This window comes from Lichenostomus cassidix, chromosome W (assembly GCF_008360975.1).
Source record: "Lichenostomus cassidix isolate B80296 chromosome W, HeHo_3.0, whole genome shotgun sequence".
NCBI lineage: Eukaryota > Metazoa > Chordata > Aves > Passeriformes > Meliphagidae > Lichenostomus > Lichenostomus cassidix.
In genome coordinates, this window is record NC_139510.1 from 23615540 (window position 1) to 23687628 (window position 72089).

The window sequence follows — 72089 nt, forward strand, 5'->3', positions numbered from 1 at the left end:
GCAGGGGAGGAGGGGGGTTCTGAGGCTGCGCACATCGCGGCGGCAGAGGCGGGGGGACCTGCGCGGCGGCCGTGTCAGAGCCGGCCCGCGATCCTCCATTCTTCTGCAACCCGGCCAGCTGCTCCGTCGGGTGGACATAAGTGCGCTTCGGTAGGTCAGCTGGAGAAACAAACTGAGGCCTCGCGGCCGCATCCACCGCCAGGGACGGGACGTCAGAATCCGTCTGGGTCGGCACGTCCTTCACACTCCGCCCCACGGCCGAGAGCAGGGGCTCCACGCCCGTGCAAGCCGATAGGTGGGAGTCATAGAACGCTTGCCCTTCCAACGCGTCCCAAATGTCTCTCCAAACCCCATGGAAGCGGACCGTAGATCGATCACCCCGCATCCACTCCATGACCAAAGCGCGGCCGACCACAAACCAAAAATCACAGTCCAGCGCCACATCCCAAACGGCCCGGGACACATGGCCCGCGACCCAGTCCAACAAAGCCCGAGCGACCCGCGGCGACTGATCAGACGCAGGGTCATCCTCAAAGACCTCCAAAAAGGCCCGCAAGAGCCCATCGGCAGGAAAGGGGGGGCCCATGTCCGTATCAGAATCAGCCATGCCTCAGGGCAGGCGGGGGCGGTCGGGCCCGGGGGCAAGACTACCGCGTACCTGCAATTGAACGCAGTACACGTCAGTGGTCACCAGATGTCGCTGTTGAGCAGCTAGCAGAGTAATGAAGGCACCAGTTCTCAGTGGCAAGAAGGAATGACCTTTATTGTTTTGATTTCATCACATATATAGAGTTCTCAAAAGTCACCCAGATTGGTCATTTAGAAGCCTTCCCCCAGGCCTGATTGGCCAGGCCTGCACTGTCCAAGTTCTGGGATACTGTTCCAATAACATCCAAACTTTATCTTTATTTATAAAACACAAGAAGAATTCTCGTGGGAAAAACCTGTGCTAGCCACAGGGGAGTAGTCAGTATGCTGGAGATCAGGGCTGCCATTCAGAAGGACCTGGACAGGCTGGAGAAATGGGGTGACTGGAACCTCATGAAGCTCAACACGAGCAGATCCAAAGTCCTGCATCTGGAATGAAATAACCCTATGCAACAATACAAGGCAGAGGCCAAACTGTCTGGGAAGCAGCTCCCCAGAAAAGGATCTGGGGGTCCTGGTGGACAAGTTGATGATGAGTCAGCAGTGTGCCCTTGCAGCAAAGATGACTAACTGCATCTTGAGCTGTATTAGCAAAAGTGCAGCCAGCATGTCCAGGGAAGTGATCCTTTCCCCTTATTCAGCAATTGTGAGACTGCATCTGCAGTACTGTGCCCAGTTTTGGGCTCCCCAGTACAAGAAGGATAGTGACACACTGGAACAAGCCTAGCAGAGGGCCACCAAGCTGGTCGGGGGCTGGAGAACATGACATCCAAAGGGAGGCTGGGAGACCTAGGCCTGTTCAGCCTGGAGAAGAAAGAGAGAGATAAGGACTGGGAGATTACTTGCCAATTACCATCACAGGCAAAACAGACTCAACTTGGGGAAATTAATTGAATTTACCATCAATTAATTGTAACAGAGCAGGATAATGAGAAATAAGGACAAATCTAAAACCATCTTCCCCCCACCCCTCCCTTCTTCCAAGGTTCAGCTTCACTCCAGACTCTTCTATACCTCCCCCTCCCCTGCCAAGCAGCACAGGGTGATGGGGAATGGGGGCTGCAGTCAGTTCATAACGTTTTGTCTCTGCAGTTCCTTCCTCCTCATGCTTTTCCCCTACTCCAGCATGGGGTCCTGTGGTGGTGGATGAGACCACCTCGGGAACTGCTGGGGAGCCGAGCTGTCCCGGAACAGCAGGAATTCGATGGTGGGAAAATCCTGAGGTTTGAAATACACCCCTTTGGGAATAAGATGGTCCCTCCCTAGACTATGTAAATCCTCCTATGTTGATTGGCTGTAACCTAACCCCTGACTCCACCTCTCCCTTCTCCCCATTGGTTGTGGTGCTCCCCCTGCCTTCTCTTCCCTGGCCCTCAGATGATTGGTCTGTATCCATATATCTAGGGAGACCCTGGGGTCTCCCTTCCTCTTTCACCTTGGACCCCTTCAGAATAAACACCGGCAGAGTTTGTCTGGAATATCCACGTGACTGAGCACTCTGGGTTCTTTGTCCCTGGTAATGCATGAGCTATCCAAAGCTCCCTGGGTGAGTGAGAATCTGTGCCTTACACCGGCTTGGGTGTGAGAAGGGTATTCCTGCACAGCACCAGAGCAGTGCTGGCCAAAGTGATCTCACTAAAGCCTCAGAGACGCTTTTGGTAAACGCAGAGGCCTGTTCCACCCTCCACCGTCCACCGCGTTAGGGTCCCTCCCACAGAATATAGTCCTTCACAGACTTCTCCAATGTGGGTCTTTCCCATGGGCTGCAGTTCTTTACAAACCACTCCAGCATGGGTCCTTTCCAGGGGGTACAGTCCTTCAGGAGCAGAGTGATCCTGCATGGATCCCCCACAGGGTCACAGGTCCTGCCAGAAAATCTGCTCCTATGTGGGCTCCTCTCCACAGACCACAGTTCCTCCCAGGAGCCTGGTCCTGCATGGATTCTCCCATGGGGTGAGAGCTTCCTTTAGAGCACATCCACCTGCTCTGGCATGGGGTCCTCCACGGGCTGCAGGTGGGTCTCAACTCTGCCGTGGACCTTCATGGGCTGCAGGGGGACAACATGGTCTTTGTCGCTGTTGAGCCGCTAGCAGAGAAAAGGACCCGGGTTCTCAGTGTGACAAGAAAAAGAGGACTTTATCATTTTGATTTCAGCTTATATAGACTTTTCAGAGGTCACCCAGATTGGTCAGTCAGAAACCTTCCCCCAGGCCTGATTGGCCAGGCCTGAACTGTCCAAATCTCGAGACACTGTTTTTAATAACATCCAAACTTTATCTTTGTTTATAAAATAAAGAAGAAGTTCTCATGGGAAAGACCTGTGCTAGCCACAGGTCTTTGCCACGGGCTTCAAAGGAATCTCTGCTCCAGTCCCTGGAGCACATCCTCCCTCTCCTTCCTCACTGACCATGGTGTCTGCAGGGTTGTTTCTCTCACCTTTTCTCACTCCTCTCTCTCCCAGCTGCTGCTGTGAAGCACATTTTACCCTGATATGTATCCTTCCACAAGCACAGCTCACCAAGCATGAGGAGTATTTATAACACTCACAACGCCCTTCTGGAGCGAGGCTGTACCCAGGCAGCTCTGTGGAAAGGGGAGATGGGGAGGGGTTTACTCCTCCCAGCTGCTCTTTTTCTTGGTCACGTGTAGTTGGTGCGAGTCGTGTTTCCGTGCTGCACTTGCTACGTCATCGAGAATGTGAGGTTGTGAATGCAGTATTCAGTTTGGTCGGCGACAGTGGCAACTTTTATCTTCAAATTGCGTTTTCAGGTGGCATGGAAGACGCAACAGGTGAGTCACTGGGGTGAGGGTGTGCTGCTGCTCACATCTCTCTCCACTGCGGCGGGACCACCTTGTGCGGCCTCTCTCTCTCGTCTCTTATTCCTGTATCATAAGGATTCCCGTCGGTGGTGAAGGTCACGCCGGGCTGGACCGCTGCTGCCTCTGGAGCATGAACATCCTAGACTATCACGGCAGCGTGGAGGGGGGTGGGGAGCACCCGGAAGAGGCAGGGAGGTGGTGGTGTATGGTAGCTGGGCTGCATCAATTCGTCCCCGCTCTCCAGACTGGGAGTGGCGTCTTGGGACACGCTACTCAGTGGGAACCACATGAGAGACGTTTCGCCATGCTGCAGAGTAGGCGATGCCTGGACATGAGTAGGGAGAATAACAATAGCAAGCAGCAATCTTCTGCAACCCGCCTGGAATCCTAGCTGTTGACCCCGTGGTCACTTTCTCTCATCCACGCAGGCAGTGACCTCTGCAGTATCTGCTGCTGAGGAGCTAGTGGCAGTCTACAGAGCAGAGCCTGAAAGCCTGATCCTGCTCAGGACACAAACACACTCAGATTGCTTCTCTAAATCCCTGCATTGTTCCTGATGCGGGCACCGGGAAAAGGCTAAGGCTAAACAAGAGAATGCAGTGGCTGCTGCTTTCCAAACTCAACAGTGTGTTTAGGTGTCTTTACTTTTGGCAATTCCACTTCTTTACAGGGGGCGTCTTCTCGGGCTAGAAGAAAAAAGAAAAAAAAGAGAACCATTCAGGCTAGAAGGGACTTCTGGAGGTCTCTAGTCCAACCTCTTGCTTAAAGTAGGATCAACACCTAATTCAGACAAGTTTGCTCAGGGTTTTCTCTGGTCAGGGCTTGAAAACCTCCAAGACTGGAGACTGCACAACTTCTCAGGGTCCCTGTTCCACTGCTTGACTGTCCTCATGGTGAAAACCAGTTTCCTTATAGTCAGCGTGAACCTTGCTTGTTTCAATTTGTGCCTATTGTGTCATCTTCCCACTATGCAACACTGTGAAGAGCCTGGCTCTGTCTTCTTGATAGCCTCCTATTAGGTGCCCCTGCAGCCTGCCTTCCTTCCTCCCTCCCTCCAGGCTGAACAAGCACAGTTCCCCCAGCCTCTCCTCATAGTGCAAGTACTCCATCGCCCTGACATCTTGGTGGCCCTCTGCTGATCCTCTTTATCAATTACTTTCTTGTATTGGGGTGCCCAAAATTTGACACATCACTTTATATGTGATGTAATGAGCACTGAGTAAAAGAGGATAATCACTTCCCCCAATCTACTAGGTATGGTCCCGGTAATATAGCCCAGGATGCAACTAACCACCTTTGCTGCCAGGGCACAGTTCTAGCTCATATTCAGCTTGCTGTTTTCCAAGATCCTTGGGTCCTTTTCAGCAGAGCTGCTCCCCAGCCAGTCTCCAGATGGTATTGATGCCAGGGGTTCTTCTTCCCTAGGTGCAGGACTTGATATTTGTCCTTGTTGAATTAAATTAAGTTCCTGTCAGCCCATTTCTCCAACCTGTCTTGATCTCTCTGAAGGCAGCCCTGCCCTTGAGCGTATTTACTTCATCTTCCCGACTCCTGCAAACTTGTCAAGAGGAAGAGGCATCACCTCCTCCAGGTGTTTGATGAAGATTTTTAACAGGACAGGTCCCAGAATAGACCCCTGCAGTGCCCCACTTGTCACAGGCAACCCAGCAGACTACAACCCATTAACCACCACTCTGAGCTCAGTCATGCAACTAGTTTTTAAACCCACCTAGTTGTCTATCCATCCAGACTATAATATCCCAACTTGGATACAAGAATATTGAAGGATACATTATTGAAAGCTCTGCTAAAGTCTAGGTAAATGGCATCTAGTGCTCTCCCTTCATCCACAAATCCTGAAATTTTATTACAGAAGAAGGCAATTAGGTTATTCAGGCATGATAGTCCCTTGGTAAAGGCATGCTGACTGTTCCAAATCCCCACGTCCTTCATGTGCTCAAAAAACATGTTCTAAAAGGACTTTCTCTATGATTTTCTGAGGAACTGAAGTTCCCTGGGTTGAAACTTTGGTTTTGTTTGTTTTAAAGCAAATGCAACATTTGTCCTTCTCTAGTCATCAGGGAATTCCCCTGAACTTCATGACTTTTCAAAGCTGATAAGAGAATAGCCTCACTATGAAACCGGACAGTTCTCTAGGCATACTTGGATGCAGCCCATCTGGTCCCATGGATTTGCACAGATTAAGTTCCCTGAAATAACCCCTGATTCAATCCTCATCCACTGTTGGCAGTTTTCCTTGAACCCTGTCTCTAAGCACAGAGGCCTGGGAGACTGCTGGTGAAGATTAAGGCCAAGAAGGCATTGAGTACCTCAGCCTCATCTATGTCCACCGTCACTAGATCACCCATCTGTTATGATCCGATTATTAAGGTTCTTAGAAATACCTCTGCCCAAATTAAGGTGCAAACAAGACCATATGCCAGTCAATAGTATGGGTTTTATTTGATAGTAAATATGAGAGAGAGAGAGAGAGAAAGAGAAAAGAAAGAAAGAAAGGGAGAAATAGGGAAAGGGATGAGGGGACAGAGACAGGACAAAAAGAATATCACTGCTCCGTGGGTCCCACTGGCGTCCTGATCATCCTCTTCAGCTGGTCTTCTCGGTGGTGAAGGTCCCTCCGGAGAGTGTAGAATGCCATGGGTTAATATACCGTCAAGCCAGGTGGCAATGTCCAGGCATGTCCCCCTGGGGGGAGGCAGTCTCTTGCAGCAGACTCTGAATCTGTTGCATCACGTGCAGTCCTGTGGTGCAAGGCCTAGCGCTTTGGGGGGTCTTTGATGGATTATGACACCCCCTCAGCTGCCTTTCACAGGAAAGCCCTGTGGGTGTGGTCTGTGGGGTTGGGGTTTCCACAGCTGGGCCCCTTGTGTAACAGAGGATGGATGTTTATTGCCTCTGACCAGAGGTTACGTCACACACCCAAAACCTCCTCCTCCCCCCTTGGTTGGGGGGGGAGCGGGGGGGGGAGGGGGGAGTCTGTGTCTGTGAGCTGTGCTCTCCCCCCACCCCAAACTCAGCCAGGGATGATTCTCAGCGCAGCTGGTGGCTTTGGCCTTTTGTGGATGCATACTTTTCCCTCAACCTGAGATGACTGAACAATAGGTTTCCCGTTATCTGATCAGCAGTTTGACTTTCAGTCCAAAGTCCCAGTCTTCAGGGAGGCTTCTTTGGTTGTAGCTTCTTTATAATGAGCAAAACTTTATATCAGTGTTTGAGGCATGAACTATTTTCAGTCTCTGACACCATCCCATTCAGCAATAGGCCCACCTTCTCCTTGTTCAGTCTTTTACTATTAAAGTGGTAGTAGAAGCTCTTGTTGCCCGTGATCTGTAGACTTCCTCGAGTTGCTTAAAGAAGGCTTTGTCTGCTTCCTTACCCTGTCTGTAACAAACTCATGCCACAATATCACACTTGTTAGCCTTTGCTTTGATCTCGTTCAGTTCCTGTTAGTTGTAGGGGTATTCATTGGCAATTGAGACCAATGTAAGCAAAGATTTATATATTAGAAAATAAAAACAAACTGGGTAACCAAATTAATTTCCTTTATGATATTTAATTTCTGATGAAATCATACAATCAAGAAGGCCATACTTGATGATCTTAGAAGTCTTTTCCAGCCTTAGCAATTCTATGATTCTATGAAATATCATAAACCTGTCAGCTCATGGTAACTATTAGTTGTATGGGGAACTATCTGTGGAGAAACAGGTTAAAGAATATTACATAATATTGCTATTTATTTTCCCCTGGATGGGTATGCAGTTACTGGGGGGGGGGGGGAGGGAAGAGAATTCACTTGAGATTTTAGTGTCATTTGTTAAGTAGTTCAAATAGCTTTGTTCTTTTTTTTTTTTTGCCATATTTTAGTTCAAAGTAAACAGTAACTATGCAACTATTTTGGCACTAGGAAGTCACTCCTCCACTTCTGCTTTTACTTGGCCCAACTTTTTGCCTTAACACCAAAATAATTATAAGGATTCTTCAGTGTGTTGACTAATTTGTGCAAAATACTATAGTGCAACTAATAGGCCTTACTTAACAGGCCTTCACCAGTATCTGTAAGAAGTATTAAGGATTCCCCTATTACAATGAGCTACCAAGACTGAAGAATTTCTTACATGCATAGCTGTGTCTTGAAAAGTGTCAGACTTGGAGGTTAATGCAGATAGTTAGGAACCATCTGCAGTCAGGTTTTGAAAAATATTGTATTGTTCCTGTTTTGAGTTGGTTGATATTGATTAATAATTACCAACTCAAGAGCCAGCTGGCAGTAATTAGACATTATCCTAGTGATAAGTTATCAAACCTGAAAAGTAAACAAAAACCCATAAAACCTTTTACTTTAATTGTCATGCTTGTGCTTGGCATTAGGATGGGGATAAGAACTAAATAGATAGGACTAGCATTTCCCATATTTGGTGGTACAGGTCTGCCAGTTTGCAGTATTGTTCTGGTTAACTATTTGAATAACCTGTGACCTGAAAGTCATTGGGCCTTATCAGTGGTACACACTCTGCAGTGCTCAGTAGTTCAATCAAGACTGGAAACATCCTGATCACTTGTTAGGGAATTGCTGAATCTGGTAGCACCATAGAAGCAAGTCTGGCACAGCTCAATATCCCCAGATCCAACCAGTAGCAAGTCTGAGAATGTATTCCCAGTAGGTACACAAATATATATATAAAATACCTATACATATGGCCAGCAACACAGAACAACACAGAAACACTCACCACTCGGACAAACAGCAACACTGGCCTCATCTTGTTCCCCTCTCTGGCTGATCAGGATGAAGGTTCATTAGTAGGAAATATATATGTAAATGCAATGTGGATCCATCCAGTAACTGAATTTAGACACTCTATCTAGTATCTGGCCCTTGGATCCTCTGGTCTTCCTAGTTGCTTGCACCTGGGCATATGAGCCTCCAAGGCTCATAGCCCCACTCCAGTTGCTAGTACAGACCCCCTCTCACATGCACATGCTAGCTGGGCTTAGACACTTCATCTACATTGTAGCTGGCCCCTAGGTCCCCTCAGTCTCCCCAGCTGTCCCCCACAGAAACACACTCACACACGTAAATGAGTTTCTTATTCCACTCCCAGACCCCACAGTCTTGTTGGCAGTTGTCTTGGACCCTCTGGTCCCTCCAGTAGCCGATTCCTCCAGGTGCCCTACCTTTAGAGACATATGCATACCAGGCTCCCAAGCTACGACCTTTTCCAATGTGGGTCCTTCCCACGGGCTGCAGTTCTTCACAAACTTCTTCATCTTTCATCGCCCCATGGGGTCACAAGTCCTGCCAGAAAACCTGCTCTTCTGTGGGCTCCTCTCCAAAGAGCCACAGGTCCTGCCAGGAGCCTATTCCTGTCTTGACTATCCATGGGGCTGTAGCTTCCTTCAGGGCATATCCGCCTGTTCTGGCATGGGGTCTTCCCCGGGCTGCAGGGTGGGCATCTGCTCCACCATGGACCTCCATGGACTGCAGGGGAACAACCTGTGTCACCATGGTCTTCACCACAAGCTGAAGAGGAATCTCAGCTCTGGTGCCTGGAGCACCTCCTCCCCCCCCTCCTTCTTCCCTGACCTTGGTGTCTGCTGGGTTGTTTCTCCCTCATATTCTCACTCCTCTCTCTCCCAGCTGCTGTTGTGCAGCCGTATTTTTTACCCTTCCTCAAATATGTTAACACAGAGGCGCTACCAACATTGCTGACTGGCTCAGCTTTTGCCAGTGGTGGGTCCATTTTGGAGCTGGCTGAAACTAACTAGCTCTGTTGGACATGGGGGCAGCTTCTGGTGTCTTCTCAGAAAAAGCACCCCTGCATCCCCCCTCCACTACCAAAACCTTGCCATGTAAACCCAATACAATGTCAAATACACCTAAATATAAACTGTTACTCTTGTTACTGTTGGGGAGGGGATGTTAAAGTGCAAATAGTAAATTGTGTTAAATTTATCTGGTAAGGAGAAAACCTAATTTGATTATATAAATATATTAGTATGTTATTTTTTCATTTATTCTACTTAATGGAATATTTGAAGCATACTAGATTTTAATTGCATTATAAAACCAACGAAGGAGAGAAGTTACAGTGAACTTTAGGCAAGCTTTTGCAAGTGGGAAGAATTCGGAGCCTTATTTAGGTGTTGTTTGGTGGGGTTTTTTGAAATTACACTGTCATGTAAACCATTTTTAACGCTTTATTACTGGGAACAGTAATAAAGTGGTGAATCACAATTAAGAACTACTATATTCCACATAACTTGATAGTGATGATTTTGTTTAACAAGTAACAAAAGGCTTTGATCCTGATGTGTTTTCACTGCAAGTACACTTGCATGTGTGCTTTTTTAAGTGAGACAATGTCTTGGGCAGGTGGAAACATGTAGAGTGGCTAGTTCTTAGCTACATGTGTGCAAACTGACTATTCCCTGCACTACCATCCTTTGTAAGAGGATAAGGGTTTGAGTTAAGACTCCGAGAAGGTAGTCATAAATTTGGCTCCTTCTGTACCCAGTTACCAACTTCAACAAACCTTCTAGGAATTCAGTATCTACTTAACCTTCTGTTAAATTTGGTTGGGATTCGCCAAGAGACTCAGAAGTTAATAACCAAAGGGAGATGGATGAACAGGTGGTGAAATTCCATCTTGTCGTCCTAGGAAATCAAAACACTTCCATTTACTCTTTGCACCTTTTATTTATAATCGATATAAATAAAAATTATTAGTTTCAGAAAATCGTACTGCATGTATTTCTTTCTATATTGTAGGGATGCTTGCTCACCAGTAGTAAATGGTGATGTAAGTCAATAATTCAAACATTTACTAAGAACACCATCTATTAATGGTTCTTTCAAGTTTATAATCAAAATATTAACTGAAAAAATGCTCATCCTCTTATTCTTGAGAATAAATAATTCTGACATTTGCAAAAAACATGTCCTAAATTTCTTTCAGGAGATATCAAAGCAAATTTTAAAATGATGATAAGCCATAACATCAAATATGTGGAACGAATCCTCCACTAATTTCAGTGTTAGTGACTTCCCAAGGCAGAGGTAGTGTCTGAGTAGTTCATAGTCCTTAGCAGATTTTTCTTCCATGAATATATGTAGTTGCATTTGAATCTACAGAAACTTGGCTGCGGTAAGGAGTTTTGTAGCTTAACTACACATTGTGAAGAAGTGCTTCCTTTTGTTCTGAACTGCTAGTTTAGTTCCATAGCCCCTAGTCTTAGGGGGGAGAGAACCGTTTTCTTCTCCATTCAGGATTTTATAGTTTTTCTTCATATTTTGCCCTTAACGTTTCCCCAACCCTGAAAATCTCTATAGTTATAAAATATTTGTAGCCAAGCAATTTGTGTATTTTGTTTTTACTTTTAGTGATTTCTGTAGTTACAGTGCTAGACTGTTCCCTTTCCTGAGGCTTATCAAAAGACAATTGAACTGAACGTCTGCTGTTTATACCAGTGATGGCTAATTTGTGACCCACTGGCTATATCTTACTTGCCAGAAGAGTTAATCTAGCATTTCCTGGATCCCCAAGATTGGAAAATGGTTTGAGACCTTATAAAGACTGCAGAGAGTGGCTACCTAAACAACTTATCACACAACTGGAAGCATATGTTATGTGGCCAAAATGGGTGTCCCTCATGGCTAGGCATGCACCACCACATAGTTGAAATGCATACCTTCTAGTCATTTGGTAAGGGAATGGTTGGGATATTGTTATGCCAAGACAGTGTTGATTCAGAGAATTTCACTTTAAAAATATTTAGTTATTAATTCAGGTATTGAGAAACAAAGAAGGCAAGCAATTAAATAAACACTCAGGGAAAACACCTTTCTTCTCCCTTCCCCAGGCTCAACTTCAGTCCAGACACCTCTCTTCCCCCCTCCCTAGTCTCCACTGCCCTTATTTTTGCCATGTGTTACACTCAGTCCCCTCAGTGAGGCAACAGACAGTGCAGGATCTTTGGAACAGTGCATAGTGTTTTTTCTTCCACTGCTCCTGGTTTTTATTAATTTCCTCTGCTCTGGCATGGGCTTATCTACAGGCTACAGCCCCTTTTGGGGGTATACCTGCTTTGTTGTGGATTATCCATGGGCTGTAGTCCTCTCAGAGATGCACCACCTCCTCTGACATGGAACATCTTCTGAGAGTGTCTCCAGCTGTGTCCCAAACAATGTGCCTTTCTGTAGCAACGTGGGATTTTAGGATTCCATGTGCTCCTTTGTGCCTCTGCTCTGTATACCATTGGTTCATTTTGAAATATGCTCCGCTGTACCCCGAAATCTATTGGTGGGTTCCCTATGCCTGTCTTCCCTTCAGACTCCCCGGGACTGGCTCCGGGGGAGACAGTCCCTCCCCTTCCTTTCCCTTTATAAGGCGATGTCCAGATCACCTCGTGGTCTTGGCATCTCTGGGCTGCTAGCATCCCCTACCTGCCTTGTCTCCCTTCCCCCTTCTCCTTCCCTGTGACCCTTTCCCCTGTTGCCCCAAATAAACCTCTAGCAGAACAGAGATGCAGTCCAGTTCTTTCCTAGTCTCCTATATTCCTGCTTGAATTGACGTGGTTAGAAGACTGCCGCCATGCCACAGAACCTCGGGGGCCGCCCGCCCCAGATCCGGTGGGATTTACAAGAACCAGAGACCCGGTCCGGGGGGCAGCCGGCCTGTGACACCCTCCCGGACCATGATACAACACCTTTCCTCGTGTCTCTTTCTGTTTTTCCTCACCCATCCTCACATGTCCCCTCCTGTGTGTCCTGTCCCTAGCTGCTACCACCCTTTGTTAATATGTTTGTGCAGAGGCGTCATGTTGAAGTTTTGCTATGTGGTGGGTTGTGGTGGTGGATGATACCACCTCAGGAACTGCTGGGGAGCCGAGTAGTCCCAGTACAGCAGGGTTTCACTGGTGGCAAACATCCTAGTCCAAATAACATGATAAGTCCCTCCCCAAATTATGTAAATCCCCCTGGCTGTAACCTAACCCCTGACTCCATCCCTCCCTTCTCCCCATTGGTTGTGGTGTTCCCCCCACCTCCTCTCCCCTGACCCCAGGTGATCCCTATATCTAGGGACACCTGGTGTGGCTAGCACAGGCTTTTCCCATGAGAATTCTTCTTGTGTTTTATAAATAAAGTTTGGATGTTATTGGAACAGTGTCCCAGAACTTGGACGGTGCAGGCCTGGCCAATCAGGCCTGGGGGAAGGCTTCTGACCGACCAATCTGGGTGACTTTTGAAAACTCTATATATATGATGAAATCAAAACAATAAGGGTCATTCCTTCTTGCCACTGAGAACTGGTGCCTTCTTTACTCTGCTAGCTGCTCAACAGCGACAACCTGGGGTCTCCTCTTCCTCTTTCATGCTGGAACCCTTCGGAATAAATATCTGGAACATCCAGCTGATTGAGCCTCTGGATTCTTTGTCTCTGGTAACGCATGAGCTATCCAGCTCTCTGGGTGAGTGAGAATCTGTGCCTTACACCGGCTTGGGTGTGAGAAGGGTCTTTCTGTACAGCACCAGAGCAGTGCTGGCTGGAGTGATCTCTCAACAGCCTTAGAGACACTTTCGGTAAACGCAGAGGCCTGTTCCACCCCTCTCCACCCACTGCGTTAGTGGGTTGTTTTCATCAGTTGCTGTGCTAGCTAGTTGTAACCAGCTGTGACTAGCGCAGGACAGGTCATGGCCTATGCATGCACAGATCAATCTTGCAGACCCATTCTACCAAAAACCTGCCATTTATGCTAAGTATAGATATACTGCAAGCACTTCAAGGGAATCTTTGTTGCCAGCTGTTGCTGAAAGGTGAAGTATCACTGAACATAAAAGGGAAAATCAGACAATGTATCAAACTAAGTCTTTCAAAAATATAATCTTGTTATGGACTTAGCTTCATTACACATATTTAATAACCTGAAATATTAATGCATTTTGCTGAATGTTGCATGTGCCTAGCACATAATATACATGCCCCAAACAAAGCTTTTTACTTTACAAATGCTCATGTGTAAGATCTCAACTTTAATATTGCTTGGAGAATTAAATTAAAATAGCCTAGGATGCTTTGTTCCTTAACAACAACATTCATGTAGTAGCTTACTATCTCTAATTCATGTGCTTTAAGCAACACATTCACAAAAGTAATTCACACATACATACACTGGATTCCCCAGTAACCGAGCTTAGACAATCTATCCAGTAGCTGGCCCCCAGATCCCCCCCAGTCTCCCCAGTTGCCTTCCACAGAAACACACACACACATGTAAATGAGCCTCTTATTCCATCCCCAGATGCCACAGTCTCTTCAGCAGTGTTATTGGACTGAGTGAGATCTTTAGGCAAGCCCTGCCTTAGGCTCAGATTTTTGGCAGCAGCTCTACTTAGGTGACCCACACCTAAATTGCTCTGGCTTGCAAGTTCCTAAGAATGGCCAATTAGGTCTATTATAAAATGAGTTATTTATTGAATAGACAGGAGGTAACAGACAAAAGGCCTTAAACAGAGTTACTTACTACACAGTATAAAACAAAAGAACTACTAGTAGATTACATAAAACAGTGCACGACATTAAGGCACCTCTATTAAAGCTAGCAAAGAAATAGTATCGATTAGGACTCAATGCAATTTACCACCGAATTGACAATAGTGTACACAGAGTCCTTTAACTCAACCCCTGGGAGAGTAACCACAGAAGTCGTTGTCCCGACTTTGGGGAGAAAACTCCACACGTTTCAGGGAATGAGCACAAGATTTCTGCTTTGTGAAAGTATGGTGTAGCTTTTATAGTTTGTAAAGTGAAGTGTCTGTCAGAAATTCCAGCTTATCTTTCCACATCTCACTTCCACAGCAAGATGTTTACTGTCAGCTGAAAGCACCGATTCCGTGGCACCAAAATAACTCACTACAAGGCAAACTGTCCTGATTGAGTTACTCCACCAAGGCTCACGTGAGGCTCGTGTGAGAGCAAGATGCCCTGAGTTATTGCACCAGCTAACAAGCAACAGACAAGCTCTCCTGTCATGGGGGGAGATGCCCTGCTACGGGCAGTTGGCTTGGACCCCTGGTCCCTCTGATATCCAGTTCCTTCAGGTGCCTCACCCTTAGAGACACACGCATAACCCAGCTCCCAAGCCACTTCACCTACTTGCTGGCTATCCTGATTTGATAGTTGCTAGCGATCATGCACTGACTTACATACCCTCGCTCACCCACTCCAGCTGCTGGCACCACAGATGCATGGCCCGTGATCCCCGCTGCAGTTGGTGATGCTTAAATCTTTGCACACACACACAGAATTGAGAATCCCTCACTCAGGAAATTATTTAGAAATGGAATTTAATGACAAGACATGAGGTTTCTCGCTCTGGGGAGGCGGCAGGACCCCCAAAACCTCACGAAAAAGGGGTCGCCTCTCGCAATGCAAACCCCCACGCAGTCCGGGCGGGTCGGAGCCAGGGCGCCCCGAGCATGCGGGAGCGCACAGCTTGGCATGAAGCTCAAACGACAGAAACTCTGCAGGAACCATGGGTGAGGCAAAGGAACATACTGGAGACTGTTTCTGTTCTCCAAGGGAAGTTTATTTGGGGTCTTCGGGGGGGTTGCAGGGAAGGAGAAAGGGGGAGGAAAGCGGGGGAAGGGCGAGAGGTCTGAGAGCCCAGAAACAGTAACCCCTGGGCTGGCATGGGCTTACAAGGGAAGGGAAGGGGGGAGGGACTGGCTCTGGAGAGCCAATCCCGGAAGGTCCGAGGGGAAGAAAAGTGGGGGAACACACCAATAGACTTCTGATAAGGCAGGATGCACATTTCAAAAAGGGCCAATAACATACAGAGCAGGGGAACAAAGGAAAAACTTCGTGGAGCTTTGCAGAGCTACACTGCAACAAAGACAGGGCAGGTTGCGTTGGTGTATTGTGTCTAGCTGAGATGGAGTTCATTTTCCCATAGCAGCTCTCACAGTGCCATGCTTTGCATTGGTAGCTGGAAAGGTGTTGATAACACACCAGTGGTTTGGCTACTGCTGTGCAGTGCTGGCACAGCATAAGCACTGTCTCTCCAACATTCTGCCCCCCCATCAAGGGGGCTGGGGGTGGGCAAGATCCTGGGAGGGGACGCAACTAGGCCAGCTGACCCAAACTGACCAAAGGGGTATTCCACACCATATGATGTCAGCTCAGATGTAATTTACAGTGTTTGCCTTCTGGAGCAACTGCTACATGTGCTGAACCCCCGCTTCCCAGGAAGTGACTGGACCGCTCACTGATGGGAAGTAGAGAATATTTTTTTTCTCTTTGCTTGTGTGTGCACAAACTTTTGCTTTTGCTTTAGTAAACTGCCTTATCTTAACCTGCGAGTTGTCTTGCATCCTATTTTCTCTCCCTTGTCCAGCTGAGAAGGGGGAGTGATAGAGCGACTTGGTGGGAACCTGGCATCTAGCCAAGGTCAACCCACCACAGTTGGTCCAGCAGAAGGCATTGCCAGACAAGCATACCGACTCCGCCTGCTTAGACACAATGGGCCTTTTTAATCCCCTTATCCCTCTCTTTCCCCAAGATTTGTTCCTCCCCAAGTGTCCTAGATCCCTTTCATTCCCCACCTTTGGTTCCTCCCTTAAACATCCCATAAGTCTTGTACAATCCCAAAAGGCTCTTCCCCTGAATCCCAAGGGGTATGGAATACATTATCACAGTTATCACCCTAAGTGCGAAAAGTGCTTGGGGGAGCTGCCCATTGATTCACAAGATGGTTGAGGTTGGAAGCGATCTCAGGAGATCATCTTGTCCAACCCCCCTGCTCAGACAGGGCCACTGAGAGCAGGATGCCCAGGACCATGTCCAGGTGGCTTTTGAATATTTTCAAGGAGACAGACTCCACAGCTTCTCTGGGAAACCTGTTCCAGTGTTTGGTCACCCTCACAGTAAAGAAGCATTTCCTGATGTTCAGAAAGAATCCTTTGTGTTTCAGCTTGTGCCTCTGGTCCTGTCACTGGGCACCACTGAGAAGAGCCTGGCTCCATCTGCTTTGCACCCTCCCTTCAGGTAGTTATATACATTGATTAGATCCCTCTGAGCCTTCTCTTTTCCAGGTTATAAAGTCCTAGCTGTCTCAGCCTTTCCTCATATGAGAGATGTTCCAGTCCCTTAATTATCTTTGTGGCCCTTCATTGGACTTTTTCTAGTATGCCCATGTCTGTGGTGGTTTAACCCTGGTAGGCAACTAAGCACTACACAGCTGCTTGCTCACTCCCTCAGTGGGATGTGGGAGAGAATCGAAAGGGTAAAAGTGCAAAAATGTATAGGTTGAGTGTGGTGGCACATTCGTGACATTGAGATAAAAACGGTTTAATAAGAAAATAAAAAGGAAAAAAATAAAAAAGAAAAGCAAAATCAAGAAAAACAAGTGCTGAAAAAAATCCCAATTGCTCACCACCAGCTGACTGATGCACAGCCAGTTCATGAACAATGGCAGCCCCAGCACACTTTCCCCTCACCTGGGTTTTATTGCTGAACACAACATCATATGATATGGAATATCCCTTTGGTCAGTTTGGGTCAGGTGTCCCAGCTGTGTCCCCTCCAAACTTCTTGTGCACCCTGTCCCAGGTTAATGATAAGATTTTTTTTTTTCCTGAGAGCGAAGGGCTCTGACACTCTCTCTCCTACTCACAACAGAACTTCTTAGATGGAAGTGAAGAAAAAACTATTTATTTGACAAAACCACGCAGAGTGCCCTGCAAGGCACAGGGGAAGGGGAAAACTAAGGTGAAAAGGAGTTATTCAACCTGATTAAAAAGTCTTTTTTTCAGACGCAGCTTTTTTCTTCTTCGCCCCCCCGGGGCCGGGTGGAGCTCTCTGGAGAGCTCTGCTGTCTTCTGGCTTTCTTGGGTCTCCGGGTGGCAAAGCAGATCGAAGAGAAGGGGTCCAAACGAGGAAAAGGAAAAAAATGGAAAAAAAAACGGGAACAGAGCTCACTCCGACTCTTGTCCAGCACGCAGTCTCTGCCGGGTGATGAATCCTCCCCCGGAGCGAGGCTTGGGGAAAAATGTTTTCAAAACAACTTGCGTTTTTTTTTCGGCTGGGTGTAGTTAAAGAGACAGGACTACACATTTTTCTCTCTTGGGCATATAAGCCAACGATAGGGGATAAAGGATTATCATAACATCAATCTAAGATATTCTACCCGTTATTCCATGGCGTTGGCTTAAGGCTCACTTTAATATCTTTTAATTTTAAACATACATACATATATATACACATATATACATACATACATATATACATATATACACATATACATATATATATATAACTATGTATAAATAATGTTATTTGGTGAACGGTGGTATGTTGCGATCTCAACTTTACATGTGGTCTTCACTCAAAATTAAATTTTCCTGAGGGACACATCGTGTTTTTTCATCTTTTTGCATTATTTACTAAGTATACCTTGGTCCCTGAGCAAAGACAACTCTACGGATGGGTTTGTCTTTATGTGAGGCAGAATTAATCTAGACAGTTTTCTCTAACAAGCTTCTGGCATGTACTGCTGGGACTTTATTTCCATCTACTGTATGTAGAAGCTCAGATTGGGCAGGACCTGCTCGGTTGATGGAGCTTTGGGTATTGACTAACCAGGTGGCCTCTGCTAAATGTCGCTCTCAATTCTTATGTTTCTCTACCCAATGCCTTTAGGGTGGTTTTTAACAGTCTATTATACCGTTTTATTTTGCCAGCGGCTGGTGCATGATAGGGAATGCGGTACACCCACTTAATGCTATGGTTTCTAGCCCAGTTGTTTATGAGGGTATTTTTAAAATGAGTTTCGTTATTTGACTCAATTCTCTCAGGGGTACTATGCCTCTACAGGACTTGGTTCTCAAGGCCCAGGATGGTGTTACGAGCAGTGGCATGAGGCACAGGGTAGGTTTCCAGCCACCCAGTGGTGGCTTTTACCATTGCGAGCACATAGCGCTTGCCATGGCGGGTTTGAGGCAGTGTGATGTAATCAATCTGCCAGGTCTCTCTATACTTATATTTAGACTATCTTTCACTATACCACAGGGGTTTTACCCGCTTGGCTTGCTTGATGGCAGCACATGTTTCACAGTCATGGATAACTTGAGAGATGTAGTTTATGGTTAGATTTACTTTTCAGTCTCGTGCTCACTTATAGGTGGCATTTCTGCCCTGATGGTCTGAGGCATTATGGGCTCATCGAGCTAGGAATAAATCTCTTTTATGCTGCCAATTTAAGTTTACTTGGGACACCTTTATCTTTGCAGCTTGATCTACCTGTTCGTTGTTTCGGTGTTTCTTATTAGCTCGACTCTTGGGGACATGGGCGTCTACATGGCGGACTTTCACAGGTAGTCTCTCTGCTCGGCTAGCAATGTCTTTCCACTTTTTAGCTGCTCAAATTGGTTTTCCCCTACGCTGTCAACTAGCTTTTTTTCATTTTTCTAGTTAACTCTACAGAGTATTGGTTACTATTCATGAATCAGTATAAAGGTAGAGCTTTGGTCATTTCTCTCTTTCAGCAATGTTCAGGGCTAACTGAACGGCTTTGAGCTCAGCGAATTGGCTCGATCTACCTTCTTTTTCCCTAGCTTTTGCAACTTCTCATGTGGGGCTCCAGACAGCTGCTTTCCATTTTCGTTTTGTTCTTACAAGACGACAGGACTCATCAGTGAAAAGAGCATAGCGTGTTTCGTCTGCTGGCAGTTGGTTGTATGGTGGGGCTTTCTCTGCACGGGTTACCTGTTTTAGCTCTTCTTTTTCAATCAGACTAAAATTTTCACTTTCAGGCCAATTTGTAATTATTTCTAAAATTCCAGGGCGATTCAGATTTCTCATACGGGCGCGCTGTGTGATAAGGGCAATCTATTTGCTCTATGTGCTATTGGTGGTATGATGAGTAGAGGGAACCTCTGCTTTAAACATTTACCCCAGCACCGGTAGTCGAGGTGCCAGGAGGAGTTGTGCTTCTGTGCCAATTACCTCTGAGGCAGCTTGGACTCCTTCGTATGCTGCTAGGATTTCTTTTGCTGTTGGGGTGTAGTTGGCTTCAGACTCTCTGTAACTTCAGCTCTAAAATCCCAGTGGTCGGCCTCGAGTCTCACTAGGCACCTTCTGCCAAAGGCTCCAGGACAGGCCATGGCTCCCAGCTGCAGAGTAAAGCACATTCTTTACTTCTGGCCCTGTCTTGACTGGGCTAAGGGCTACTGCATGAGCAATTTCTTGCTTGATCTGGGTGAAAGCTTGCTGCTGTTCAGGGCCCCAGTGGAAATCATTTTTTTTATGGGTAACCAGGTAGAGAGGACTCACAATCTGGCTGTACTCAGGGATGTGCATTCTCTAAAAGCCTATAGCTCTTAGGAAAGCTTGCGTTTCTTTCTTGTTGGTTGGGGGGGACATTGTGATGATTGTATTGATAACCTTAGTAGGAATCTGACGCCGTCCATCTTGCCACTTCACTCTTAGGAACTGGATCTCTTTGGCAGGCCCTTTGACTTTGCTCTTTTTTATAGCGAAACCGGCTTCCAGGAGAATCTGGATGATTTCTTTTCTTTTCTCAAATACTTCTTCTGCTGTGTCCCCCCACACAATGATGTCATTAATGTATTGCAAATGTTCTGGAGCCCCACCCTTTTCTAATGCAGTTTGGATCAGTCCATGACAAATGGTGGGACTGTGTTTCCACCCCTGGGGCAATCGGTTCTACGTGTACTGCACGCCCCTCCAGGTGAAAGTAAACTGAGGTCTGCACTCTGCTGCCAGAGGAATGGAGAAAAATGCATTTGCAATGTTAATAGTGGCATACTACTTTGCTGCCTTGGACTCTAGCTCATACTGGAGCTCCAGCATGTCTGGCACAGCAGCACTCAAAGGTGGAGTCACTTCATTCAAGGCACGATAGTCCACAGTCAATCTCCATTCTCCTTCAGATTTTCGCACAGGCTAGATGGGGCTGTTAAAGGATGAATGGGTCCTGCTGACCACCTCTTGGCTCTCCAGCTCACGGATTAGTTTGTGAATGGGAATCACGGCATCACGAGTTGTCTGGTACTGTCGGCGGTGCACAATGGAGGTTGCAATCGGGATTTGTTGCTCTTCCCCTTTTAGGAGTCCTACTGCAGATGGGTTCTCTGACAGTCCAGGCAAGGTGTTCAATTGTTTTATGCCCTCTGTCTCTACAGCAGCTATCTCAAATGCTCACTTGAGTCTCTTTGGGTCTTTGAAATATCCATTTTGGAGGAAGTCTATACTCAAAATACATAGAGCTTCTGGGCCAGTCACAATGGAATGTTTTTTCTACTCTCTTCCAGTCAGGCTCACTTCAGCTTTCACCAGGGTCAAGTCTTGTGATCCTCCTGTAACACCAGAAATAGAAATAGGTTCTGTCCCTACATGTCGCAATGGGATTATCATGCATTGTGCACCATTGTCAACTAAAGCCTCGTATTTTTGTGGCTCTGATGTGCTAGGCCACCGAATCTACACTGTCTAAAAAATTCGGTTTTCTTTGGCCTCTACCTGGCTAGAGGCAGGGCCTCTCTAACCATGGTGGGCATTCGTGTTAGAGGTTCCTTTAAGGGAATCAGACATATTGAGTAGAGCTACTTCTCTTCTGGTGGAGTTTCTTTTCTGAGTCTTGTCCTCCTTCAATTCACGCACTCGTCGTGCCAGGACAGCAGTGGGTTGTCTATCTCACCTGTTCATGTTTTCTCCGCTGTCACACAGGAAATACCACAACTCATGTCCAGGGATATATCCAGTTCTCATAGCTGAGGAGCGTCTGCGTGGGGTAGCAGAACCTCTGGTCTGTACTGCTGAGATTTGGAGAAGGCTGTCTTTAATCTCTTTACTGAGTTTCTTATGATTCTTTTCTATTTTATTTTCTAGTTTCTGCAGATTTGTTTCTACAGCTGAGATTTTTGCATTCATTGGGCTATGCACGATATCTGCATACGCCCGGAGTTTCTTTGTCATATTACGCACAGTTTCATGCCCGTCATCTTGCTTTGTAATAGCTAAAGCAGAAGCATACCCTGATGGCTCAAGCTTTAGGAGTTTCCGCCACATCACAGGTGTACATTCTATCTTATCTGGGTCTATAATCGGATCTGGGTTTGCTATGTCTTCTGAGAAGACAATTTCTACCACCGCCATTTCTCTCAAGCGTTGAATCTCTTGTTTTATGGTTCTCCACTGGGTTTGTTGCGAATAGAGATCGTCGGGATATAGGTATCTTTCCCTCGCAGCTCTGATAGCTCGTCTCCAGAGGCTGCTGCAGTCAGGCCCATCTTGTATAGTTTGGTTGATATCTGGGTCACGTGACACAGTCCCTAAATGCCTTGCCTCAGTAGGATCTAGAAGTGCAACATCACCTGCGGCATTTTAAAGACGGACTAACCAACTAATCACAGATTCATCATCTCGTTGGACATAATCTTTTCTTAGGCTGTGAAGGTCTCTCACATTCATGGATTCAACAATGACCTCTGACTCAGTTGCTGACCTTGAGGGTCCTTCTCTACTGTTATCTGGGCGATCTGTCTTAAATTGGGCTTTCCTGCTCTTTGTAATAGGAGCAACTGCCACTGGCTTAGGCTCTCTTACTTCCTGTTTTATAATATCCGACAGTGTACGATAAGCATATGCTAGGGCCCAGCATATTGCACTGCAGTTGTCTCTGCACTTCTCTTTCAGATACTTCTTCACCTCAGCTGGTCTCGGGATTTGTCCAGGGGGAAATTCCCAGTCTATTGGGTCAGAGAATTTCTTTAAAGTTTTACCTATGTCCTCCCATACTCTACACTATTCAAGTTTCCTCACATCTGGATTAGGTGCCTGCTCCTGCTCAGCCCCTCTGGACTTCTCAGCCTTCATTCTGGTAAAACTGAACATCGTATACATGGAACCTCCCAGGTAAAGCACCTGTACAACCAAGTTAATGGTCTCTTTAACATCTAGGGGAAACTGAATATTCTCAAAAGATGATATACTAGATTTAAAGGGAAAGAGATGGGTGAGGAGCCAGGAAGCTTCACCCTCTACTTCTCTAACAGGTTGGGTAATATTACTAACAAAACTCCAAAACAGGTTACTAAAACTAGAGGAGGAAACTAACAGAGCATGTACATTTTTAACTGTGTCCCATACTTTCTTACAGATCGTCAGTATCACACACATTACTATAACAAGCCGGAGTCGTGTCTCTGATTGGTGGAAATTATACATTAGGGACAAGATTGCCCCTACCTGTTGGTAGGGAAACAAACCTATGTGCCAAACAGACAGTATTACATCAAACAACCTCTCATCAAACAGCATAGTGACTACTGATGGCTGTAATTCAATACCAAGTGTTCAAAACTAGAATGCAATTATTAGGGTTTTTTCTTCACTTTCTCTAACCCCACAAAAGGTGTAGAACAAGTAATCAAGGCCCCACGTTGGGCGCCAAATACTGTCCCGGGTTAATGATAAGATTTTTTTTCTTCTGAGAGCGAAGGGCTCTGACACCCCCTCCCCTACTCACAACAGAACTTCTTAGATGGAAGTGAAGAAAAAACTATTTATTTGACAAAACCACGCAGAGTGCCCTGCAAGGCACAGGGGAAGGGGAAAACTAAGGTGAAAAGGAGTTATTCAACCTGATTAAAAAGTCTTTTTCTCAGACACAGCTTCTTTCCTCTTCGCCCCCCCGGGGCCGGGTGGAGCTCTCTGGAGAGCTCTGCTGTCCTTTGGCTTTCTTGGGTCTCCGGGTGGCAAAGCAGATGGAAGAGAAGGGGTCCAAATGAGGAAAAGGAAAAAAATGGAAAAAAAAACGGGAACAGAGCTCACTCCGACTCTTGTCCAGCACGCAGTCTCTGCCGGGTGATGAATCCTCCCCCGGAGCGAGGCTTGGGGAAAATGTTTTCAAAACAACTTGCGGTTTTTTTTCGGCTGGGTGTAGTTAAAGAGACAGGACTACACATTTTTCTCTCTTGGGCATATAAGCCAACGATAGGGGATAAAGGATTATCATAACATTAATCTAAGACAACCCCCAGCCTACTTGTTGGGGGAGAGGTGTGAGAAGCAGAAAAGGCCTCAAGTCTGTGTAAGCTCTGCTCATCACTAACAAAAACACCAATGTGCTATCAGCAATGTTTTCATCACAAATCCAAAACAAAGTCTGGGGAGGTCCCTGCTGACTCAGTGTTGCGGTTTAGAAGATGTTATAGCAGACTTTACCCTAGAGCTTCTCTACCCAGCCCGGTTCAGCGCCTCAGTGCTCCAAACCCTCTGTCCCAGGGCTGGACACTGCACTGTCACTGGCCAGGGAGCCATAAGGCTAGCTCTGGTTCGTCTGCTTCCACAACCGGCGGTGATAAAGGAGGCGAGGAGGGTCTATGCGTCATGTCCGTGGAAGATGTTTATTCGCATGGTGCAGCAGAGGCCAACGACCTCCCCGAGGCAGAGATGCCTCGAGGGCAAAGGCCTCACATGCACAGCCATATGTGGAGCATAGACACACGTGGAGAATAGACAGCAAGATGGCGGAGGGTAAGGGGTTTTATAGGGAAACAGAGAGGGGCGGGGGCAGCACACAGGCCCAGTGACCTCTGGGTACAGGGGAGGTACAGGGCCGAGTTAGGAGTACAGGAACCAATAGGGGAAACCTGAGGGAGTGGCCAGGGCCACGTGGGGTTAGGGTACAGGAACCAATAGGGAAAACTGGGGGCGTGGCTAGGACTACGTGGGGTAGGGAAAGGCAGAACAATAGGTGACAAGTACAGTCATTAAGAAAGGGGTGTGGGGAACTTGCAGCTATTATCACAATAACTCAGAGCTAGCCAACGGTATTCCAATTTAAAAGAGGGGTGTGAGGGAAGACCCAGGAAACTACAGACCTGTTAGACTAACCTCAGTACCTGGAAAAATTATGGAGAAGATCATACTGGATGCTATAGAAAGGCATTTAAAGGACAATACAAATCATCAGGCACAGTAAACATGGGTTTAAAAAGGGTCCTGTGTAGCTGATTTAACACCCTTCTACAATAATATCACCTGCCTAGTGGATGAAGGGAACTCGGCAGATGTAGTTTTTCTGGATTTTAGTAATGTTTCTGATGCTGTCCTTCACAGCATCCTTCTGGACAAGTTGTCCAACTGTGAGATGAGCGGGTACGCAGTGCACTGGGTGAAGAACTGGCTGAAGGGCAGGGCTCAAAGGGTTGTAGTGACTGGGGCTACATCTGGCTGGTGACCAGTCACCAGCGGCATTCCTCGGGGCTCAATTCTAGGGCCGGTTCTGGTCAATGTTTTTATCAGTGATCTGTATGCAGGAATTGAATGCACCCTTACCAAGTTTGCTGATGATACCAAACTGGGAGGTGCTGTTGACTCTCTTGAGGGACAAGCAGCCTTGCAGAGGGATCTGGATAGATTGGAGCATTCGGCAATCATCAGTAACCTGAAATTTAACAGGAAAAAATGCTGGATTCTGCACCTGGGATGGAGTAATGCCAGACAGAAGTATAGATTGGGAGAGGAATGGCTGGAAAGCAACCCTGCAGAAAGGGATCTGGGAGTGCTGGTTGACAGTAGGCTCAAAGCCCCATCCAACCTGGTCTTGAACACTGGTCTTCACCACGGGCTGCAGAGAATCTCTGCTCTGCATCCAGAGGAGGGCAACAAAGCTGGTGAAAGGGCTGGAAGGCATTGTTACGAATGGAGACAGGAGCTTAGATAGGTTTCTGCCTTTTGCTTAGGTGTTTTGGCAGCAGGCAGTGGCTCTTATTGGAGTGGCCAGCACCCCAAGGCCCAGTCTCGTTTGCAAGTTCTTTAATAATGGCTGATTAGGTCTAATACGACATAAATTATCATTTATTAGACACAAAAATAACAGACATAAGACATGGGACAAAACTACATAATACACAGAAAGAAAAGAAAAGAAAAGAAAAGAAAAGAAAAGAAAAGAAAAGAAAAGAAAAGAAAAGAAAAGAAGGAAGGGATGGGAAGGGAAGGGAAAAAAAGGAAAAGAAAAGAACAGAAAAGAAACTACTAGTAGAGAAAATGCAGTGCCTGAAAAGGTACCTATTATTACAGCTAGCAAAGAAATAACACACTTTAGGAACCAACGTATCTTACCAACACCAATTTGGTGGTGGAGTATACCTCAGAATCCTTCACTCAATTCTCGAGAATGTTACCACAGAGTTGCATCCAAGCTCTGAGGAAAAGCTCCTGCACACTTCAGAGTACGTGTAGAAAGCTCCTACCTCTGGGATAATTTGTGTGTCTTTTATCGTGTAAAAGCAGTGACTTCTTTGGTCACTACAATGTTTCCTTTAATCTCTTTCTACATCTGTTTTCCCATACCAAGGTGTTGACTCTTGGTTGGAATTCAGACTTTAGGGTGCTAGGAAATGACCCCATGCTGGGCCTTTTTGACCCCTCTCCGGGCCTTTCCATATGCCAGCTCTCTGTGAGGGAAAGAGAGGGGGGGACGGACGTCCTGTCACATTCCACCCCTGTGACCAAAGGCACAGTCTTTTATCTCATGGAGTGATAGTGCAGGTATCGCTTGCCTCCATGCTATAAAATACTCACTTGCATATATGTATGCACCATCACAGAATATTTTGATATACATTGTTTTCATAAGTTGTATTATTTCCTTAAAACAGAAAATGTTGTACATGTTATTGATATTTATAAGAAGCACCTGCTGTTGCTTCAGCTTATGTATTTATGTATTAGGTTATGTAACACAAATATATCTATTTAGAAAGGAAAATTGTTAGTGGCAAACTAAGAGATTCTAAGATATGGCATTGACTTCAGAGTGTTCATGGTAATTGGAGAAAATTTAACAAGTTATTTCACTTGTGTTGTTATCAGTCCATGTGGGAGAGGTTGTTTTCCATCTCTTGAGTCTTAGGATTATAGGAGAAAAGGCTACAAATCAGGAACAAAGAAGAGTCCATGGAGGTAGCTCCTTGGTTGCAGCAACTGGACAAGTTCAATTAATGGTCAGTGACTCTTCCACTTCCATTTGTGCTTTTCAGACCAGTCTTCTTGTTCAGTGGAGTTTAGTGTTTCACATATTTTTGCTTAACATATCAAGTGTTAGACAATTCTAAAATAATTTAAACAAATATGTACATACATACATACATACATACATATATCTATATCTATATCTATATATCTATTTATATATATCTATATATATATAATAGTTTGGTTGTTTCAAGGGACATAATGAATTTTAATTGTTTTACTTACATAGAATGTAATTCCAATTAGGCATTTTTATTTCTGAAGAGGTAGGAATAGATAATCAAAACTGATTCCATAATCATATAAAATTTAAGTTATATCTAGGGTGAAGTCCCTTTTTCCCACTGTGACAATCAGAGTAAAGGTATAGATACACTAAAGTAATACTTGTAGAAACTACAAAGGATATATATATATATTTATATATATATATATATATCACTAAAATGATCAAATCATTTATCAAATAATTTAGTACTTCAATAGTACTAAATAAGGTTCTAATGCTACATGAACAAAGTTAAATCTATTCTTTTGAGATTTTTAGAGAAAATGGTTATCGCCAGATTTACATATATTTTTGGTTTCAATTTTGCAAATTTGGAATATGATCCATAGACCTAACATTAATTTTAGAACTACAATTATTACGCCAATTAGTTTTCTCATGATTGTATCTAGATTCGGAATCCATGAGGTCATCCAATCAAATACATTTGTCTTTTGATCTTTCTGGATCTCATGTAAGGCTTTAGTGTTTTTCTTACTTTCTTCTAGATCAGTTTGTATTCTCAATGTTTGATCTATGTATATGCTGCAGCTAGTGCTGATGATTGTGCATACCCCGCCTTTGGAGGCTAAAAGCAAATCCAAAACCATTTGGTTTTGTTTGACTACCTTTGAGAGGCTGATAACTTCTTGCTGCAAAGCACTGATTGCATTGTTTGTCCGGCTTTCTATTTCTTCAATGACTCTGGATATATTTACTATTGCTTGTTCTAATTCAGGCGCTCCTAACTGTGGTAAGAACACTCACAAATCTGTGGAATCCCAAGGATCTTTCAACTAAGGGATTTAACTTCTGTTTGTATCTTTTTATAAAAGATCATAGGTGTCCTCTGTGAAATTTTGATTTATCAACGATGTCTATCTTTGGGACTACAGTTGCAATGGTGCATTTTTTTTAAATTTTTTTTATTTTTTGCCATTGAGGGAGTAGAGCTTTTCTTGCTTGATTTCTGCAAAGTCAATAGTATCCCTTATTGTCTGGAATAGGCCACCAGTTGTCTTGCATGGGACACAGGAGCTTTATGAGTTTTTGCAGTTTGCCAGGCTTTAAGATAGCTAGTTCCCCAAGACTTAGTCCTGTTTGTAAGATTCTTTGATATTTGGCCGATTTGTCTAAAAATACCATTTATTAGACACAGAAAATAACAAACATACAAACATAGAACAGATTGACACACATAAACACACAATGAATGCATAATTGCAACACTATAATAGTTAAAAATGCAATTATGGGGTAAAAGCTTGCTTGAACTATAAAAGTAGTTAAAAAATGCAAGTTAAGAAAAGCTTGCTTGATGCAAGTTAAGAAATGCTTGCTTGTGCTAGGTGAAATGCAAGTTAAGAAAGGTACCTATAAGTTAGCCGGAATAATACAATTTAGGAAACCAATGATCTTACCAAATCCAATTTTGGAGCTGGAATACATTAGAATTCCTCACCCAATCCCAGGGCAGTAACCACAGGGCTGCATCCAAACCCTGGGGAGAAGACTTTACTTCACGCTCCAATGTCCATGTAGAAAGCTTCTACCTTTTCTGAGATTCGTGAGCTTTTTATAGGATAAAAGTGTGTATTTGTGGTCACTAAAAATTTCTCACATTCTCTCTACATTCCACAGGGGAGTGTCTTTTCAGACTTTCAGTCACCCGCACCAGGTAGCTCTTGATTAGGCTATCAACCTAAAGCTGAGCCATCCATTTCTTGGGACCGATCAGGGAGAGAGAGAAGGGGGAGGGGTGAGCGTCCTGCCACACCAGTGTGTTGTTAAAATGCCTTTTCCAGTTACGTCTAGATATGAATGACACTTGGGATAGATTTTTACTATAACCCCATGGCCACGTTCAGGTAACTTCCTTCTTTGGTGTGAAGTCACCCCTGGTCCCTCTAGACATCTGGGAATACAGGAGGTTTCAACAGTTACTATGTCTACTGTTAGGATTTGTTGGTTTATAAAGGTTTGGACTGTTTTCTCTTCCAGAAGGAGCATTCTTCTGGTGGGAAGAATACTATTGGAAAATATGCTCGGTGTAGGAATTCCCATTATTCGAATATTTCAGTGTCACAGCTTGTATTAGTATGATGTTGGAAAACACAGTTTTCCAGCAAAACTTGTGTTAACTAAAATAAACCTGAACAAAGCCTCAGCATACTCAGGCCTCAGTAAAAATCCTAACAAGCTGTCATGAGAAACTAACACCTGGGAACCACAGCTGTCCTTCTGAGCTGTGAGAAGAATGTCATGGGAAAGAATAGGGAGTCAAAAGTGTTATGAGAAAGAATAAGGGAGTCACCAGGAGGATCCCTGAATGTGTGAGAACAAACTGCAGATACGTGTGTAACTATAATTAGTAACATCTGTAACAGTATATAAGTTTCTCATTTAGTGAAATAAAATGGAGCTTACTCTATATCTCATATTGAGACTGCCGTGAGTTCCCTCTCGCCGCTACGTCAGTATGAGATGGGAGATTTTCTTCCAAGGGTCAGGTAACATTTGCTGTATGTGTGTTTTAGGAAAAACAACCCTGTTAGTTTTTGTTGGCATGGCTGATTAGCAAAATTGCATTATTGTAAACATTGACCTGTAAGTATAAAAATGTAAGCAATATTACAATTAACATTTTGATTACAGCAAATTCATTAGTTACTGTGAAGTCCAGTATGGCTTCTCTGTGTGTGGAGTTGGCTTTTTTTGTTTGCAGGAGTGCAGGAGTTGCAGTAGTTTTCCCAGCTGTGCCGGTAGTGAACAGTCCTTCTCACTGTTGCTTGAAGGGTTTCTTGTCTCATGTTCAGGTACACCCAGCTTTTGTCTGGTGAGTATATTCTTAAACATTCAAGGTTATTAAAGAAATTAAAACAATACAACTTAAGCAATAATAAATATGTTTTCCACTAAGAGCTATGATAGCGGTTCCACTTTTGGCCACTAGGGTAAAATTCAGCACTATATTCACCGCTGTCAGATGGGGGCAGTGTAGGAGTGGTTTGCAAGACTGTTTCAAAGCAGAGTCAAACCTACAGAGGTAAGAGTGTCACTCTGTAAAAGGTTTTAGAACAGGGACTGGAAAATCAGTCACTGAGTTCTGAAATAGTAGGTTTTGCATTAGCATGCCTGCTTTTAGGGGCAATTGTTTGTAATGGTTAGATGTTTTAGAGGTTTATTATAATTTATTTATTAAGTTGACCAGAGTGTTTTGTTATGTTTGTGTGGTGGTTTTGCTTAGCTCAGAGCATCAGCAAAGTATCTTTAACATCTAAGAGAAATTTAACCCCTTCAAAAGCTATTGTGGTAGGCCTAAAGAAGTGTCTGAGGGATGGGGAGAGGCACAAAGATGGCTCCTATGTGTCCTGCGTGAAGGTTCTGGAAGTTTTTCACCAAGTCCAGCAGAGCTAATCTCTGATGGCTCTGAAGGTGATGGACATGCTGCCGGCTAAGCCTGGGCCAATTAGAGATGTTAGTTACGCCTCTGTGAAAACATATTTTAAAAAAATTCAAAACAAAGCAGGCGGGCACTTCTTTTTAGCTAGAGGAGAAGGAGGAGGTGAAAATATGTGAAGGGAGAACAACATGGAGACACCAAGGTCAGTGGAGAAGGTGGGGCAGGAGATGCTCCAGGCGCCAGAGCTGAAAACACTCTGCTAGCTGTGGTGAAGACCATGGGGGGAGCAGGTGGTCCCCCTGCAACCCATGGACTCCACAAGGATGCAGAAATCCACCCACGGCCCGTGGGGAAGTGCCCACGCCAGAAGAGCAAGTGAATGCCTGGAGGAAGCTGTGATCCAGTGGGAGTCTCATATAAAGAGTTAAAGTTGCAAAGCGCTGCTTTGCCCTCCGAAAAGCTGCCAATCGCCGAAAGCAGCAACAAAAGGCGGTCGGTCACGCTGAACAGGGACCGGGCGCGCCGCGGCTGTGACACACACGGGCGGGTCCCACGTCCAGGGGAATGGTAGAGCATTGGGAAAGCAGTAGAAACAAAAGAGGCGTAGGCTTCTGTGCTTGGGATTCCAGCAGGTTTATTGTAGGATTGCAGGGGAGGCAGGCAGGGCGGAGAACGGGAGTCGGCATCGAGGCAGCGGGATTCTGGAACGCAAAAGCCCCGAACTAGAGCCTGCACAGCGTTAAAAAGGGGGGGAAGACGGGGCGTGTCCAGCCCCGGAGGGCCAACCAGGGAAGGTCCGAGGGAGAAGGACAGGGGTACACACTAATGACCATATTGCAAGGGAGGGTACAGAGTTTTGAACCAATGGAATGTTTTGTGGGGGAACATTCTGGAACATAAATCATAAATTGGATAAAGGCAGGGAGTTATACGGGGCCAATCCACTGCAGCAATTCCCCTTTTCCTGTTTACAAAAAACGAAAAAATGGGAACGCAATGTAAGGAGTATGGGAGAAAAAGGGATCTCTGTATAGGGAGGGAATGAAAAAGTTACATGTTAGGGTTCATCAAACAAAAGATTCAGGGAGATGCAGGACACACTCGGACTGAGGGGAATTTCTGTGGAAAATAAATCTGCCTGTAGAATACCTATCCAGGAATCTGGGTTAATCTCTGATTTTTGATCTGACCTTTTCTTTTTTCTTCTCTTCCACGCCACAGTGGAGAGGGTCTTCCAATCTGGTAAATAGTCTTTTTTGGCAAAATGTACCTGCTTTCCTGGAAGGTCTGAAGTGTGTGGTTTCACCCATTTGCTGGGTATCCACCGGGGGCCTGCAGGAGTGGATACACAGGCATATCCTCTACCCCAGGTTACCAAAGGGAAGGGGCCTCTGACTTGGGATTCTGGGTCTTTGATCAGCACTGGTGGCTGCTCCTTTAATTTTGCCCTGGTATCATTGGCAAAATGCCGGAATACGGGGGGAACAGGCTCAGCAAAGGAGTTATTTAAAAAACTGATGGTGAATAGAGCCATGCAGAGACACACAACAGGCGAATTGATCTCTGCTCCTCCCTGCTGCTGGGAAAGGACTCTTTTGATGGTTTGGTGGGCTCATTCTACAATTGATTGTCCTGTGGGTGAATGAGGGATCCCAGTGGAGTGCCCAATTCCCCATTTCTTAAAGAATTCTCTTCATTGTTTTGAAATATAAGCAGGGCCGTTGTCTGTTTTAATTTCTGCTGGCACACCTAGGGTCGAGAAGGCTAAAAGGAAGTGCTTGATGACATCCGTTGCCCTCTCCCCTGAATGTGCTGAGGCATACATGGCTCCTGAAAACGTGTCAAAAGAGACATGACCATATTTTTGTCTACCAAATTCTGGAACATGGGTTACATCTGTCTGCCAAAGTTGGCAGCTGTGTAACCCTCTGGGGTTAACTCCCTGGTTGCAGGAGGGAACCTGGTATTTACAGCATGAAGGGCAGGTGCTAACAATGGCTTTGGCTTCCTCTTTGGTCAGCCGAAACATTCGCACAAGGGCCGAGGTGTTTTGATGGTAAAGCTGATGGCTCAGCTTAGCCTGTGTGAATGTGTCCGGGACTGATGGTTTCATGACAGTGGCAGCCAAAGCGTCTGCTCTTTTATTGCCCTTGGCAATCGGGCCTGGCAGGTTGGTGTGAGACCTCACATGCATCACAAAGTATAGTTGCTCCCAGTGGGATAGTGTGGCTAGCACAGTTTTTCCCATGGGAAGTTTTCTTGTGTTTTTGTAAATAAAGATAAAGTTTGGATGTTTTGGAACAGTGTCCCAGAACTTGGGCAGTGCAAGCCTGGCCAATCAGGCCTGGGGGAAGGCTTCTGACTGACCAATCTGGGTGACTTTTGAGAACTCTATAAATGTGATGAAATCAAAACAATAAAGGCCATTCCTTCTTGCCACTGAGAACCGATGCATTCATTACTCTGCTAGCTGCTCAACAGCGACAGGATAGAACTTCTATGAGTTCTGAAAGCAATTAGAATAATTTTAAATTGGATACTCCTTTTAGTACTGAATTCTCTGCTCTAGATACGATTCCAGCAACATAGGCTGAATCTGTGATTAAATTCAGGGGCTCCGGGAACCTTTTGAAGGCTCTGACAACTGCTGCCAGCTCCGCAAGTTGAGGAGATCTGGAGACCTCCTTGACATCAGCATCCCACTGCTGTGTTTTGGGATCTCTCCACGTTACCATGGACTTGTGAGAAGACCCGGAGCCATCTGTGAAAACTGTCAGGGCTCCCTTAATAGGGGTGTCTGCTAATTTGGTTTTTTGGATTAATTTAAAATTGGTATTGAACAATTTGTGTTTTCCGTGACTAATTTGAATTTTTCCGGAGTATCCCTCTAGAGCAAATTGTAAATTTTCACTGAATTGCATTAGGTGTTCTAAATAATCGGTTGTGAATGGTGCCTGAATGCATGCAAAATCCTGGCCTGCCAGGGCACAAAGCCGAGACCTGGCTTTCTTAATTACCCTTGATACAAACTCTTGTAATGTTGTTAGAGTTTTGGAAACCTGGTGAGGCAGAAAGACCCACTCGATGATCAGTGGTGGATCCTTCAGCTCACTGTCCCACTGATAGAACAGTCCGTGTATGTATTGTTTTTCCCCCAAGATGATGAGCTGGTATGGGAGTTGTGGATTGACTCTGTGTGCCTGTCTCTGGGTCATGGCATCTTGTATACGTACGATGCATTCTCGGGCCTCTGGTGTCAGGGAACGGGGAGTCCAAATCCTCGCTGCCGCGCAGTAGGTTGAACGTGGGGCTAGGTCTTCCGATGAGATCCCCAGCAGTGGGCTAACCCAGTTAATGGACCCGCAGAGTTGATGGAGTTCCCGCAGGGTCCCTGGATTGTCCTGGATGGAAAGCTGCTGGGGCAAGATAGTTTGTTCCCTGATTACCAGGCCAAGGTACTTAGCAGGGCAGGAGCACTATATTTTCTCCAGATGTATCTGGAACCCTGCTTCTTGGAGAACTCGAAAAGTTAGTGATAGAGTAACATTTAAACGTTCATCATCAGGCGCACAAATGAGGATGTAGTCCATATAATGGTACAGCATCACTCCTGGGGATTGCTGGCGGACTGGGGTGAGAACCTTGGCTACGTACCATTGGCAGATGGCGGGGCTGTTTTTCATGCCTTGCGGCAGAACTGTCCAATGGTACCTGCACATTGGGGCTTCACGGTTTAAAGATGACACTGAAAAGGCAAATCTAGGGGCGTCTTCAGGATGAATGGGGATGTGGAAGAAGCAATCCTTGATGTCTATTACTGCTAGCTTCCACTCCTGGGGGAGCATGGTCGCTGATGGCATCCCGGGCTGCAGAGGCCCCATGTCCTCAATAACCTCATTGATTTTACGGAGGTTGTGGAGGAGCCTCCACTCATTTTTATTAGGTTTTCAGAGGACAAAAACGGGGGAGTTCCAAGGGCTATTAGTTGGTATAATATGGCCTTTGGCAAGCTGATCCTCTACAAGGGACTCAAGAGCCCTTAATTTGTCATTTGAAAGGGGCCACTGATCTACCCACACGGGTGTTTCACTAAGCCAATTTAAGCGTGGGGTAGTGCGCTCATCAGTGGCCACAGCTAAAATCCCGACTCCAGAGATGGGATATGAATTTGAGTCCCCCATTGAGACAAGGTGTCTCGGCCCCAAAGGTTGAATGAAGCATCCATTACCAGCGGCCGGACTTGGGCTGGTGTGCCATCAGGACTTATGATGACGATGCTCTCTGCACTTTGTTGTGCAGAAGAATGTCCCCCCCACCCCACTGATGGATTGTGTGGTGTTTTGCAAGGGCCAATGTGAGGGCCACACGCTCTTAGAAATGATAGTAACATCTGCCCCCGTATCGATTAGCCCCCTTACTGATGTAGATGTGCCCTGGTTTGATAACACGCAAGTGGCATAAGGCCTCTGTGAATTAACTTGCTCAGTCCACCAGGCCTGTAACAAATTAGAAGTGTCCAGTCTATCGTCCTGTAGTGATGTCGTTACTGTGAGCTGGTTTGATGAGGCAGCGACGCTACTTGTGTCTACTCGCGACGCCCCTCCGGGCTCTTCAATCAGTTATTTGGCTGGGTTCCTGCGGTGTGAGGTGGAATCCAAGCCGGTTGAGCAGGAGGTGGCGGCGCTAGGAATGCGCAGGCAGGAGGTGGTGGCTGCTGCGCTGGTCCTGGCTGGTAGGCTTGATTGGTATATGTCGGATATGATGGCGTCTGTTCTGCAGGCACATAACTCACAGAACTGTCATTAGTAGATAGTGGGAACACAGGGCAAAATCTGGCAATGTGACCAGGTTGCTTACACCGGTAACAGACAATAGGGGTGGCAGGAGGTTTAGGTGGCTTTCTCTGGTTCACAGGGAAAGCTTTAGAGGTTCCCGGAGAAGGTTTGGAAAGGGTATTTGAATTTAGGTCTACCGGTACTCGCATGCAGGCGTTGATGAGCTGGTTAATGGTGAGTGGAGGATTAGGAGGAAGAACGCTGATAATTTGTTTACAAAGATCGTTTGCGTTAAGCATAGCGCTTTTTAACAAAACTTGCTCCTGAGTCTTCTCTCCCATGAATTGTCTTTCAATGGCGATAGTAAGCCGATCAATAAAATCAATGAATGTCTCATTAGTGTATTGTGTGATGGAGTGACCTAACGACGAGAGGGAACTCACGGCAGTCTCAATATGAGATATAGAGTAAGCTCCATTTTATTTCACCAAACGAGAGACTTATATACTGTTACAGATGTCACTAATTATAGTTACACACGTATCTGCAGTTTGTTCTCACACATTCAGGGATCCTCCTGGTGACTCCCTTATTCTTTTTCATAACACTTCTGACTCCCTATTCTTTCCCATGACATTCTTCTCACAGAACATTCTCAGAAAAAGCTTGTTAGGATTCTAATAAAGGCCTGAGTATGCTGAGGCCCTGCTCAGGTGTGTTCAGTTAGCATAAGTTTTGCTGGAAAACTGCGTTTTCCAACAATGGAGGTGTAAGGTAGAAATGATGCAGAAGTAGTGGGGACAAGCTTTAGGGCTTGCTCTGCAGCTTTGGCTAAATCTGATAACACAGAGGAGGATAAAGCACCTATTTCATCAAGGGGCTTTTTACAGCTTCCTTCCCCACACAAGCAGTCAAGCGTCAAGTTTTGACACTCAGGGTTCCTCTTGTATAGGCCAATTAGAGCTTGAGCTCTCTCCTTCCAGACTTCTTCCCACATCCTATATTGGGCACTTGTCAATACACTCTTTATAATTGCTTTGATATCTTGGGGGCATTTTACCTCGGGTGCTAACATGGTTTGTAAAAAAGACTGAAAATATGAGGAATCTTTCCCATGTTCTTTCGCTGCTTTGCACAACTCTTTCATCTGGCTGAATGGAATTTCCTGCCAGCTCACAGCATTCGGTTGGCTAGGGTAATTATGCTGTGGGGGAGGGCTGGTGCCCTCCTGGCCATGATGTGCTGGCTCAGCAAATACACTCACGCCCCCCTGCAGCATCACTTTCGGCCCCGGTAGGTGACACAGTGTGGGAACCTGAGCCTGGGAACTCAGGGGTGGGGTTTTCCCTTGCTGCCGCCCCACCCTCTGATGTAATAGGGGCGGGGAATGACGACACGGAGGGAGGAGGGTTTGGGGGCGGTGCTGAGGTGATGGAAGGGCTCATAGCGGGAAAGCGAAAAGGATTATGGGGAGAAGGAGCTGCCCCGGGGGGTTCTGCGCCACCATTTTGTGGGCAGGTCGGGTCAGTGATAACATGCCAGGAGCTATTTGGAGTTGACACACAGTCGGCGCCATGTTTGTCCAGTCCGGTAAAGGGAGAAGGGGAGGAGAAAGAGAGTGAGGTGGAGGGGTTTAGGTTAGATGAATGAGCAGGGTGCCCAGTCCCGCTCAGATGAGGGGAGGAGGGGGACAAGGAAGCGCCCTGGAGCTGGTGGCAGCCAGGCGTCTGGTGACGGGATGCAGTTTCTTGTTCCCCTCTAAAAGGGTTAGAGGGATGAAGAGACTGAGGGGAAGGAAAGTCTGAAGGGGAATGCGGGGGATCCAAGGAAGGGGGAGAAACTGAAGCAGGGGGTTAATATACACCTCCGTCTGAGGATCAGGCAGCCAGGAATTTCCACAACCCATGCTGGCTAACTCTCAGAGTTCTACACCTGCCGCTCCAAAAAATGAAGAAATTAAAACAGAAGGGGCTGGGGAACAGCGGGCCCTGTCTCAACTTTTTGGTCCCTAAGGGCCACCCGTGGATTACTACACTCTCAGAGGACCGGCGGGGCAAACCACCTCCTCACCCCGGTGCCGAGACACTTACCCTAAACCCGACAGCTTCCCTGCAGCTGTCTCCCATGGGCTGATGGCTGATCTCCGCTCTTTCGGTACAGCACAGATGTCACACTGCTCCAGCAGCAACAAAGTTCGGCTAACAGCAGGTATTCCCAAACGCTAACGGGGACTTTTTCCAAAAGTCTCTCCCGGGTTCCCTTGTAACACTACACCTGCCCACAAAACGTCTGCTTCACGGCAGAGATGGTATCGCAGTGGTTGCAGCACCAGGGCAGCGTGGGCTGTCTTCGGCGCTGAGCTCAGAATGGCGCTCGGTGTTTTTCGCTAAGATGGTGGCAGCGCAAAGCGTGGCTCTAGTGGAAGCGCGGCGCGCGGAGCGGGGAGGAGGGAGAAGCGCTTCTTGCCGGCAGCGCGGTTTCTCTTGAGAGTGCGGTTGGCCGGCAACTTGGCTCCATGGGTAGCAAGGCAGCGGGAGCGGCTACCGCGTGGAGGGGTCTGCGCTGCTGTTTCTGCGGTGGCGATGACTTGTCGGCATGGCGAGGCTGCAAGGGACAGGTCACACCGGCTCAGGGGTGTTCAGCAAGTCTTAAATGCCGGCATTGTCCGCCATTTGCTGCTTTGCCCTCCGAAAAGCTGCCGATCGCCGAAAGCAGCAACAAAAGGCAGTCGGTCACGCTGAACACGGACTGGGCGCGCCGTGGCTGTGACGCACATGGGTGGGTGCCGCGTCCAGGGAAATGGTAGTGCGTTGTGAAAGCGGTAGAAACGAAAGAGGCATAGGCTTCTGCACTTGGGATTCCAGCAGGTTTATTGTAGGATCGCAGGGGAGGCAGGCAGGGCGGAGAACAGGGGTCGGTATTGAGGCGGCGGGATTCCGGAATGCAAAAGCCCCGAACTAGAGCCTGCACAGCGTTAAAAAGGGGGGGAAGACGGGGCGTGTCCAGGCCTGGAGAGCCAACCAGGAAAGGTCTGAGGGAGAAGGACAGGGGTACACACCAATGACCGTATTGCAAGGGAGGGTACAGAGTTTTGAACCAATGGAATGTTTTGCTGGGGGAACATTCTGGAACATTGTCGGGGGTTGAGAATTTCTTCCCATTTCTGTTACCAAGCAACAAATTGTCCGATTTTCAGAGTGATCAAGCCTTTTGTAAAAGACAATGGCTAGGTTTTGGGCAGGGCAAAGTAAGGGAGAGCCGACCCTGGGAAGGCTCTCTTGTGGTTCGGACGCTGAGAGTAGAAGCTGCTGGCCCTTTGCTTTCCAGCTGCTACCAGAAAAAAATCCAACGGTGCCCTGCTTCTCTTCCCTCCTGGCTGGGTGAGCTTTGATTCAACTTTTTTTTTCTCCTCACGGGGAAGGGCGCGTTTCCCCCCCCCGAGCTGCGTTCCCTTGTAGCTCCTGCCGAGAGAGAGTCCAGCTGCCTCTGCTGCCTGCCCCCGCCCTCTGCCGCGCGAGACAGCAGCGTCTGCTGTGACTGCGGAGATTCTCGCTGGCCGGAGAGAGAGAGAGAGCGCCCGCTCCTGCTGCCCTGTTCCCTCACTGCCCTGAGCTGTTCCTGCTGCGCTGCGTGTTTCTCACCCCGTCCGCCATTGCAGTTGCCGGACAGTGACCTGACCCTGCGCCACAGCGCCACCTGCAACCGCTCGGGAGTCATCGCACCTGACCTGGCCGGCCAGGAGCTCAACAGCGCCCCTGCTGCTTGCAACCGTGATTACACCACACAAGAGAAAGCTCAGCAGCTCACAAGTTATCTGCTATTGGTTTTCTGGTTCTAGTTGTGGTTGCTATTATTGTTATTGTTTGTTTATAGATACTAGTAAAGAACTGATACTCCTTTTTCCCATACCTTTGCCTAAAAGCCCTTGATTTACAAAATTAAATAATTCGGAAGAAAGAGGGGAAGGAAAATCACATCCTCTGCTCTAAAAGAAGGTTCAGCCTCTCTTGGCAGACACCTGTCTTTCAAACCAAGACAGATCTTGGCGCCCAACGTGGGGCACGAGGGCATTGGAAGAAAAAGGAATAACAGTTTCTGTGAGACCTATTTTAGTGTGGTGAACATGAAAATCTCATTAAGTGGTACTATGCTGAGTATACCCTGGTTTGGTTGGCACATAATTGTGACCACATTTTTCCCATTTGCAGCTCCCTACCTAAACATGGGTCCTATAACTAAGGTTATTGTGGCTGTCATCCAGTTTGCACAATGGGCCAATAGAGTGAAGAACTTCTGGATCTTTCAGTTCATTTTAACGGCAGGCACATGGCTACAGTTTTTTGACACCGTCAGTACATGTTTTTGGAGTTTATTTAGTAATAGTACCTTTTGTGAGGAGATAACACCAGGAGAAGGTTTCTCTCAACCTTTTATTCATTACTTTGGGCCTACTCAACTAATGCTCGAAAAGTTTGGAAATTCTCTAAATGCTTATGATATCATACAGTGCCTGGTGTTGCTGTGGCTGATAGGTTTATCCTACCTTGCATTCCAAGATAAAGTGAAAATACCCTGGGTAACCATTCCAACACCTGTGCCAGGGAATAGGGATGCAGCCACCGAGCCCAAGGCTGTCGCAGAGCCTGGGGATACCCCACAGCCTGACTCTGTCCAACAGCCTGCCTCAGAAACAAACCGTCCAGAATGGGTGGGGGTGCTAGTAGAGGAGATGATACACAGAATACACCAGCTGCTGAAGGAATACATCTCCCTAGCAGGTGTAAAACCCTCTCCTCGCCCCAAAGGAAAAGAGTCTGATGGTGCAGCAGTGGAACCCACAGATGTTACAACCACCCAAGTTCCAGCTGAATCCCAAGAGCAGTCACAGCCAGCCAAAGTTGCCCCTCTGGTGCGTACAAAGTATAAGACCAAATCAGTACGCCCAGTTAATGATGATGGAGAGCCATTGCCCTCACAACCAGCCATAGAATCTAAGCCCATAATCATCACTGAGTCCTTCAACTTTGATACTCTCCGTAATCTGCGAGATGATGTTAAGAGACGGACGCACGAAGCTTTCCTAACCTGGTTACTTCAGGTTTGGGACCTTATAGGCCAAAGAGTGCAGCTGGATAATAATGAAGCAAGGAATTTGGAACCCTTGGCCCAAGACCCGGCTGTTGACAAAGTGTTCGCAAGGGAGGCAGGGCCCCTTTCTCTCTGGGAGAGGCTTTTAATGAGTGTAAGAGAGAAGTTTGACAACAAAGACCAGATGCAAGATCCCTACCGTAAATTGACCTGGAAGACCATTGAGGAAGAGATCCAACGGCTGAGAGAAGCAGCCATAATGGAGATGCTCTTTGGGGGGGATGGACAGCACGAAAATGACCCTGATAAGGTCAGGTGCACCACGCCAATGATGTGGAGCTTTATAAGGCGAGGGCCAGACCATCATGCCCCTTTCCTTGCAACTATTAATGTTGCTGGCAATCGAGAGACGGTGGGTTCAATAGTTGACAAGCTCAAGTATTATGCAAGTGTAATCAGTGACCCAACGCAGGCTCAGGTCTCTGCTGTGGTTAAAGACCTCAGGAAGGAGATTAAAGAGAAGATAAAGAACCTGAGGGAAGAAATTAGGGACGAGATGAAGAAGATCAATGTGGCACCAGTGAGAGTCACAAGCCCCAATACCAGAGCCCGACGTCCCCCAGCTAGAGAGAGAGGGTACACCCCACGAGCTGAGTTGTGGTTTTTTCTGCATGACCATGGAGAAGACATGAAGAGGTAGGATGAGAAGCCCACTACTGCCCTGGCAGCACGGATGCGTCAGCTTAAGGAGGGAAATGCTGGCCGAGGGAGCTCTGCTAAAGCGAAGATAGCCTCAGCTTCCCGTGGCCGACCTGCTAAGTACAATAGAAGAGAAGATGATAGGTCAGATCCCCTTGAAAAAACCTCTAAAATGTATGACCAGAAAGAGAATGATGACCAGTGCTAGAGGGGCCCTGCCTCTAGCCAGGTAGAGGTACGGGAAAACCGTGTTTTTTAGACTGTGTAGATTCGATGGCCTGGCGCATCAGAGCCACAAAAATATAAAGCACTAGTTGATACAGGTGCGCAGTGTACCCTAATGCCATCAGAACTTACGAGAGCAAAATCTATTTCTATTGCTGGCGTGACGGGGGGATCACAGCAGTTAACCCTGGTTGAAGCCGAGGTGAGCCTGACGGAGAGAGAGTGGCAAAAACATCCCATTGTGACTGGTCCAGAGGCTCCATGTATTCTGAGCATAGACTTCCTCCGTAACGGCTATTTCAAAGACCCGAAAAGACTCAAGTGGGCTTTTAAAATAGCTGCTGTCGAGGCAGAGGGCGTGAAGCAACTGAACACCTTGCCTGGTCTATCAGAGAACCCTTCTGCAGTCGGACTTTTGAAGGTGGAAGACCAAAAAGTACCAATTGCCACCTCGACAGTACACCGCCGGCAATACAGGACTAATCGAGATGCTGTGGTTCCCATCCACAAGATGATCCGTGAGCTAGAGAGCCAAAGGGTAGTCAGCAAGGCCCACTCATCCTTTAACAGCCCCATCTGGCCTGTGCGCAAATCTGACAGAGAATGGAGATTGACTGTGGACTATCGTGCCTTAAATGAAGTGACTCCACCTCTGAGCGCTGCTGTGCCAGACATGCTAGAGCTCCAATATGAGCTAGAGTCCAAGGCAGCAAAGTAGTATGCCACTATTGACATTGCAAATGCATTTTTCTCCATTCCTCTGGCAGCAGAGTGCAAACCTCAGTTTGCTTTCACCTGGAGGGGCGTGCAGTATACCTAGAACCGACTGCCCCAGGGGTAGAAGCACAGTCCCACCATCTGCCATAGACTGATCCAAGCTGCTCTGGAAAAGAGTGAAGCCCCGAAACATCTGCAGTACATCGACGACATCATTGTGTAAGAGAGCACAGCGGAAGAAGTGTTTGAGAAAAGAAAGAAAATCATCCAAATTCTCCTGGAAGCCGGCTTCGCCATCAAGAAGAGCAAAATCAAAGGACCTGCCCAAAAGATCCAGTTCCTAGGAGTGAAGTAGCAAGATGGCCGACGTCAAATTCCTACCGAAGTCATCAATAAGATCACAGCGATGTCCCCACCAACCAACAAGAAGGAGACACAAGCCTTCCTAAGCGCCATAGGTTTCTGGAAAATGCATATCCCCGAGTACAGCCAAATTGTGAGTCCTCTCTACCTAGTAACACGCAAGAAGAACGATTTCCACTAGGGCCCTGAACAGCAACAAGCCTTCGCACAGATCAAACAAGAGATCGCTCATGCAGTAGCCCTTGGTCCAGTCAAGACAAGACCAAAAGTGAAGAATGTGCTCTACTCTGCAGCCGGGAGAAATGGTCTGTCCTGGAGCCTGTGGCAGAAAGTGCCTGGCGAGACTCGAAGACGACCACTGAAATTCTAGAGCCAAAGTTACAGAAAGTCTAAAGCCAACTATACTCCCACCGAGAAGAAAATCCTAGCAGCCTATAAAAGAGTCCAAGCCGCCTCAGAGGTAATTAGTACAAAAGCCCAACTTCTCCTTGCACCCCGACTGCCAGTGCTGGGGTAGATGTTCAAGAAAAAGGTTCCATCAACCCACCATGCCACCGATACCACGTGGAGCAAATAGATTGCTCTCATCACACAGCGCGCCCGTATTGGAAACCCGAATCGCCCTGAGATCTTAGAAATAATTACAAATTAGCCCGAAGGTGAAAACTTTGGCCTCACAAATGAAGAAGAGCAAGAACAAGTGACTCGCGCAGAGGAAGCTCCACCTTACAACCAACTGCCACAAAATAAAACACGCTACGCTCTGTTCACTGATAATTCCTGTCATATTGTGGAAGCAAATAAAAAGTAGAAAGCAGCTATTTAGAGCCCCACCCGACGAGTCGCAGAGGCTACAAAAAGAGAGGGGAGATCGAATCAACTTGCTGAACTCAAAGCCGTTCAGCTAGCCCTGGACATTGCTAAAAGAGAGAAGTGGCCAAAGCTTTACCTCTACACTGATTCATAGATGGTAGCCAATGCTCTATGGGGTTAGCTAGAAAGGTAGAAGAAAGCCAGCTGGCAGCGTAGAAGAAGACCAATCTGGGCTGCTGATGAATGGCGAGACATTGCTGCTAGAGTAGAGAAACTACCTGTGAAAATCCGTCATATAGATGCCCATGTCCCCAAGAGCCGAGCTAATGAGGAACACCGAAACAACGAACAAGTAGATAAAGCTGCAAAGATAAAAGTGTCACAAATAGATTTAGATTAGCAACACAAAGGAGAGCTGTTCCTAGCTCGATGAGCCCATGATGCCTCAGGCCATCAGGGCAGAGATGCCACCTATAAGTGAGCACGAGACCGAGGAGTAGATCTAACCATAAACTGTATCTCCCAAGTAATCCATAACTGTGAGACATGTGCTGCCATCAAGCAAGCCAAGCGAGTAAAACCCCTGTAGTATAGTGAAAGGTGGTCTAAATATAAGTATAGAGAAGCCTGGCAGATCGATTACATCACACTGCCTCAAACCCGTCATAGCAAACGCTATGTGCTCACAATAGTAGAAGCCACCACGGGGTGGCTAAAAACCTACCCTGTGCCTCACGCCACTGCCCGTAACACCATCCTGAGCCTTGAAAATCAAGTCCTGTAGAGGCATGATACCCCTGAAAAAATTGAATCAAACAACAAGACTCATTTTAAAAATAGCCTCATAAACACCTTGTTATCAATTTGGCCTCATTATCCAATCAGAGACGTAGATCCAATTAAAAAAAAAATTTATTAATTAAAAGCAAGCGGATATCAGTCAAGTCAGCGCTGGACGGGCAGAGATTCAAGCATATCTCTATGCACCGCGCCGCTGGCCCCCAGAGAACTGAATTTTATAACCCTTTAGTACCCCACTCCCCCCGTATGTCTTGATTGGCGTCTCTTCATGAATCCTTGATTGGCTGTTGAGACGTCTTAGGCTGGTGTGCTCTGCGTTGGGTGATGGTTACTGGGCCTCCTGGGATGGTCTCTCCGTGGGGGTTGCACAGGGGGAGGTTTTTATGGACCCCTGAACCACATTCCTTTTGTATCTGCCTCATAGGGGCTGCACAGGGGGAGGTTTTTTATGGCCCCTGAGCCAAATTCCTTTGTATTTGCCTCATGGGGGTTGGGCAGGGTTCCTAACAAGATTCGTTTTTATAACAGCAAAAAAAAGAAAGAAAGAAAAAAGAAAAATAAAAGGAAAGGCAATTTTAAGACTTATCACCTTTTTCAAACAGTTCGTGAACTAAACTGATTGTAATTTATTACAATCCCCCCTCTCTCATGTTCATTTAGTTCACGAATTTGTCTGGATGATAATCTAGGCTCTGACAGTGATGACTAACTTGTTTATAAGTCATCTTCATCTTCGAGAGCTGAATCTTCATTAACTGGAATGTCCTCATACTGTATTGTAATAGGCAATAGATGTGCTGCTTCTAAACGGTTTTTAACAAGTGTAATTAAACGATTAAAAATGCAAGGTCCAAACGTTAGGGCTAGGATTAACATAATTAGGGGTCCAGCAATAGTGGATAGTAAGGTTGTTAACCAGGGAAAAGATTGGAACCAATTTTCATACCATGCTTGTGTGGCCTCTCTTTCTCGTTTACGCTTTTCTAGTCCTTTTCGTAGCTCTGCCATTGCATCTCGGGCTACTCCAGTATGGTCAGCATACACACAGCATTCTTCATTTAGAGCTACACACAATCCACCCTCATGTGCGAACAAAACCTCTAAACCCCTTCCGTGTTGTAATACAACTTCAGACAGAGATCTTAGAGAACTTTCTAACGCAGTAATAGAACTTTCGATTTTTACAAGGTCCTCATCAACTGCTGTTCTTAGTGCGGAAAACTCTTTTCCTTGTTGTACGAGGGAAGCTATACCAGTGCTAGCTCCAGTAGCTCCCAATGTTAATAAAGTGGCAATGGTTATAGCTGTGATCGGCTCTCTTTTTATTATAGGGTGTTCTGGTATCATGTGATGATCCAGCACATATTCATTAGAGTGGTAAGTAAGTCGGGGAATAATCATGACTTGAATGCAATGATCCGTGGTTTTAAAAGCATTCGAGGGTATGCATGGGGTGACTCTAACACTGGCACAAACCCAATGTGCATTTTTTGCGGGTAACAACCATTTAGCTGGTTGTTGATTGTTAGGATTTTCCACAATTTTACTGCACAGGCTTTGTTTTTCTTGTGGCACTCGACCGATGCAGGTGCCAGTTCCAGTTACTTGTGCTAAGGTGATTCCAGTTCTTATATTTAAATCACTTCTCCATTTACACTGGGTAGGATTGCTGTCATTGGTTTTAGTCTCTCTTCCATCAATAGCAATAGCTTCATAAAAGGGTGGTTTAGAGCTATAACAAAGCCAGCAATGTTCTGTTAAGTTAGGATTAGTAGCATTTAAAGCATAGTAGCTATTTTTTACTAATTTCCATAGATTATCTGAATCTGTGATGTTAGTTTCTGGTAGCATATTCCGTGGATTGATTGCTGTGTTTGGACTTATAGGTTGTGGGTCTGGAAGGACTATTTCTTTTTTATGTAAAAGAGGCCTTTCGGATCGTGACTGAGACCATTTCCCGGTTCGTTAATGGGATTATTGCTTGGAATCCAAAGTCTAAACTCCCATTTTTTTCCAATTATCCACCCTGGATCATCGGGTTGTTCCACATGTATATCTGCAAATTGACAAGGAACTCCCTTCTGTTCTTCTAAACCACTCCTGGCATATGGATCATAGGCAGAAGGTCCCTTGTTATATCTAGGTGGTTTGCACCCGTATGGTCCCCACCAGACTGTGATAAATTGATCTTTTCCGGCTCTTGGAGAATAAACTGAGTTTATAGTTTCACATCTGTACCATGCACAGTACGAATTTTGTTTGACGCACCAAATCTGGCCCCTCTTAGTGTCTGCTGGATTTGGATTAGGGCACATGTAAAAGGCTCTTGGTCCCACCCATCCTTTTGCTCGTGTTTCTGGGTTTTCACAGGGTGAGTAATCAACCATGTCACACGAGGTGACGGTGAAAACTGGGGCTCCTACCATAATGTGGGTTTGTATTACAGTAGATTTGTCTAACCTGCCTAGTGTCCACTTAAATGGTTGGTGTGGGTGGTGTGAGAGTGTCAAGGCTGCATTGCTACATGGCATGGAACAGGCTATTATCAGTAACACATAATATATTTGCAAGGCTTGAGTGGAGGATCTCACTGCCTTTGATATTTTAAACAATGTCAGATTATTCTCCAATTTGATTGGCAAATACCCCGGTTCACTCAGTTTCGTGAAAAGGAAGTTCAGAGTCTTATTTCCAGGTTGCATTCTCACATTTGGTTTCTCACTTCTGCTTCGCCTGTCGACTGGGTTGCTTCCAGCCACAGGGGTATCTATCTTCTCAGCAGCAAGGATACACCTCTGTGAAGCACCTGTGCCGCTGCTTCCAGCGGTTCTGGTAACTAATCCAGTTTGTGTGTTTGACTGCTCCTTCCGAGCAGGGTAAGTGCGCAAGTTTGACTCTGCATTCGCTCTTAACAAGCTCGGCCACCATGGGTCTGGGTTTATCGGAGTGATAACAGTACAAGTCGGGGTGAATGCCATGGGCGAAGGTCTCCCACCATTCTTTAGACCCCTTTTCCAATCTGCCCATGATAGGTGCCAATTATAACATTTGCATTGTCTCAGCTCTTTCTGCTTTATAGCAAGGGAGACAAACCCCTGATGGGGGTCTCTCTTTTCTGCAATGGATCCACCACTTTTCATTACATACCTTGCAAACAAAGCACACAAAAGGATAACAATCACAATTAGTATCATAACATTTAACCACATAATCTTGTGCATATAGGCTAAGAGCATATCCAGATCTATAACTGTAAGCAGGCTTCTTTAAATGAATGTTGACAAGATTCATGTGAGTTATAGGAAGCTTATTGCTTCTTAAGCCTTAGCTTTAAGTCCTCAGGCCGTTGCGATGGGATGATCTGCCACGTCGGGTCTCGGGTGAACTTCTTCACACGGCTGGCGTGAGTCCACCCTTTCTCAGCAGTTCGTATGGCAGACTCTGTGGTGAGTAAGACAACATAAGGTCCCTCCCATTGAGGGGTTAGTGTGGATTCTTTCCATGATTTTATTAGTACCTCGTCTCTCACTTGAAGTTTGTGTATCGGTATCCAGAGGGGAGGTCTTTGAACTACCAAGCCCTTTTGTCGTAGTTTTTCTCTCCGTTTAAACAACTGATTAATATAAGCTTGTAAATGAGCATCAGAGATTTTAGGATGATCTGCAGGGATTTCTGCATCAAAGGGCATTCCATACAACATTTCAAATGGAGACGCTCCTACATCTGAGCGAGGCTGTGTCCTGATGTTTAATAAAGCTAGCGGTAAGCACTTTACCCAGCTCATTTTTGTTTCAAGCATTAATTTAGTTAATTGTTTTTTTATTTCTCCATTCATACGCTCTACCCTCCCTGAACTTTGTGGGTGCCAAGGTGTGTGATGTTCCCAACGGATTCCCAGTGCATCTGCAACTAATTTAGATACTTTAGAGACAAAATGTGGTCCTCTGTCTGAGTCTATGACTTCAATTAGCCCATACCTGGGAATTATGTGTTCCAATAAAGTTTTAGTAACAGTTTGTGCCGTGGCTCTAGTTGCAGGAATGGCCTCCACAAAGTGGGTTAGGTGGTCTACGATAACAAGCAAGTGCTTATATCGTTCCACTTGGGGTAAATCAGTAAAATCTACTTGCACATGTGAAAATGGACGATGAGCCAACTCCCTTCCCCCTGGGACTGCTTTTCTCAAATGCTGTTTGTTTACTCTTTGACAGGTTATACACCCCATAGTTATCTGTTTAGCTAGGTTGTACACCCCTAGACACATATATTTATTGGCAAAGTGGTCCACCAAGGCTTGTGTTCCCCAGTGTGTTTTCTCATGTAATTTCTTTAATACCCGAAGTGCCATGCTCTTGGGTAAGATCTCCCTCTCATCAGCCAGCATCCATTTCCCTTCTGGATTTTCAATTGCTCCCGTTTGTGTTAGTTTCTCTTTTTCTTTTATAGTAAATGTTAGTAATTTTGGCACAACATATTCTATGTCTCTACAGTAAGGGTTGTAGGCAAGTTTCTCATGATCTTCAGTATCTGTATTACAAGCATAGCAGTAGTTTCTGTAAGGATTGTAGCAGCTACACACAAATGCATCCATTGGGTCTAATTCCTTTAGACAGGAATAACAGGGTTCACTTTCGGGATCTTGTTTGCAGCTCTCACAACTTAACCGGGGATGTCTCCAGGGGTCACCAGGCTTACTCACAATTCTTATATTTAGTAAAGCTGCACGTTTGGCTTCCTGGTCGGCTATGTTATTACCCCGGATAGTTTTACTAATCCCCTTTTGGTGCCCTTTTATATGTACCACAGCCAATCGCTCTGGTTTCCTGGCTGTTTTTAGGATCTCTTTAATTAGCTGTTCATGGATTAGTTCTTTTCCCCGAGATGTAATCAAGCCTCTTTCTTCCCATATTTTTCCAAAGGTGTGTATTACCCCAAAAGCATATTTAGAATCCGTATAAATTGTTCCCTTACTGGAGCCCAGGATTTTTAATGCCTGCAGCAAGGCATATAACTCACAAGCCTGCGCTGACCAAGCAGGACTTAAGGGTCCTGACTGAAGTACTTCAAAGCCTTCACCAATCACTGCATAGCCTGATTTTCTCTTTCCTTCTACCACCCTGGCAGACCCATCTATATAGAGTTCTCTGCCCTCCCCAAGTGCTTCCTCCTCGAGGTCAGGCCTAATTTTTGCTTGTTCTTCTATAGTTCGAAGGCAATTATGTGTCAGTGGTTCTGTGGAGGGGGTTCCATATAGAAATTGTGCCGGATTTTGGAGAGATGTGGTTTCTAAAGTCAGTTTAGGTGATGCCACTAACATTCCTTCATACTTTAGTAACCTGGCATCAGTAATCCATTTGTCTGCTTTTTGGGCTAGAATCCCCCTTATGTCATGTGGTGAAAATACCCGGATCTCACTTCCAAAGGTGATTTTTATTGTCTCCCCCACCATCAGAGCGGCTGCAGCTACTGTCTGTAAGCAAGTGGGCCACCCTTTACTCACTGGGTCCAATAGTTTAGACAGATAAGCCACAGGCTTTTTGCTCCCAGCCCAATCCTGAGTTAGCACCCCATACGCTGTGCCCTCATCTACATTTACAAACAGACAGAAAGGCCTTGTTAAATCTGGGAGGTTTAGCACAGGAGCATTAATTAATTCTTGTTTTAAAACTTGAAAAGCTTCATCATCTTGCTCTGTCCATTTTAGCAAGCCCTCATGAGTTAGCTTTTCGTATAGAAATTTTACTCTTTGGCTGTAATTCAAAATCCACTGCCTGCAATATCCAAACAGTCCTAGTAGTTGCCTGACTTCCCTTTTGGTTCTCGGAGGGGGCATATCTAATATGCCCTGGACTCGACTAGGATCTAATTTCTTGGTCCCATTTACTAACCGGTGTCCCAGGTACTTTACTTCTTGTTCTGTGAATTGTAATTTGGATTTGGACACTTTCAGTCCTTGAGAACCTAGAAAGTTTAATAGTTTAATACTTTCTCGTCGAACATCTTCTTCAAGCTGTCCGGCTATGAGGAGGTCATCTACATATTGAATTAATTTTATAGCAGGTCCTGGTTGGTAATTTTGTAAAATTTGATTTAGTGCTTGGCCAAATAAATTAGGGGACTCTGTGAATCCTTGAGGCAGCACAGTCCATCGGAGTTGCTGTTTAATATGTGTTTCTGGATCGTCCCATTCAAATGCAAAGTAATCCCTGCAGTTTACATCGAGTGGGCAAGTCCAAAAGGCATCCTTTAAATCTATGACGCTGTACCATATATCATGTGGTCCCAACTGGCTTAAGATAGTGTACGGATTGGCTACTACTGGGAATCGCTCAATGGTCTTTTTATTTATTTCCCTTAGATCATGGACTAATCGGTAGCTGCCGTCTGCTTTCTTAACTGGCAGAATTGGAGTATTATAGGGAGACATGCATGGTTCAAGGATACCTTGTTCTAATAATCGTTTTATTTCTGATTGCAGACCCTTCTTGCCTTCGTTAGATATTGGATATTGCTGTATTTTAATCGGTATCTCTGGGTTTTTGAGAGTAACTGTGATTGGTTCAATATTAAGTTTACCCACGGTATCTGGTGTATACCATACCTGTGGGTCAATTTGTTGTTCGTCTCGAGTAGACAAGGTATATAATTTAACTTGCAATTCACTCTCTTTTATTTGTAACCCAATGCCTAATTCAACCATTAAATCTCGTCCCAACAAGTTAAATTCTGCTTCTGGTAATAGTAGTAGTGATCCCACCCCTAATTTAGATGGTGTTTCAAATAGTACATCCTTAATCACAGATGCTCCAAAAGGTTCTCCTTTGGCCCCAATCACTTGTACTGTATCTCTGGAAATTTTGCACCCTAATGGCAAGGATTGAATTGTTGATCTTTCAGCTCCTGAGTCTACAAGGAACTCAAATTCTTGGCGCTGGGGTCCTATCCAAATCTTTATCAAGGGCCCAGCGGTCTTATGTGACCCCAGCAAATACAGCCCCTGACAGCCCTATTCCTCGGCAAACATTTTCTCATCGGCGATCCTCTGCCTGCAATTTCTTTTCACATGCCCCGGTTTCTGACAATAAAAACACACAACTTTACTCATATCTCTTCCTTCCCTTCTCTGGGGGGGGGTGAAACTCTCTCTCAGCCCGCAAGCTCTCAGACCGAAGAAGCTGACTTTCCTTTTCTTGCCTTCTTGCATTTCCTTGTTCACTCCTCACCACCGCGGCCATCACTCTGGCTTGCCTTTTATAACTTTCCTCTTCCCTTCTCACATACACTTTCTGTGCCTCCCTTAACAATTCATCTAACCCTCTCTCTTGCCAGTTTTCTAACTTCTCCAATTTTCTCCGAATGTCAGGCCATCCCTTTGACACAAACTGCACTTTTAAAAGGGTTTGGCCTGCCGGATTATCAGGATCTATTCCAGAATATAATTGCAAGTTTTTCCTTAGCCTTTCCAACCAGGTGGTTGGATCCTCATCCTTCCTTTGATTCTCATTAGAGGCTTTGTGCATATTTTGCCCTCTAGGCACAGCCTCCTTTATTCCTTGAATTATAATAGCTCTCAAGTCCTGCATGTTAGCCCGATCTTGTGGGTTTTGATTGTCCCAATTGGGCCTTTGCAAAGGCCACTTTATATCACCCATGGGACCCTGTGGGTGCTGGTTTTCCCAAATACGCATGCCTGCGATTCGGATCATGCGTCTCTCTTCTATGGTGAAAAGTATCCCCAAAATTGATTGTAACTCATCCCATGTATAGAGACTATGACCTAGGAATTGATCCACTCGCTCTGCTACCCCAAGTGGATCTTCTAAAAGATGCCCCATATCTTTTTTAAATTCATGGACATCCATGGAGTTCAGAGGAACTTCTACATACCCTATGCCAGGTACCTGGCCACGCCCCTCTTGGTTTACCATCCCCATAGCCACTTCCCTTAGAGGGTATAAATTTTGAGCTCTGCTCCGGGTAATCGGACCCTGCAGAGTGTTGACCTCATAGTCAGATAAGGGACTTTCCCGTTTCCCAGGAGACGATGGCTCAGCACCTCCCCCCGGAGTCAGGCTGTCTCCCTCTCCTCGGGCTGACGGAGCTATACCCCCCTTTTCCTGATGTAACAAAGCCGCACCTCCCCCCTCCCGCTGTGGTGGGGGAGTTCCTCCCGCCTCCCGCTGTGGTGGAGCTGCAGGAGGTGGTGGTGCCGCACCTCCCCCTCTTCGGACTAACGGATCTACACCCCCTCCTTCCTGATGTAACAAAGCCGCACCTTCCCCCTCCCGCTGTGGTGGGGGAGTTCCTCCCGCCTCCCGCTGTGGTGGAGCTGCAGGAGGTGGTGGTGCGTATGGTGGGGGTGTATCAACAAGTTTCTTTCTTTTGTCTTTTCTTTGGAGCACAAACACTCCCACCCCCCTCTCGTAAGGGAGCCAAAGAGCCGCATAGTCGCTCTCCTCTGGGTTAAATGGTCTTTTGCTGTTAACCCAGAGATTTAGGGCTTGACATAGAGATTCCTCGTCAGATCCAAAGACCGGCCAATATAAGGAGTCTGCCCTAATCTGTCTTCCTCCCCAAATTGCTACACAATAGTTAATCATTTTATTTTTACTCTTCCCCTGGGTCCGGGGATCATCAGCCCAATATTTCAGCTGTATGCCTAACGGACTGTCAGGGGGAATCCCTGGGAGTCTCCCATTTTTTTTCTTCATGGAGGCAGAAGGCTTGCTGTCCCTCTGTCCCATCTTCCGGAGTGCCCTCACACGCACCAACAACACAACACTCGCTTTCTCTCGGTCGTGACCTGACCCCTCGCGGGGAACAGGAACTGCACTACTGGAGAGTCCCAATCACTTCATCCGCATATGGACGTCTCACACGCTGCACTCCGGGAAAACCACCCCAACCACCCACGCCGTGTGTGTCTCTGTATCTCAACCGATACTCACACTCCGCTGTCCGGCGTCTTGTGGTCTTCTGTGCACGGAATTTCAGGGGCCTTGAACCCTTGGCTGATATCCGAAATTTGGGTTCGTCGGTTAGGGGTGCCAGTGGAGTGTCCCCTCCAGGCCGTCAAATCACGACGGGGCGCCTCCCTTTGGGGAACTCCAGAGGAATTTCCCTATCCGAGTCGCGGCACCAAAATTTGTTATCAATTTGGCCTCATTATCCAATCAGAGACGTAGATCCAATTAAAAAAAAAAATTTATTAATTAAAAGCAAGCGGATATCAGTCAAGTCAGCGCTGGACGGGCAGAGATTCAAGCATATCTCTATGCACCGCGCCGCTGGCCCCCAGAGAACTGAATTTTATAACCCTTTAGTACCCCACTCCCCCCGTATGTCTTGATTGGCGTCTCTTCATGAATCCTTGATTGGCTGTTGAGACGTCTTAGGCTGGTGTGCTCTGCGTTGGGTGATGGTTACTGGGCCTCCTGGGATGGTCTCTCCGTGGGGGTTGCACAGGGGGAGGTTTTTATGGACCCCTGAACCACATTCCTTTTGTATCTGCCTCATAGGGGCTGCACAGGGGGAGGTTTTTTATGGCCCCTGAGCCAAATTCCTTTGTATCTGCCTCATGGGGGTTGGGCAGGGTTCCTAACAAGATTCGTTTTTATAACAGCAAAAAAAGAAAGAAAGAAAAAAAAGAAAAATAAAAGGAAAGGCAATTTTAAGACTTATCACCTTTTTCAAACAGTTCGTGAACTAAACTGATTGTAATTTATTACACACCTGAGCTAGAGAACATGGCATTGAGTGAGTGTACCACATTCCTTATCACGCACCTGCTGCTGGCAAAGTGAAGCGATGCAATAGTCTGCTAAAAACCACCTTAAAAGCTTTAGGTGAGGGGACTTTTAAAAGTTAAGAACAACATTTAGCCAAGGCCACCTGGCTAGTTAACACCCAAAGTTCCACCAACCGAGCTGACCCTGCTCAATCTGAACCCCTGCAAACAGCAGACGAAAATAAAGTTCCAGTAGTACACATGAGAGACATGCTAGGAAAAACTGTTTAGATTAATTCTACCTCAAGCAAAGACAAACCCACCCGTGGAATTGTTTTCGCTCAAGGTCCAAGGTGTACCTGGTAGGTGATGCAAAAAGATAGAGAAGCACGATGCATACCTCAGAGAGACCTTAGTTAGAGTTGAATTGTCCATAACACTGTGCCTATATCCATATCTGTATGTATATATGTATATAATTAGAATAATACATGTGTGTATATAATCTAAATGTTTAAGCTCAATGTAACATGTTAGAATGGGAAAAAATTCGGAGTAGATTATGTCGAGAGTTGAGAATTTCTTCCCATTTCTGTTACCAAGCAACAAATTGTCCGATTTTCAGAGTGATCAAGCCTTTTGTAAAAGACAATGGCTAGGTTTTGGGCAAGGCAAAGTAAGAGAGAGCCGACCCTGAGAAGGCTCTCTTGTAGTTCAGACGCTAAGAGTAGAAGCTGCTGGCCCTTTGCTTTCCAGCTGCTACCAGAAAAAAATCCAACGGTGCCCTGCTTCTCTTCCCTCCTGGCTGGGTGAGCTTTGATTCAACTTTTTTTTTCTCCTCACGGGGAAGGGCGCGTTTCCCCCCCCCGAGCTGCGTTCCCTCGTAGCTCCTGCTGAGAGAGAGTCCAGCTGCCTCTGCTGCCTGCCCCCGCCCTCTGCCGCGCGAGACAGCAGCGTCTGCTGTGACTGCGGAGATTCTCGCTGGCCGGAGAGAGAGAAAGAGCGCCCGCTCCTGCTGCCCTGTTCCCTCACTGCCCTGAGCTGTTCCTGCTGCGCTGCGTGTTTCTCACCCCGTCCGCCATTGCAGTTGCCGGACAGTGACCTGACCCTGCGCCACAGCGCCACCTGCAACCGCTCGGGAGTCATCGCACCTGACCTGGCCGGCCAAGAGCTCAACAGCGCCCCTGCTGCTTGCAACCGTGATTACACCACACGAGAGAAAGCTCAGCAGCTCACAAGTTATCTGCTATTAGTTTTCTAGTTCTAGTTGCGGTTGCTATTATTGTTATTGTTTGTTTATAGATACTAATAAAGAACTGATACTCCTTTTTCCCATACCTTTGCCTAAAAGCCCTTGATTTACAAAATTAAATAATTCAGAAAAAAGAGGAGAAAAAAAATCACATCCTCTGCTCTAAAAGAAGGTTCAGCCTCTCTTGGCAAACACCTGTCTTTCAAACCAAGACAAACATAAATCATAAATTGGATAAAGGCAGGGAGTTATACGGGGCCAATCCACTGCAGCAGCAAAGGCCTTGCAAGAAAGGCCTTGCCCCCAGGATGGAAGCTGCCTGGCCTCAGCTTGGAAGTCTGCATCCTAAAGACAAAAACCCCACGTTGCAGCAGAATTCGGGCGGGATGCTGCTCGTGGGACAGGACCCAAGCCAAACAAGTTCGCAGAGGACTGTCTCTCGTGGGAGGGACCCCATGGCTAAGTAGAGAACCCCTCTCCCTGATGGACTGACTGGAAAAAAAAACCCTTACCCTGCCTCCTGCCTATGCTGTTGGTTGGAAGGAGGGGGGGGGGTTGAGCAGAAAAACAGCATCTTAAGAGGGAGAGAGGAGAGCAGAGAAAGTGTTTGTAATAGAAGAATTGTGGTGATGAATGGATTTATGGACTAAAAAATCCCCATACCTGTGGAAAGCTGGCTTCTAGAGAAGGGACACGCAGATGTAGATAGATTGCTTATTAACAAGCCTCTTCTTAACAATAGCCATATTCAGCCAACTATTAATTAGATACCTTCGTCCAATCAGCGATCTAAGGTCACCACGACTTTCTGCAACATAGGAGTCGTGGGGGCCGTCTAGAATGCGTTAATTGGTAACAGATATGCAGAAATCAGGCACTATAGGTAAACATAGATACATGTTAAGGCAAGTAGCCAAACTTAGGGCGTGGAAGTATATAACCAATAGTATTGTATGATTACAGAATATGCATGAGTTAGTTAACTACACTATAAAATTGTATGCTGTAAATCAATAAACTGAAGCTTGTGGTAAATTCATATTGGATTGTCAAGCCTCCGTTTCTCGGCAAATGGTGACCCCCGACGTGATACGAACAAGGGTCCTGCTCCCCGTCTGGCTGGACCTTTGGGGAACAGCGTGGCCACGGCCGAAAATCCAGGCATCTGGCTCCGAAACACCCCGGAGGGTCAAAGCAGTGAGCGCACATACAGGACGACCGTTATCAGGGCGGGATCTGGACACTGCCGGACTTGTGAGGTGAAAATCTCGCACCAGAGAGGAAAAGTGGCCGGAAGATCTCTGAGGGTGAAAAAAGTGAGTGCGCAAAGAGACAAGCCACTTTTGATCTGTTTTATTGCTTTGTAGAAAAGCGGAGGATTAAGGTTAAGGACATAAAGAGTGATTTAATGGCGTTGACAGCATGGGGGTTGGCTATGTGTGACGATGAGAAACTGGGGGAAAAAAGCTTAGCAAACCATGGAGTAAAGTCCTAGCTTGCTTACAACATCCTGCAGAGCTGAAACTGGCAAGGGTGGTACAGAAATTTGCGGTTGCAGAGAGCAGAGAGAAGCTTCAGAGTTGCTGTGCTGCTATTACCATGCAGCTATTAGCTTCAGCAGCCGCGGCGCAGCAGGGGAAGCCCCCCCGCCAGGGGGGAGGGAGAAGCGTAGCTCTCCCTCGCTGCCAGCGCCGGCGGGGGAAGGGCGTACCGCTGCCGGGAGCCGAGAATACAAAGTTACTCGATTGCATGAGGGACCTAACCCCGGCGTTATCGATGTGGCAGTAAAAGACTGTTTTTAACATGCAAAAAACCCCGTCAGCCGCGGTTCCCCCCCCCCCCAGGGGCAGGGAGAATCGTAGCCCTCTATCGCTGCATTGCCGCACAAACAAACCGCGGAAAAAGAACGACAGTTTCTGCCAGATCAGAGCCACCACCCGCAAAGCCGAAACGCACCGTAATAGCAGCGAAAGCTCAGAGCAGCCGCGCCGCCCAGAAACAGCCCCGCCGCGCGCCATGCAAACTCTGCAATCTGAGAGGGAAACGGAAGTTACTCCGACCTCGGTTTCCTGTCAACTGAAGCAGAAGGCGGAAGTCGCAGCAGGCACCCTGATGGGCGGTGCCGCTGGCTGTCCCTGCCCCTTTCACCGCCTCCTGCCCACTGGAACTATCACTAACACCGACACTGGGATCGCCCCTCTGTGAATGACTCCAGCAAACACTAACTGTGCTACGAGAGATTATTTTCAAAGCTCCAAAAATCAATTCATAACTGTATTTTCAAAGTACCCTGTCAATTGGTGCAACCAAGTTATGATTTAAACTTGTTTCCAGCTTTTACTAATGAGAAATCATTGTAACAACATAATTGTCCTGATGAACCTTAGTTAAAGAAAAGCTAAAATTCCTTGCTAAAGCAATTTTAAAGGTGTTTATCCTAAGTATATTTTAACAAAGTTAATTTTTGAACTATTTCCTCAAAGCATCATTTATCATTAGGTGCATAATATCTTAGCTTTTAAACCAACTCAGTGTTTTAAACAAATTCAGTAAACCCTTTTTAAAATAAAGTGAATATTAACTAAACAAAATATAAAGCTAGAGCCATTACCCTTAAATCCTTATATCAAAACATCAAATGATTTACAAAAATTATTAAATGCAATTAAATGTGTAAAACTCACCCTAGGCTTTACCCCATGTAAGTTATTTGCAGAAACATCCAAAACTACCACAGTAAATTTAAAGAAATATTTTTATTTATAAGAGTTGTTTGGGGCAGTTTTTATGTGTGTGTGAGTGTGTCTGTGTATGTGGGTGTGACAGTGCTGTGACAAACATACTATAAATGTTGTTTGGCTTCTAAAGCATTTTTAAATTTGTGGACCAGGCCTATAAGTGAAATTATACTGGATAATTTGGGCTACCTGTTGAGTGCCATTAAAATTAAGCTCAAGTAACACCTTGATAAGCTTACCTAAGACAAAAGCTAAGCAGAGTCAAGAGAATAAAAGCACCACAAATTATATTAAATTTTAAATTTTGTTAAATTCAAACACTATTAAAGTTAAATGAATTTAGATTTTATTACAGGTATATTATGTTTGTTATTTGACATTTCATTAAGCTTAAATTCAATTAACACCAAGTTCAACTGTTACTCAATATTTGTTGTTTTAAGTTCCATTAATTTTAAATTCTATTAAGTTTGAATTCAATTATAGTTAAGTTTCTTAAGTGTTGCTCAATTTACTATTTATTAATTTTTAAGTTTTAGTAATTTTATGTCCCATTAAGTTCTATTAAGATTGAGTTCTGTTCACTTCCAGTGGCATTAACTTTGAGTTTTGACAAGTTTGTTTTTGCTATGTTGTGTTCATTTGAAGAACACAAGTTTTTGCTGCCAAAGCCTTGAACAAAAACTGAATTTTGTTACAGTGTTGCCTAAAGATAGTATTTGTGTGTATGTGAGAATATTGCAGGCCTGCTGAAAGTGTTGTTTGCTTTTGAGTGTTTTAATTTGTAGATGAAACCTGTAACTGCTGAGAGTGTGGTTTTTGATTTTGAGAGTTTTGATGTGTGAATGAAACCTAAGAGCAAAGTTCTACTGAATAGTTAAATTTCCTGTTAAATGTCTTTAGTTAAGTATAAATTCTGTTAAAATTAAGTATTATTAGATGTAAATTTTGATAAGTTTTAAATTCTGTTAAGGTTAAAATTCTGTTAAGTTTTAAATTCTGTTAGAGTTAAGTTCTTAAAGTGATATCAACTTTGAATTCCATTATAGTTAAGTCCTATTTGTTAGTTTTAAATCAAATTTATTAAGATCAAGCTTTATTTTAAGTTTTAAAATTGTTAGTTTATATTGTTGTTCACAAAAGCCTTGCAGTTTCATCTTCCTTGGTTACGGTCAGATGATAGGGTCCACTGTTTTCAAGTGTTTCACCTCACCTTATATGATTATCTACCAGGGTGGTAACATGATAAAACACTCTCCTTATTGGTATTAATCAAAGCTTGTTTATCAGATGCTCTAAGAAAACCCTCCCAGTTAAGGCCTGGGGCTCTGGCCAAGCCCTAATCCTGACTGGTTGGGAAGTATGCCACCAAACCCAGGTGTTTCTGCACCAAAAATGTGATCGAGTCACCTTGACTGGCTGATTTGGACTTGTGAAAGCTGAACCCTCTTCCAGGTAAACTTGGAATCCTTGCCCGGGAAAGGTTCTCCAAGCCCTGCCTGTGGAATGAGGTTCCCAGCAATTGCAGTCCCTGGGAGATAGCAGAGTAGTTAAACAATTGAGGATGTATTTTCTTAAATAAGCTTATTGTTTCAGTCCATGTATTGTTACACCTTTGTGTCATTTTCATCTTCTTATAGAAAGAAACACATCTTGCCAAAAACAAAACGGGGGGAGTATAACCCCTCAAGCAATTAGACAATGCAATACTTATGCTAAAACTTTATGTATAGAAAAATGTAATTTCGCTTTTTAGAACAGTTATTGTTACTGTACTGATGATTCTAGATGTGTTGTTAAGGTCATTATGTGAATTCATCAACCTTAGCTTGCCTAATCTCTGTTGTTGTAGCATAGATTCCAGTGCAGCACAAAACAAATTTGTGGGTTACTCTAGACAACTTGACAGAGCAAAACATAATTTGTCTCCCTCTTTCGCCACCATACAATCCCAGCATGCTACCAGATGAATGGTTTCTACTTGTTGTGGACTTAAAGGACTGTTTTTTCACCATTGAACTACATCCAGATGACATGCAGCGTTTTGCTTTTACGCTGCCCTCAATTAACCGTGAGGCACCTGCACAACGTTTTGAATGGACTGTATTACCACAGGGAATGCGGAACTCACCGACACTTTGTCAACTCTATGTGGATGCTGCTCTCAGGCCTCTCCGGACGGCCTGGCCAGAAGTAATCATCTATCACTACATGGATGATATATTACTGGCACAGAGCGCACCTTTTACCGCAGATCAGTTACATACCCTGACTTGCGTGCTCAGGGCCTTACAATCGCCCCTGAAAAGGTACAGAACACATCACCATGGCAATATTTGGGATGGACAATAACAGACCATCAGGTTCGTCCTCAAAAACTGCAAATTTACACAAACATCCAAACCCTACATGATGCTCAGAAACTGATGGGTGACTTACAATGGCTTCGTCCTGTCATTGGTATTCCTAATGAACTGTTGAATGTTCTGCGGCCTCTACTCAAAGGCACTGAGCCAGCTACAAAAGTCACCCTCTCTACAGCACAGCAGGCAGCGATCCGGACTATCTCAGAACGTGTTGTACAAAATCATACATCGCGTCATCTACTTGATGTGCCACTAAATATCACTGTGCTAACTGGCCCTCAATACCTTTTGGGTGCCATCACTTAGCATAAAAAGAAAACGGGGGAAAATACCCCCACCACAAATGAGGATTACAATGTTTTGGTGCTGGAATGGTTAGCACCACCCTTTCAACCACGAAAAACGATTCAGGAAAACATAATTACAATGGCAAATCTTATCAAACGTGGCCGCCAAAGGATAAGGGAGATCCAAGGAACATCGCCAGGGGAAATACAAGTACCACTGAAGCTGGATGACCTGAACTGGTACTTACAAAATTCTACGGATCTTCAGGCAGCGTTGCTGGAAGAGGGAACCCTCATCAGTATCCGACCTCTCCAGCCTTCTACGCTGGCATGGATGTCTAATCACCGATGGCTAATAAAGCCATTGCGGTCATCCTCTCCGCTTTCAGGAGCAGTGACTGTTTATACAGATGCTGGCAAACGCTCCCGTAAAGCTGTTGCGACGTGGATGGAGGAGAAGCAATGGCGACACAAAATTATTCCTGCAACATCGGAGGACTCTTTACAAACCTTGGAACTATCAGCAGTGGTCTGGGTCTTTACCAACTGGATAGACCAACCTGTTAACATCGTCACAGATTCTCTCTATGTTGCAGACATTGCTAACAGAATTGAGGAAGCAATGGTTAAGGATGTGTAAAAACGCCAACTAGCGGAACTATTGATGGTGCTTAAACGCACCATTGGCCAAAGGACTGACCCATATGCCGTGTTGCATATAAGAAGTCATCAGTGGTCAGAGGGCCTTGGAGAAGGCAATGCCAGAGCGGACCGATTGGTAGCGGTGGCGGAAGCTCCAGTATCTTCCTTTGAGAGGGCCCGCCACACACATATGAACTTTCATCAAAATGCAAGGGGTCTCCATAAGGGTTTTGGAATTCCACTGGCAGAAGCCAGGGCCATAGTGCGGGCCTGCCCTATTTGTAGTTTTCATAACCAGGGTGTTGGTTTGGGTATGGGAGTGAACCCCAAGAGGTTACAAGCTAATGAGTTATGGCAGATGGATGTAACACATTTCCCTGAATTCGGTAGATTAAAATATGTCCATGTTTGCATTGACACATACAGCCACATGATATGGGCAACTTTATAGCCCGGCGAAAGAGCCTGGGATTTTATAAGGCACCTTATTAGTTGCTTTGCCGTATTGGGCAAACCCAAAGCCATCAAAACAGACAATGGACCAGCTTATTGTAGTGCCTTGGTGAAAAAATACATGCAACTTTGGGATATAAAACATACTACAGGAATTCCTCACTCCCCAACGGGGCAGGCAATGGTAGAACGAGGAAATGCAACAATAAAGGGTTACCTGGCAAAACATAAGGAGGTCTCAGATAGTAGAGAAAGGCTTTCTAAAACCCTGTTTGTACTAAATCATCTGTGTATATTTGGAGATCAGGATTTACCACCTATCCTAATGCATCATCAGGGAGTGGCACAGCCACCGGTACCACGCATGAAGGTCCTATATAAGGACCCCAAAACAGGCATCTGGGAGGGTCCAGTAGAGGTCATATATTCTGGCAGAGGTTATTTTTGTGTATCTTCCTCCACAAGCCCCCTTTGGGTTCCTAGCCGCTGGGTGAAGCCTGCACTTGATCAACCTGGCACGGCTACAGGTGCCCCCGATACCGCCAATCGATGAAACACCACGACTGATTCGGCTTCTACATTGTGCTCTTGATCCTATCTTGCGGCGAGCTGGGGTTCCAGTTGAGCGTTGGCAGACTTTATTAGAATTAAGAGATATTATAAATAGATTAGGCTCTGTACCCCCTTACCTGAACAGATACCCTTGTAGAAATTGTGCTAAGCTGTGGTGTCAGGCATGGTTACTTATTAAGTGTAGTATTTGTAAGAAACGGTGGTGGGTCCATCAAGAAGTGTATAATACTTGTTGTTTGGCTTGCATTAATACACGCATAACTCGAATAAACTTTGCACATAACAGGCTGCAACAAGCTTTAGCCGCATTTACAGGGCTGCCTGATTGGCAAGGTTTGCAATCATTTGAATCTGAAGAGCAAAAAGTTATAGCCTGGTTACGTTGGGAGGCCCAAGATGCAGTAAATTGGGCAACATCAAATTTTGGATCTCTTGGGGAGCCGAGCTCTTAATGCAAGTGGCAATGAAACAGGCTGCATAACTTTTGGTAGCCCCATAGTGATTCCTAACAGCACCTGGTTGACTCCCCATACGGCAGAATATGCTAACATCTCTGCCCAATGTGGTCCACATGGAAGTTATGGCCGGGGCAGTGGTTATATACAAATTTTGGCCAATAAAAGTGCCCTTGCCCTTCCATCAGGTGTATTTCTCATTTGTGGAGACTGTGCATGGCAGGGAGTTCCGAAAGGTGCTTATGGGGGACCATGTTATTTGGGCAAACTCACTTTACTTGCCATGAATAAAACCACTGCAGCCAATTTAATGCGGTCCAGAAAGAGACACAGTCTTACTTTAGATGCAAACTGCAATGATGAAGTAAGCCTATGGAATAAACCGTCTCGGGTTTTTGATGGCCTATTCGGAATTCCATGGGGTGACTGGGGTATAACAGGATGGCTTCGCTATATCTTGCAAGTAGGATTAGTGATTTTACTTGTCCTTGTTGGCATAGCTGTTATTCTACCTTGTGCTTTGCAATGTTTGAAAAAATCATTATCACAGACAGTGAATCAGCTTTGGCTCGCACAAATGCGTAAAGAAAACAGGGGAATTGTGGAAAGCTGGCTTCTAGAGAAGGGACACGCAGATGTAGATAGATTGCTTATTAACAAGCCGCTTCTTAACAATAGCCATATTCAGCCAACTATTAATTAGATACCTTCGTCCAATCAGCGATCTAAGGTCACCACGACTTTCTGCAACATAGGAGTCGTGGGGGCCGTCTAGAATGCGTTAATTGGTAACAGATATGCAGAAATCAGGCACTATAGGTAAACATAGATACATGTTAAGGCAAGTAGCCAAACTTAGGGCGTGGAAGTATATAACCAATAGTATTGTATGATTACAGAATATGCATGAGTTAGTTAACTACACTATAAAATTGTATGCTGTAAATCAATAAACTGAAGCTTGTGGTAAATTCATATTGGATTGTCAAGCCTCCGTTTCTCGGCACATACCCTGCCCCCTACCCAAGCTGTTGGTTGGAAGGAGAGAGGGGGGTGAGCAGAAAAATGGTGTCTTAAGAGGGAGGGGGGTGAGTGAAGGAACAGTGTCTGAAGAGCTTATTTTTACTTCTCATTTATCCTCCCACTCTGTTAGGTTAATAAATCACTTAGCAACGTTAAGTTTTGAGCCTGTTTTGCCTTCATTGCATCCTGCCACCATTGTCCTATCTCAACTCATGAGTCCAGTGTGTGTGTGTGTTTAACAGGCTTTTTCCTTCCCTCTTCTGCAAGTCTGTGGCAGGAGAGAGCAGAGGTGCCTGGCATTTAGCCAGGCACAAACCCCGACAGTTTGATATGTTGTTGGAGGTTGGGGGCGTTGGAATTTTCTTCCATCCTGTTACTAGGAAACAAATGTCTCAGTGCTCAGAGCTATTAATTCTTTTGTAAGAGACAAAGACTCTGGCTGGGCGTGGTGAGGAGAGGAAGCTCTCCGGCCGGACACTCGTTTGTCGGACACTGGGAGGAAAGCTACTGCTTTTGGCTTCTGGCTGCAACTGCGGGAGATCCAACTGTGCTCTGCTTTCTCCTCCTGGCTGGGTGAGCTTTTGCTGAGGAAAAGGCGCGGGATTCAACCTCCTTTCCCCACCGGGAGCGTGTGACTTTCCTGGCTGAGTTTTTGCAGCAGCTGCGGGGGAGCCTGGCTGTCCCTGCCGCCCGCCCCGTTTCGCCGGAACGCTCTGCAGCATCCGCCGTGACTTCAGAGTCCCTGCCACCTCGCTGGCTAGCCCGGGAGAGCCAGCCCCTGCCCCTGCCGCCCCGCTTTGCCGCTCCGAGCTGCCTGTCACACTGCTTGCTGCCCAGCCTGCCCGCCATTACCAACTGCATGAGGCCGACCTGACCCTGTGCCACAGCGCCACCTGCAGCTGCTCAGGAGTCATTGCACCTGCCCTGCCTGGCCGGGAGCTCAACAGCGCCCCTGCTGCTTGCGATGGTGATTACACCAAACTGGAAAGTGCTCAGCAGGCCAAAAGACATGCCACTGTTTTTTTTCCTGGTTTTTTTGTTGTTATTCTTGTTATTGCTTGTCTACTCTGCTATAGATACTAGTAAAGAACTGTTATTCCTTTTCCCCATACCTTTGCCTGAAAGCCCTTGATTTCAAAGTTAAAATAATTCGGAGGGAAGGAGAGTCACATTCTCTATTCTAAGGGAGGGTTCCACCTCTCTTAGCAGGCACCTGTCTTTCAAACCGAGACATATGTAAAGGCGATGCCAAGTTTGGATGGCTTTATTCAAGCTTCACTTAGTGCTGGGAACACTATGTGTTAGTGCCTTTACACATCTTTTTGGTCAATGGTTAGTTTTTACCTTGTGCCGTAAAAAATTAGGGTTTTAATATGGCTTAATTTACAATGTAATTATTCACTTAAATAATATTAGTGTTGATTAATTTTTATATTTTTGATTTTTGTTAATTTATTTTGTTGTTATAATAAGTTGGTAAAGTGTGGTTAGTTGCATGATTTTTTAAATTCATTTTATAAGGATTTCTCAGGACTGAGTCTGTAAAAACAACCATTCAAATATTTTTTTGTTTAAACTTCATTTCTCTTCACTTACCAATCTAACATTTCCACTGACACAATCACCATCTGGCACCAGCTCAAACTGTAAATGAATCAATCATACCCTTTCTTTGTCTTTCTTTTACTACCAGTATTGCAGCTTTCAATTTTCTTATCAGTACACTTTTCAGTCTTTAAACTGGACATTTTTGACTCTAGAGTTTGAAATAAATGCAGGAGTGTTTTAGGGATGAGTGCATGTTCTCCCCTTACTTTTGGAAGTTAATAATATTTTTTCTTTGCTTGCAGAGGACTTTTCATTGTCCATCTCTTCTTTCAGCAGTGTTAATCTGCATTTCTAAGGCTGCCCTCCTGGCTGCTTGAAATATCTGGGGCAGTCACAACAGGACACACACAAAAAAAAATTCCAAAGCAATAATTGGTAACCACACACAAAGGAACAACAACAAAATCAACAGGCATTCAGATGTGTTTTAACACTTTTTCATATACACACAGACACATTCCAAAAGGAAAATTAAAGCATTGGAGCGAGCTCTGTGGTTATTACAGAAAATTCAGGAACGTGATTTTTTCCTAGTATTTCAAAAGTATTTATGATTTTTTGGGAAATTTCTTTTTAGTAGTGGGTAGTAGATATGACATCTACTTTTGGAATTACAGCTTGGCTAGTTAGTTATTAGTTCTCAGGAGTTTTACCTTTTTAGAGGGAATTTGGTATTTAGTTAAAGGCAGCAAACATGCAAATTGCTGTTTATTTATGTGCAAATGCTTGCAGTGTAGTAGTCTTTTATGTTAGTATTAAGCTTTAATGATTGGTAAACACCAGTTTCTGTTTGCCCTTTTTCAAACAGAAAAATTGTAAGTAGAATGCATTCTAAATATGCTTTTGTTTTAAACTTTTAATTAGATCGCAACAGATTTTAGCAGTGCAACAGATAATCTTTCATTAAAGCCAGTTTAAACAATCTCAATTCTTATTTTTTTAAAACTTGAGTTTAGCTTTCTGATTTCTGTAGGAGTACTGAAAGAGACTTTCAGTTTTAGTGTTAACTATACATTTTTAAAGGTTTTTCTGCTCTTACAGCTAAGTAAACATAGGGGTAATTAGAAGTTATTGAAGTGCAGAAATGTGGGGGGAAGCTGACTCACAAGTCGTCCAGCTCTTAAGGGTTTGTCTTTTCTCCCTGAATGAGAAGGATTGGGACCGATCCTTTTTTCCTGTAAGAGCCAGGGGTTGAATTGCCCCTTCTCCATGCCCCACGCCCCCCTCCCCCTGCTTTTTGGAAAGCCGCGACAGAGTTTTTTGGTTTTTTGGTTTGTTTGGTTGGCGACAATTGACTCCAACTCCCTCTTGCCCAGACAGCCCTGTCTCATCTGAGACCAGGAAACAAGCACTACAAGTTCCCCTAAGGGAAGCAGTGGGACCAGAGGGAGAAGCAGTGCTGATTAAGGTACCTTTTTCTTCAATTAACCTAGAGGCATGAGAAAAAGTGGCCAAAAATTACCAAACTGATCCGGTAGGTGTTGCTGTTGAACCGCTAGCAGAGTGCAAGAACCGAGCTCAGTCAAATATGACAAATTTCTGATTTTATTAATTAATTCCAAAACTTATATAGACTTTCACAGATCATCCGGATTGGGTCAATTCAAAACCTCCCCCTAGGCCGATTGGCCAGGCTTGAACTGCCTATCTTTCCAGAGACCATTTCAATAACATCTGAACTTTATCTTTGTTTATATAACACAGGAAGAAGAAGAGAAAAATTCCCATGGGAAAGAGTCTGTGCTTGCCACAGGTAGGTGTTGCTAAATGTTTGCGATTCATAATTAAACAACATAATCCAGATTGGAGTGATATGCATTTGTTATTGGATGCATTAACTGAAACTGAAAAGCAACTAATTTTAAAAACAGCAGGGGATTTGGCAGAGGACTTTTATAAAACACAACAACAAGATGTAAAAGATTATTTCCCACTTCAAGACCCACACTGGGATCCAAACAGGTCAGCAGAAAGGCAAAAATTAAAAGATTACCAAGAATGGGTAGCGAAGGGGATGGAAAGGGCCATTCCAAAAACTATAAATTGATCAGTTTTATATGTAGTTAAATAGGGTCCTTCCAAGCCACCATCTGACTTCCTGGATCGCCTGAGAGACACGATGCATCATCATATGACACTAGATCCTGAATCTGATGTAAGAATACAGCAACTAGTAAATCTGTTTTGGGGCAGTCTACAGGGGACATTACACACAAACTTCAGAAGCTTCAGGGGGCAGATGGGAGAAACTTAGAGACCCTATTAAATGAAGCATGGAGAGTATTCAGTTGTCGAGAAGAGGGGTACAAGAAAGGAATGAGAAAGTTAGTAGCAATAGTAGAAGAAAGAAAGGGAAAACATGGGCGGGGACATCCCAGACAGGGACCATCCAGACAAGGCCCACCTAAGTTCGGTAAAGATCAGTGTGCTAATTGTAAGGAATTTGGTAATTGGAAGAACCAATGCCCAAAAAGAATGCAGGACAACCAGCAACAAAGACAACGCCAAGAAGGGGTTGTCGCACATGTGAAAGAAGACTGAAGAAGACCGGGGCACTCCACCCTAGCAGATTCACTGGTTATAATGAAGCTAGGGGAAAAAGAAAAGGAAATAGAATTTTTGGTGGACATGGAGGCAACATATTCGGTTTTAAATAAAGCTTTAATGCCAGTGGGGGATGATTATATTATGGTTCAAGGGGCAACTGGCCAATCTGAAAAAGCATATTTTTGCAAACCTTTAAAGTATAAACTGGGAAAGAAATGGGGTATTCACAAGTTTTTATACATGCCCAGATCTCCAAAAGCCCTTTTGGGAAGAGATCTGTTAGAACAGTTACGAGGAACCATTTCATTCAAAGATGGGGAAATTAGTCTGGAGATAATTGATCAACAATATGTTGAGGTATTAAGTTTAATGCTAACAACCACAGAGGCTGAGGGAGAGATTAGTGAAGAAATTATGAACCAGGTATTCCCTGGTGTATGGGCAACAAACATACCTGGAAGAGCTAAAAATGCACCCCTGATACAAATTAAGTTGAAAGAAGGGAAACAACCAGTCAGAGTTAAACAATATCCCCTTAAGAAAGAAGACAAGGAAGGAATCATGCAAAATGTAATAGAGCTTATGTCAAGTACGAGCAAGACTTGTGTTAGCTGAACAAGCTGAACATAGGCTGCAGTACAGCCCTGGAAAGGTGCCATGAGAAAGAGATCTGAAAGGCACAGCTGCGCCTCTGGGCTGTGAGAGAATGTCATGAGAAAGATGAGGAAGAACTGAGGAGGATCCATGAATGTGTGAGAGTGGAATGCAATAAAATGTAAACTGTAACTTGTGTGATTAACGAATAGATTAGTAATCAATAATATAAGCACTGTAACAGTATATAAACCACACACGCAGTAAAATAAATGGAGCTTGCTTATATCTCACATTGAGACTGCCGCTCGCTCTCTCTCGCCGCGAATTCTAACGTCAGAATCAGGCCAGTGATTGAAAATTTTTACAGCTAGGACTATTGAGAGGGTGGAAATCTGATTTCAACGCCCCCATTTTTACCAGTCTGCAAACCTGATGGGTCATATCGGGTGGTACAAGATTTAAGGGCAGTAAACAAAATAACTGAGGACCTCTATCCTGTGGTGTCAAACCCCTACACACTACTGAGTTAACACCTGAACTAACCTGGTTCACTGTTTTAGATTTGAAAGATGCCTTCTTTTGCCTCCCTCTCCATGAAGCCAGCCAGAAAATATTTGCATTCGAATGGGAAAATCCCAAAAGCGGACGCAAAACACAGCTCACTTGGACAGTGTTGCCTCAAAGATTCAAGAACACTCCCACCTTATTCGGGGATCAACTAGCAAAAGACCTGGAATCCTGGGAAGCCCCCTCTGAAGAAGGGAAGCTATTACAATACAGTGATGACATTCTAATAGCTACCTGGACAGAAGACTCTGGACAGTAAATTTACTAAATTTCCTGGGGCTCCAAGGGTACAGGGTGTCCTAGAAAAAGGCTCAAGGAGTAAAATCAATAGTAATCTACTTGGGTTATGAAATAACTGCTGGGCAGTGAACTCTGGAACAAGACTGGAATGAGGCCATTTGCCAAACCTCGAAACCCTGACCTGTAAAGGAGCTACGGACTTTCCTGGGGATGACGGGATGGTGTAGACTTTGGATCCTTAGTTATGGGGTCCTTGTAAAACCTTTGAATGAGCTCATCATAAAGGAAAGCAGAGATATTCAGTGGATGAAGGAGGCCATGAGGGCCTTCAAACAACTGAAGAATGCCCTAATGTCAGCTCCAGCTTTGGGACTTCCAGACGTGAGTAAACCATTCTTTCTGTTTTCCCATGAGAAACAGGGGATTGCTCTGGGAATACTAGCACAAGACCTGGGCCCATATCAAAGGGCAGTTGCTTATTTCTCTGAGCAACTAGATGCAGAAGCCAAAGGGTGGCTGGGGTGCCTCAGGGCTGTCGCAGCAGTCGTGCTAAACATCCAAGAGGCACTCAAGTTTACCTTGGGCCAGAAAATGACTGTGCTAGTGTCCCATACAGTGTCTGCAGTGCTGGAAGTAAAAGGCAGACACTAGTTCACCCCACAGAGGTTCCTAAAATACCAAGCCATCATGGGGGAGCAGGATGATGTGGAAATAGTGGTCACTAACATTGTCAACCCAGCTTCTTTCCTCAGTGGAAACAACGGGGAGCAGGTGCACCACGACTGCCTGGAAACTATTGAAGCCACATACTCCAGTCATCTGGATCTGAAGGATACCCCTTTAGACAATGCAGAGACCTGGTTTACCGATGGGAGCAGTTACGTCATCAGCGGACAGCGACATGCGGGGTATGCAGTCACCACCAGCAAAAAGGTAATAGAATCTGGACCCCTACCAATAAACACCTCCACCCAGAAAGCTGAAATAATTGCTTTAACCCATGCTTTGGAAATAGCAAAAGGAAAAAAGATAAACATATATACAGACTCAAGGTACACATTTGGAGTTGTACATGCACACAGAGCCATTTGGAAAGAGAGGGGACTGTTGAACTTGCAAGGAGAAAATAATCAAACATGCACAAGAGATAATCCGACTGTTGGAAGCAGTCTAGCTACCTGAAAAAGTAGCAATCATGCACATTAAGGCACACCAGAAAATGAACTCAGAATTGGAAGAAGGAAATGATCTGGCAGACAGAGAGGCAAAAGAAGCAGCAAAAGGTGAGGTGACAACTGAAGGGGCTTTAATTCCAGATGGCCAAATCTCCCTAGAAGGTAAATCAACTTATAATAAAGAGGACAGAAAACTAATTGAAGATCAGGATGAATCATATAATGAAGAGGGTTGGGCTATTACTGCACAGGGGAGGTTGGTCATTCCCTCTCATTTAGTTTGGGCATTAGTGAGAGAAGAACACCAAAAGACACATTGGGGAATAGACGCCCTACACAAATATTTAATTGAAAAAATTATTGCTGGAAATTTATATGCTACCATCACACAGGTAACCCGACAGTGTGACCTTTGCCTCCAGACTAGCCCTAAAAATATCCCCAAACCAAAATTGGGCCAAATTGGGAAAGGGAATGCGCCTGGACAGCAGTGGCAAATTGATTTTTTGGAACTCCCAAGAAAAGGGGGGTATCGGTACTTGTTGGTATTAACAGATACCTTTTCAGGATGGCCAGAAGCCTTTCCCTCTAGGACTGCCAAAGCCCGGGAGGTAACCAAGGTATTGTTGCAACAAATAATACCACGCTTTGGAGTTCCAGCCACGATGTCCTCAAATAGAGGACCACATTTCATTTCAAAGGTGGTACAACAAGTTAGCCATCATTTGGGCATAGATTGGGAGCTTCACACCCCATACCACCTGCAGTCAAGTGGTCAGGTCGAGAAAATGAACCACCTAATCAAACAGCAAATTGTAAGATTGGGGCAAGAAGCCAATTTAACATGGCCCCAATCTCTTCCACTTGCATTATTATGAATTTGAACTAAACCCAGAACCAAAGAAAAACGAAGTCCTTTTGAAATGCTCTATGGGAGACCATACAGAGTACAGAAAGGATTATCCACCCAAGTTGGGGAGGAAACACTGACTGCCTATATGGTGGCCTTGAGTAAGGAGCTCAGGAAAATTGAAAAGTATGTGGCTGGAACTCGGAGTCGGGGCCTAGACAGTCCAGTACACAACATTCAACCTGGAGATTATGTCTATGTTAAATCTCTTACAGAGAAAACTTTGGAGCCACAGTAAGAAGGACCGTTTCAAGTACTCCATACCACATTCACTGTGATCAAAATCAAAGAACAGAATGCCTGGATTCATCATACTCAAATGAAGAAGGCTCCAGAGACCCCTTGGAAAGTGGCTTCTAATGATGATGAACGGAAATTGAAATTTACCCAGGTAAAATGAATTCAATTAGAAAATTTATACTCATTGCTGTTCTCACAATTATAACTATACTTCAAGGAAAAGGAGGTACTTTTAGCCAGGGCGATACTGAATGGCCTTGGTCACAAACCCTCATAGGGCAATCCAGCTTTCAGGGAGACTACCCTAGAGACAGCTGTCCGAATTTAGCTGTAACTGTATGTCCTAGGTTGCAATATTGATGTAGTTAAGTATTCTATTACCACCAGCTGTGGGCCATTAGCTGCTATCACCCACTCCGGATGACAGGCAATGGGCCATCCGTTAGCTATCATCACTTGCTAATGACCCACCCCGCATGACAGGCAATGGGCCATCAGGGACCCACCGTGTGACTCATGGACTTATCTCATCCCATTGTGAGATGCTCTGCCCAGGACGGAGGAGCCAGGTGTTCCCATGTGGATATAACCTGGCCTTGGAACCGCCTGAGTTAGCCCTGTCTACTGGGTTCCCAGAGGATCAGAGCTACTGCTGGATCTTCAGCTGGAGACTAGACCTTCACAGGATCACCACTTCAACTGGACTACTTCAGTTGGACTGCTACTACCACCCTAACAGGGTGTTAGGTTGTATCTGACTTTGTCAGTGCTTTTCCTTGTATTATTTCACTTATTTTTAATTTCAATCTTGACTTGTGATCTCCCACCGGTTTGTTTTCAAACCATCACATATTTTGGCGCCCAACGTGGGGCTCGACCTGGGGAAACTCAGAAAATCTTATCACCATGATGCTCAGCCTGTCTATGTGGGTAATGTATCTTACCCTTTATATTTTCCCTCAAATGGGAAACTATCTACCCG

At 45.4% G+C, this 72089-nt stretch overlaps 1 pseudogene; it reads right to left on the reverse strand.

The window, feature by feature from the left end:
• Nucleotides 1-21203: 21203 nt before the first annotated feature.
• On the reverse strand, nt 21204-35300 carry LOC146425724 (uncharacterized; annotated as a pseudogene).
• Between the last annotated feature and the right edge of the window lie 36789 nt (nt 35301-72089).